Genomic DNA, 60,948 nt, shown 5'->3' with positions numbered 1-60,948 from the left:
AATTAACGTTATATGAAAGCTCATTTTGACGTTAATCTTTGGATATCTTGATGATATAATAAATCATTATAGATTAAGCTCAAACTTTATAGGTATGATCTATATGATATTATGTTTCAATCCAACGGTTGAATTTAAAAAATATTATTTCGAGATGTAGTTATTGAACGAGTGTAACTCGTGGTGTAACTCTTCGAGTGTAATTTGATCATTCCTCATATATATATATATATATATATATATATATATATATATATATATATATATATATATATATGTATAAACTTATTTAGCATATCTCTAATATAATATAAAAATATAAGCCGGCATATAAGATTTTATACGTTTTTTTTAAATAGCCTAAGTCTGTCTTATTTAATAAAATAGGCTTTTAAAAAAGATTAAGTCTAATCTCTTTATAAAATAGATCTGATTGACTGACCGGTCTGACCTATTCCGACCTAACATTTTCCAATCTTTATATTTTTACCATATTGAACAAGAGTGAGACTTAGCATTTGTGTAAAAAGTTGTCAATGAGTAGTAACATTTATGCGTAAAACTAGGTTATCATGACGAGCAAAAGTGACTTACACCACTTGTATAAAATCAAATCTGTGTTGCATTGCACCATTCCACATCCTAAGTAGTACTGTAGAGTTAAGAATGAAGCATTCTTTGACATAAATAATACCCACTCACATCAATAAAAAAGAATATTAAATATTATTTTTATAACAAAGTGACATTGACAAAAATAAAACCCACTCATATAAATAAATGAAAACTAAATATTTCCTTCGTCTCATAATAAGTGTCTTCTTTTTAATTTTTATTTGTTTCATATTATTTGTCCATTTAAAATATCAATGTAATATTTGTTATTTTTTTCTACTAACTTACCTTTATTTATTGTATTTTAATTTATTTAAATATTTCATTATTTATTATTAATAAAATTATTTTAGGAAATAAGACTCATTTTATCATAGAAATTAACGTAATTAATTATTTTTTTAAAAAATATAAAAATCTCAAAATGACATTTATTGTGAGAGAGAGAGCAAATATAATCTTTGTAACAAAAAAGTGACACTGCAAATGAGAGAGACAGGCACAGTCACAAATCACAATGGAATTGGAGATGCTAATAGTAGTACATCACTACAATAAAATTCAAAAAGTCAACAATATGCACACAATCCAATTATCATTATTATTATTATCCCTTTATTTATTTATTTTTTATTATGATTGAGTAAAAAAGAAGGTTACATATAGATTAGTCTAATATTGCTTTTTTTATTTAATCTTCAATAATAGAATTACTATATATTTTATAAAATAAAAAGTTTTTTTTTTTTATTTCTCTGTAATTTCAGATTAGGATCCTTCTGCGTTATTTCCTCCTTCGTGTTCGGTGCTCTGCAAGATTCTGTTGCTGCAATCTCTCTCTTCTCTCTCTTCGGAGCTTCACATCTATTACTTTTCTATGAGGTTCGTTTTTTTTTTCTTCTTTCAATTTAATTGCTTTAATTTTAGTGGAATTTATGAAGTTGTATAATTCTGATACTCTCTTATCGGTAGAGAGTGACTGATGAACTTGAAGTTCAGCGAAATTTTTGACCTAACTTTCAAGTTTGGTCACGGGAAAGTCAATCTTTGTCTTCGTTGGGTTTAAAAAGTAAAATCCTCACCGGCGGCGTGTTTTCCGGTCGCCGGCAATCGTTCTCCGTCGCTTTTGATTCTTTTCTAATTTTTGAGACTTCGCTGTGCTCATGTTGTTGAGCTGTGATAATATGACTTCACTTCTCTTCATATGTTAAACTAGAAGCACAGGAGATCCATTTTTAAAAATTTTTTATGAAAATAATTATGATGGAATGAGAAATTTTGCTCCATTAATTAAAATTGCTTTATGAATTTTCTAAAAAAAATTCATGAAATTTATCATCACAGTTTTCAGCTTACTAAGTAGTACCAAATATTTTTGCTTTTAGCACATGATATATCTTTTTTGTGTGTGCGTGGTGATTTGCTATATCAGAAGGTTTTAACTATTAGTGAATAGTAAAATTTGGTTTTGAAGATTTATATTTTACTAATGCTTGTGATGGAAGGAAGATGATACAAGTCAAAAAGTGGCTACTTTGGGTTATTTTTTCGGTGCCAATAGAAATGACAACATTAAAGAGAGCGCCGAGGTATCATCTATGGTTAAAAAATGGTAGAAAATAGACTTAGGTGGTTTGGGCATTTAGAGAGAAGACTTGTAGATTCTATGGTAAGGAGAGTATATCCGATGGAGAAAAGTCAGACAACTAGAGGTAGAGGAAGACCAAGAAAAACTACAAGAGAAGTTATTGAGAAAGATCTCTAGATTAACGATTTGGATAGAAGCATGATCCTGGATAGAACATTATGGCAGCAATTGATCCATATAGCCTACCCCACTTAGTGGAATAAGACTTGGTTGTTGTTGTTGTAATCGAATCACATTATTTAGTAAATATACATATGGGTTTTAGCACCTGGAAGAATAATTGTGAGCATAAGTTTCTAAATTTGGGCTATGTCATTCTTGAAATTATACTTTTTCTTGATTTGAGTTGGAAATTGTTCCTGCCTCTACCATGATGCTTTTAGTAAACATTTGGAGTATGACCATGAAAACATCTTATTATCTACTGCAGGTGATGCATCTGTAATCTACTGTTGAAAATGTTTGACCGTGGTGATTTCAAATCACAGTACATGGGTGGCCAGCGAGAAAGCTCTTTTAGGTATCCATTATATTTTAGGATGTATTTTTACTTTATTTTATTTTATTTTTTCCTGTTCAACTAAGAGTTACCTTGAGTCTTGCTATGTGCATACAAAGTTTGGCAATTTTTTTCTTATTTATTATCTTTTCTATCTCTGATCTAGAATGGGTCTTCATATTCCTGTTCATGAACTGGCAGTTACTTTGCTATTGTTTGAGAGGAAAGTGATCTCTTTCTCTGTGTTTTTTGTTCCTTTTTTCTAGGTGGGATGTCTTGGATTCTAGACTATCTTCATCTTCTGATGTCAGAGTTACAAAATCTACATTTGCCATTGATAAATTAAGCCATGGTAATCATGGAAGCAGCACAACCTCTAGATCTTTTAAAAAAGGAATGAGAAAGGGATCTGAAGGATTGAAGTCAATTGGTCGAACGCTTGGACTGGGGGTATCTAGGGCGGTGTTTCCAGAAGATCTTAAAGTGTCCGAAAAGAAGATATTTGATCCCCAAGACAAATTTTTACTCTCTTGGAATAAATTATTTGTTATCTCATGCATTTTGTCTGTGTCTGTGGATCCACTGTTTTTTTATCTCCCTGTCATCAATGATCAATTACACTGTCTGGGTATTGACAGAAAGTTGGCGACAACAGTCACCACCTTGAGGACAATCATTGATGCTTTCTATCTTATACACATGGCTCTCCAGTTTCGTACCGCTTACATTGCTCCATCATCTCGTGTCTTTGGGCGGGGTGAGCTTGTGATAGATTCAGCACAAATAGCCAAGCGATACCTGCGACGATATTTCATCATTGATTTCCTATCTGTGTTGCCGATACCACAGGTTGAAAAGACTTTTGTATCTTGAATCAGTCTCTTTTTGTTTATACTTTATGATTATTTTCTTTGGATTTTATGATTTTTCTGTACCAACAATGTTTACTACTCTGTTATCTTCAATTTCAAATTCCCATAAGATAATATCTTTGTTGCAGTCATTTCTTGCCTCTTTTTGTGTTTGGATCAAGGGTTGATTTAGGAGATTCAATTTGATACTCATTAGAAGGTCTTTATTAATTTTGTTGGGGGCGTGGTGGAGGGTGGATTAAAGTAAGAGACTTAACTGAATTACTATAGAGAAGAAAAACGAGTAAAATAAAAATGAAGGATAAAATATCATGCTTTGCAGCACCATAGAGTTGAAGCATAAACTGTCATCAATATAATAAAGCTTTTCAATCTCCTTGCATATCTGTCTTATTTTGTTTGAAACAATTGGAGTTGGAATTTGTTTATGCTTTTAGGATTGCTACTTCTCTCTGTTTTTTTTTTTTTTCATTGAGTTCTATTTTTAAATCAATTATGTTTGTTAGGTGGACTGTGTGCTACAAGAATTAAGTATAGATGATACTTTCTGGGTGAATTGGATATACTGAACTTTTATATTTGGGAGAGACAAGGAATGTTCAGTTGTTAATGCAATATTGACATCTGAGTATGTACAAATGATTTATTTATACTCTGTATTCTGTCAAATTTTCTACAGCTAATTCCACATTCCTATTTACTATCATGTTCAAAAACACTATGATTGCTTAATGGACACCCGTCACTAAAATTTTAACAGTTCTTGTATAAGTCTGACGCATGTCCTTCTTGCTACTAGGGGTATAAAAAAACTAAACTCACTTTTATTTTCTTTTTAAATTCTTGTATTCAGATAGTTGTTTGGAGATTTCTTCAGAGGTCAAAAAGTTCAGATGTTCTAGCAACAAAGCAGGCATTGTTGTTCATTATATTGCTTCAGTACATTCCTAGATTTCTTCGAATGGTACCATTAACTTCAGAACTTAAGAGAACAGCTGGTGTCTTTGCTGAAACTGCATGGGCAGGTGCAGCATATTATTTGATGTTATACATGCTTGCCAGTCATGTAAGTTTTTTTTTTCTTTTTGTTTTTATCTTCCCTGCCTTGTTCTGTTTGAGTTATATAAACACTAGTTATGCTATTATTCTTGCTATCTAGCTCTATGGCGTGTTAATTCTGCCACTAATTTACTTTGTGTCTTTTTGGCTCAATGATTATTTGCAGATAGTTGGTTCTTTTTGGTACTTGTTAGCCATTGAACGCAATGACTCATGCTGGCAGAAAGCTTGCAGTGACAATGGGTGCAACAAAAACTACCTGTATTGCGAGAACCAGCACACAGAAGGTTATAGTGACTGGCAAAATAAAAGCAAAGCTATTTTTAAGTCAAGGTGCTCTGTAGATGATAATCCTCCACCTTTTGATTATGGAATTTTTACGCAAGCTTTATCGTCTGATATCATTTCATCTAAGAAGTTCATCTCAAAATATTGTTATTGTTTATGGTGGGGGCTCCAAAATTTAAGGTAACTGGTTTCTTTCTTCTGGATAATTTTGTTGTGCAATATGTAATAGCAATTAGAAAGATCGAAACAAGTATATTCTGTCTGAAGTCTGAGATGTATTTACATTTCTGGTTTGGTTTTATCATTTCTAAGCCGTTAGAAATGATAATGCCTTAAGTTTTAAAAAAATTAGATAAAAACATGGTTGGTTCTAGTTGAATTAATGATGCATTGGGTACTGGGTAGCTTCAACTTTAATGAGGCCGCATCTCTCGAATGTTGCATTTTATGTTAAAATGGTTTTTATGACATTGTAATTTTCTTATATATGTTGCAATTGGCATTACAGAACTTTATCCTCTTTTGTTAGTTATGGAACACCCCATATAAAGTTAGACTATCGGGAGACATGACAGACAAAAATCACATTACAAGTGATTTATTTTATTTGTTGTTAGGGTTTCACGATCTCTCAATTTAATTATCTTCTGTCAAGATAAGAGTTTGTTGGACTGCTCTTTGGAGCATGACTCATTTATTACTTTGCTCTGCAAAAAGAACCCTAATGTTAATATCTTTAGTTAGACTAGTCTTATCCTTGAACAAATTCAATGTTATTGATTTTTATGGAGTTTCTACATCTAGAATACTCGTCCTCTTTTGAGTCTAAATCTCAATAATTTCAAAATTAGACTACATATTAATATTTTATTATAGGCCATATCAACGGTAGGGTTATCTCAGAACTCCAAAATTAGACTACATATTAATATTTTATATTCATATTCATAGAATATGAATATCCAGATCCTTAATGTCTGTGCTTTGCATTTTAAGATGTAGTCCAGAAGAAATTACTTGCTCTCATGTATGCCACCCCTCCTCTTGATTTCATAGATTAATTGTATGCCATTACCAATTTTCATTGAATTCACTGCAGTACCCTTGGTCAGGGGCTTCAAACTAGCACCTATCCTGGGGAGGTTATCTTTTCAATAGCACTTGCCATAGCAGGTCTCATCCTCTTCGCACTTCTGATTGGCAACATGCAGGTATACTTCAAATCGTTGAACTTAACTTATTTTTAAGAGTAAGATTGGTTGAAGTTGTTATCCAGTCTGTCAGCAACATGGTGGAATATCTGTGGGCTTGTATTTGTTCCTGCCAAGTATACTGAATATCTAATGGTTGAATTTTTCCACATTAATTTTCCTGCTGATCAATAATAAGCTGAATTGAATATTGCATTTGTATGCATGGTAATGGTATGGAAGTGGATTTAAATGATATTAAATAATTTTGTTATGGAGTGACTAGTCTCTCAGGATTCATCTAGTTACCAATTTGTAAGGCTAGATAGAGGTCGCATATGATCTGTTGTAAGTTGCATAGAATAAGTATTGAGTTGTTATTCTCCTTTTTTCTCTGGTCCAAACACTTTCTGTCAAAGATAAATACTATTATAGCTAATTTTGTGTCTTTTAAAAAATGATGGACGTGTTCATGTTGAAGTCCTAAGAAGCATGGAAGGATTACTTTGCTGCTTTTGTCTTATACTAATTTGATTTCTCTCAACTTTTTCATTTCATGTTGTTCTGAATGTTGTTTCTCTTTAAATTATGAAATAACAGATTGCTTATATATTGTAATTGTTACTGAGGTTTCTCTGTTTCCCATGGTTGCAGACATATCTTCAATCCCTTACCCTTAGGCTTGAGGAAATGAGAGTCAAAAGGCGGGATTCAGAACAATGGATGCATCATCGCTTGCTCCCAAAAGAGCTTAGAGAGCGTGTCAGACGGTATGATCAATATAAGTGGTTGGCAACACGTGGAGTAGATGAAGATGTTTTAGTTCAGAGTCTACCAAAGGATCTTCGAAGAGATATTAAGCGTCATCTCTGTTTGGCTTTAGTGAGAAGGGTATGCTGTCACAAACCCTTAAAAATTTGTCTAACACCAAAAAGCACTCTATATCAAATGTGTGATTAAAAAGGACTTAACTGATTCACTGGTTGATTTTCTAATTTTTCATAAAACTTTCAAACTTGATCTCTCTCAAATTTAATCAATTTGTGGTTTGAGCATCTGAATTTGCTAATTCATTAATTTCTTCTTCATGGACTTGTAGGTTCCACTATTTGAGAGTATGGATGAAAGATTGCTTGATGCCATATGTGAGAGACTGAAACCATGTTTAGTTACTGAGAATACTTATATTGTTCGGGAAGGAGATCCCGTTGATGAGATGCTTTTCATCATACGTGGACGCCTTGAGAGTGTTACTACAGATGGTGGGAGGAGTGGATTTTTCAACCGCAGTCTTCTAAGAGAGGCTGACTTCTGTGGGGAGGAGCTTTTAACCTGGGCCCTGGACCCCAAATCTGGTTCTAATCTTCCAACTTCTACTCGAACTGTTAAAGCATTAACAGAGGTTGAGACTTTTGCCTTGACTGCCGATGAGCTGAAATTTGTTGCTAGTCAGTTTAGGCGTCTTCACAGTAGACAGGTTCAGCACACTTTTCGTTTTTACTCTCAGCAATGGAGAACTTGGGCTGCATGCTTTATTCAAGCAGCATGGCGTCGATATTGTAAAAAGAAGATTATGAAGCTTCGTCAAAAGGAAGAAGAAGAAGCAGATGAGTCTGAAGGAACTCACGGCAACTCTGGCGGCAGTTCCTCCAGCCTTGGTGCTGCCTTATTAGCCTCAAAGTTTGCCGCACGCACTCTCCGTGGTGTACACCGCAATCGACTTGCCAAAACTGCCAGAGAGTTGGTCAAATTACAGAAACCCCCTGAGCCGGACTTTACAGCAGATGATGCGGACTAAAATTTCCATATGTAACTGCTATTGAAATTCTTGTTTTTATTTACTATTATGACTGAACTTGTGAAAAAGGTCAAAAGCAATGTAACCTCTGTAAATAATTGTATTATAGTATACATTAAGCCTAACTATCTGTGATATTAGGTTTGCACCATAGTTTCAAACATGTTTTGCACTTTAGTGAGTGAACAATCTGTGTCCAAGATGACCATGATGGCAAGTCAAATTCAAATTTTTGTACTAGCTCATATGTTGTAATATGAGCTGCAGTGTTTTTATTCTATTGCTTCCATCCTTTTCCATGTTTGGATAGAATGTTCTGCAACAGTAAAGTATTATTTTCTACTTCATCTCTAACTTGAATAACTTGTATTTATTACTTGTTAAAGTCCTTCCCCTTGATAAATGCCCAAGTTTTAGTGGCACACTGCTCCATCCATTATCTTTCATTCATATCTAAATTTTTTTAACTACAATTGCAATGCACAGTTATCACTCTTTAAGTGATTGCATAATTTCAATTCAATCAACTATATCTCATCGTGACTGCAATTTTAATTCAATCAACTATATCTGTTGATTACTAAGACAAAATTATATCCTTAGAATTTTGATTGTATAGCTATTAGTATGTAATCAATTTTCAACATTATTTGATTGTACAAAATTAAATTTCTTGTCATATATATACTTTTTATGTAATCAGTTTTAAGCATAAAGGGATTAACAATAACTTTTCCGCATGGTATTAGAGTTAGATTTGAACCATCCCTAATCTCTTTCATTGACCCAACCATAGAAGAAGAGAAAACAGAAGACACACCCATAGAGACTGACACAAGATGGGGCTGCGCTTCTCATCAAAAGTTACAAGTTGAATGGCCAAGACTATCTTCAATGGAAGGGTTTGTCCAACTCTAATTCTTTTTTCTATCACTATCTTCTTCTCCACAGACACTAAACCTCTATTGATTTACCAATCGTATGATTGTATATTCCAACACATTTGCCATCTTTGATAATAAATGCCTCCTCCATGATCTACAACATTGACTCCTTTGACATAAACTACTTCAACACATTTAATAAGTATTCTTGTTATGATAATTCCACTATCCAGATTAATGATGGCACGTTGTCAAAGGTTACTCATATAAGCTATTATTACCAAAAATATTACTCGGACTTGTGTACCCTATGTGCCCAAACTTAATTGTAATTTGCCGTCTATTAATAAATGGACTAAAGATTTGAGACGTGTCACTAAATTTCTTCCTAATCTGTATGAATTTCAGATTTTTGAGTCGGGGAAGACGATTGACATTTGTGACAGAGGACTTGGAAACCATTATGTCAATATGTCTATTACCTGACAATTCAATTGGAAAACTAAGAAAATTGCATTTGAAATATTAGGTGAAGTAGATAGATTTTGTTTTGAAACATTAAATGACTTGGTTAATTAAAAAAAGTGAACGCATGAATTGGAGTTAGTGGTGTTGTTTGGACTTGAAACATGGAATGCGCGTCACTTTTGTTACTTATATTATAGTCCCACATTGAATGATATAGTGATATAGGAATAATTGGATTCTATAAGAGTAAAAGATTAAACAACGATCAAACCATGATCCTTCAGGCAGTAATGGGAAATGAAGAGTGGTCGAGTCTTGCATTTAAAATGCGAGTTGGGTGTTCGCCCCAAGCCTGGTTACGACAATTGGGCACTCTCCTTTAATCAATCTGATCCCTAAATAGCCCTTCTATTAAGGGTTAATTAAGTTAATAAGTTTTTTTTTAATTTTATTATTATTGAATATTAATAAGATTTTATCCCATAAATAGTCCATCCATAAGGGTTATTTAAGTTAATAACTTTCTTAATTTTATTATTTAATAGTAATAGAATTTATTCGGAGAGAAAGTAATTGATACATATTTCTGTAGTATTTAATTAATAATTGTCGTTAAATTTATTATATAATAGTGGAAATTATTATATAATAGAGAAAGTGATTGATACGGCTCAAAATCATCCATATTTTCAGCAGAATCATATTTGTAATAACCATGCAAAACATACGTCTAGAATAATGTATTACATAGTCAAAAGATGATACTGAAACATTCAATACGTCTAAACGGCCATAAGTTATGTATTCATTACAACACTAGTAAAGTCAAAATACATAAGCATAGATAGCTACAAAACAAAAGATCCACAACGAAAGCATCATGAAACATCTATCACGTCCATCATCATACCGCTTTACCTTTTCCCTTATCCTGAGAAGAAGCACCTGCAAAATAATAATTGGAATGAGATGAGATACAAATCTCAGTGGGTTTCCCTACCTTATGGTCCACTCAGCTCTACAAGGTTCTAAGCCAAAAGTTATGATGAGAATTCTATTTTCATCCGATTCCGAAGTACCTTTACTTCAAACTTGCAAAGAAATTCTTATCTCAATTTTAAGTTAAGTAGTTAGTATGGACTATAGAGAACCATGGGATCGACATTGAATCAATATTATGATCCAACTCCTCCAATTTCCCGGGCCTGAGTCTCACATAGACATTCACCCGAATGGAAACGACAAAAGGAGAAGGTGAGGTACACATCCTCGGGAGTTCATCCCCGAAGAATAGCTCCTGAACTATGGAGCCAACCCATTCCCGAGACCAAAGCCCGAGAATGCCTGCAATATATGTGACACAGGGGCATCCTTGGAATTTCTTCACAAGAAATAGCCAACATATATGTAACGTGCCTACTCGCAGTTACTGTCCTTTTGTCTGTCCTCTAACCCCTCGCCCATAAACACCACACCATTAATCAAAAGAAAATTAGGAAGTAGCCACCATGGGAAAAAGGAAAAAACTGGCCAACTTCCTCTCATTACTCTTGCTTATGCATCTAAAGGTTCATTTACCAAGTTTGTATTTTATTAAATAAGATACATAGACACACACACATGGATTTTATTAATAATTAAGAGTTTTATATAGATGTGGAAGCTTAGGAATCTCATAACCCTTTCCAATAGCTTTCCAATGCCTCCGACGGCGCCTAATTCCGAGTTACTGAACTCTAGTTATGGTCAAAACAATAAAAGGGAAATTTACTGTCAGGTGCAATCGATTTACACTATGGTGCAATCGATTTCTCGCTGAACCAGAAGCGAAAATCCCAAATTTTAAACAGTACAATCGATTTACATTATAGTGCAATCGATTGCTTACTGAACCAGAAGCAAAATTCACATATTTTGAGCAGAGCAATCGATTTACATTGTAATGCAATCGATTGCTTACTGAACCAGAGCCAAAAATACCATTTTTCCTACATTTTATCAATTCCAAAACATTTCTTCTCAAACCAAATAGACCCACACATGGTAGAGACATACTTAACACAATTTCACGATTACACACATAAGGATTCAACATGCATGTTCATGTAATCAATGATCAAGTAAATTCATGCTTCACACTAACATACAACATAAAATCATCAATTCAAATAAGAGCATCCAATCAATTATCAAAAACCCCAACCCTTATTCATGTGAATCCTAACCCTCTACCCAAGAATCTACCTAGAAACCCACCTTAAAAGGAAGTAGTTGAAGGATAGAGGTTGGTTTGAGGCTAAGAATGATGGTGATGATGCATGCAAGGGACTTTGGAAGTCCTCCTCCTCTCTTTTCCCCTCTTGTTTGCCTCTCCCTTCTTCTCTCCACTTGCTCTTGTTTTTTTTTTTACAGAATTTGTTCTAATGTGGGAAGGAAAAATGGGAAAAGAAAGAATGAGTTAGAGTGTACAATAGGTCTATATAGTCCACAAGTGAAAAGACTAATATGCCCTCCACTTAAACTTCATTCCAATCATCCTCATCTAATTACTAATCATCATAATCATGCCTAATTACTAATATTATTATAATTAGTGGTGATTAGTAATTAGGGATGTTACAATATTCAAATTGATTTTCTTTTTTATCCCTATTGGCCGAGACTAGAGATCTCACTTACTCACTCATAACTCTTTTCTCATTTCAATATTTTTCTTCTTCTACCATAGTGATAGGGTACTTCATCTCCATTTCAACCAACTTCTTATTAAACTCGGCAGCTTTTTCAATAATGTTCCAAAATAAGTTTACTCAAAAGATTTTCTAAGTCCAACTCGATATTTTGTTGTCCATCTTTTCTATACTAGGCTCTTCACTTTTTTGGATGTGGGTAACAACTATTTTCTCTTCAACTTCACTCTCACTCTAAATCTCAACTTTGTTTAATTACTCCCTGATTTTTCTATTCGCTTATTACTTTTTTGGAACCCTCTTTCTCACTTTCTTGGCACTAATCTTCTTAAGGAGTCGCTTGCCCTTCAATTTAAGTATATTGCAATTTGAATTATCTATAGTGGTACCTGCATATCTTTCATTTCACTGGGAAGCCAACTACTTTGATAGTTGTCTAATTTGTATGTCCAAATTTATGTCGGAGGCTTCAAAATATTTGTTGGAAGTATCCTGAGGAAATTTCATGGCTTCCGTGAAATCCTACATTATTTGCATGAATTGAATCATGTCTTCCTTAAAAAAAAAGTTCTCTTGTTTATTGTTGTTGATGAGATTGTCCTCCTCGATTCCATATTTGTCTCTATTTATTTCTCTATTCAAAATTTGGTTTGTTTTTCCATCATGGGTTATATGTCTCGAAATAAGGGTTGTTGTTCTGATAGTTTATCATATAATTTACTTCTTTTACAAGAAAACGTATGGAGTCGCATTGGTCGTTCATGAGACCACCGCCACGTAAACGCACACAATGTCTTGAAATTCCTTGTGATATGGGGTTGCCTCCTAGATTGGTTTGAAAATTTTAATACATGCGTTACACGAATCTTAAACAACAAATATCTTCAGTAGCATCTAATAAAGTAAAATGACAAAATTGAAAGTATTCATGTCTATAACAATTGAAAGCGAATTACAAAATTGACTAATGATTATGAATGAATCTTCTAATAGTAGCATTTGATTCCCTTCTTCTTTGTATGGACTGAAGCAGGCTCCAAGAGCTTGGAATAAGAATATATATTGTTTTCTAAGGGAGAAGGAATTTGTGAAGTGCACAACTGAACATGGAGTATATGTAAGAAGAAGCAAGAGTGAATTGCTTATACTATGTCTCTATGTCGATGACTTGTCGATAACAGATAGCTGCAAAAAAGAGATCGAAGACTTCAAAGGAGATCTTAGCAAGGAGTTCAAAATGTCTGATCTGGGCGACATTTCATACTTCCATGACATCAAATTCTACAAGAGTGGTAGAGGTTTGATGATGCATCAAAGAAGATATGCAGGAGAAATTCTCAAGACATTTGAGATGGAAGAATGCAACTCAACTTTGACACCTGAAGAACCTAGACTACAACTGTCGAAATATGTAGATGAAGATGATGTCGACCCAACCCAATACATAAGACTTATTGGTTAATTAAGATATCTTTGTCACACGAGGCCTGACTTAGCATACAATGTAGGTATGGTAAGTAGATTCATGCAAAAGCCAAAGATATCACACCTAGCAGCGGTGAAGAGGATATTGAGGTAACTAAAAGGAACACTCAACTATGGCATTTTATTTCCTGCAGCTGATAAAGGAAAAGAATGCAAGTTAGTGGGGTACACTGATTCAAGTTGCTGTAGTGATGCTGAGGATCGAAAATCCATAGCTGGTTATGTGTTCATGCTAGGTGGTGCACCAGTTGCCTGGATTTCGAGAAAGGAATCAGTAGTTGCATTATCATCATGCGAAGCAGAGTACATAGTTGCTTCTCTTTGCGCATGTCAAGCAACATGGATGGTGAAATTGGTCGAAGAAATAACACGTAAAGATCATGGAGCAATTACCATGAAGATCGACAGCATGCCAGCTATCAATCTGGAAAAAACCCCGATAGCACATGGTCGAAGCAAGCACATCGAAATGAGGTTCCACTATCTTCGAGAGCATGTAGCTAAAGGGAAGATGAATATGGAACACTGCACAACTGAGAATTAGATTGCATATATCATGACGAAGAGAGTGCGAGTCGAAGTGTTTAGAAGACTAGGAGCTGTGATGAACATAGATAGCTTAGACACAATGAATTAGGTGGTGTGTTAAATTGTAATTCCTTGTGTCGAAAAGATTTGATTTGATTTAGAAGTGTGGAAATAGTTTGTTACACACAAATTTGATTTAGATCTAAATTAGATAGATTTTATTTAGGTCTAAAATAAATTAAATTTTATTTAGTTCCAAAATAGGTATTTTGGACTTTTATAGTTTTGGATTTTGTCTTAGAGAGCAAGTTAACCTAAATTTATAAATAGAGGGAGTAACCCCTATTTTGAGAAATAAGTTGTATTCACAGAATTTGCAATTGCAAATGAATAAGAAGTTTTCCACAGTTTGTGGGCAGAGAGAAACTCTGCAAAAAATCATTCTCTTTCTTTCATATTTTTTTCATTGTCATTGTGTGGTAGTAACAATCTTATTCATCAAGATTGATAGAAATTCATCATAGATATTGGTGGATTTTCAACAAGTATGTGGTTGACGTTTGAATGGGTGTTAGAGGACATGTTCCCCGTGTTTTTATTGATATGTTTAAGGACATGTTTAACATCATGTAAATTTTTTGTGTGTGAAGCATCATGCAGCAGCATCAATGAAAGGTCAAGCTGATATGAAGCATTCAAGCTGATATCCAAAGCAAAAAGTGATGTTGTCAATGAAAGCTCATAAACAGAGTTGATTCATCTCCAATACAGACAATATTCTCTAATGTGGTTTTGTTAATGGGGGGCTATAATGCGGTTTTAATGGGGTTGGGCATACCCTTAGAAAGAAACTTGGTTTATTTCTGTGATATTATCCATTCATGCATCAAACTATTAACAGCTTATTCAACTATATCAACTGGCTGAAAGTTTAAGTTTTAAGGGAATTTGACCGATGATGGAACAAATTTTGCAGATAGATGGCTTTGAGCAGGATAAGAAAGTGGTCAATGCATCAAGGTTTGTTAATGTCATTTTAATTGATATATTCAATACCTTGATAAACTATCAAGACATCATAAAATGGAGAGTTTCATCTTAGATGATAATATCAAAAATGTCAATAAAGAAGTCATAAAACTAATTAGAGAATAAAATTTATAAGTGCATTTGAGAAAGAAAAAAACAGTAAGAGTTTTAGAGGATAAGCAAATCGAAGTCTCTAATTCAATACATGATCCTCAACCATGGAACCAATATTCATCTTACAAACTTTGTTCATAGTGATGTATTACATTTTTCAGAAGTATATACTTCAATACTTGAACCATTAACATGCTGCAAACTCATATATAACTAGAGAAGAAATTCATTCGTGATTGATACCGATAAACGTAGAGAAAAGAATAGGAGTCGACGAACTCAAACATGGAAAAACATGGAAATTTAGTTATCTTCTTGTACCGGTGATTCTAACATTCTTACCGTGCGAGGGAGCATAAACTCGGCAAATATAGGAAAATGAGATGATGGATAACATTCATCAATATTATCATTCACGACTTCACATGAAACGGGGATAAGAGATCTACCTCTGAAAAGGATCCAATCAACGTGAAGATCTTGTGTTTGGCGATCCCAGCAGAGGCAGAGAGCTCGGAAAATTAACTTGAGGTATTCAACGGTTCCTTGTTTGTCACCTAAAAACACGAGATAATAATAGCACACGTCATATCATGCTCATGAAACAGAAAGAACAACATCAAATCATCGAAGCAAGAAGTACCCTTGAATCCGTGATAAGTGCGAATTAAGGAAACATTTTTCCTAACGCGTGCACTAGGCCATGCATCCCTCATATCACCAACTACACCATGTTCTCTGCATGCACCCAAAGTAAACTCGTGATATAAACTTGAGAAGTGAATATTGATTGATAAGAACAAGCGATTGGGAATATGTCCAGTGTCGCGGAGAAACTACCTCGATCTTCCAAGAAGGAAACGTCCGGTAGTTGATTCCTTTTGCGTATTGAATCCACCGCAGTACACAACTGGTAGACTAGGTGGTAAGGATGCAATATGCTGCCATGTGAGTAAAGCGCTTCGTCTACGGGCGCGGGGACTGAACGCATCCATGTTTGTATTTACTATCTGAAATGAGAATCCTGGCGGCTCAACTCCTTTCAGTTGAAATGTGTGGACGGACATCTTGTCAAAGAAAATAACCGAAAAAATGTACTTCAAAAGCAAAACACAGTTTGAAAACAATTCAAAATCATAAAGGATATAGCCCATGTTGCGATGCAAGGAACTTCGGAACCCCATGAAATGCTTCCGGGCACAGAGGGAGATTCAGACAACCAAAAGGTCCCACCTTCTAGAAGCTCTACCTTCATTCAAAAGAAGAAAAAAAATTGTGAACCAATCTTTTCCCCGAACAGTTAAGTAAAAAATTATACGACATAATACCAAAATAATCGCATATACCTTTTCCTTGTCATAGAAGATAGTGCAATGCTCATCAGAAGTATCTTGTGGCCCTTTTCGTGAGACGCCAAACTGATCATAACCTGAGTTTTTTTTTAATCAACTTAGAGGAATCTGTTTCGAAGCAGATTAATATTACACATGAATCTTTAACCCAGCCTATTATGGAAGTTCTATATCATCTGAAATTTATTATTTTTGGCTTTCATATTCCTCTCCATAGAGTCTAACAAAATCATCAACTTGATATTGAAATCTACATTGCATATATCTATCAAGTGATCCACTCTTCATGTATTCATAAACAAGCATGTTAAGAAATATGGACAGTCGTAACTCACTCCTATAAAACTGGCTTAAAGGGTGAAGATTGCCTCCACTTATAAGTAAATGTTCAGTCCATATATTGTCCGATATTGAGTCTCTTGACACACCCTCTAACGTCCAAGGCTGAATATCTGGAGCGTGGAAATAAATGGTGGATGGCCCGATAGCAGAAACCTGATAGCAGGTGGCCTACCAGATCTTAAACGAGACTATGATACCATGTTATGAAACACGGCACCCATTAACTACAAACGAGTCCTCCTAATTATTAAGTAATTATATCTTAGTAAAGTGCTATCAAGTTTGTTTCAAAGCAAAATCCATATGGCCTAACAAGATTAAAGTGATGAAATCATGAAAGTGCTTCAACAAAGTGAGTTTGAGGAATAAGATACAATTTAGGAACTAGAATGTGACTTAACTCATTCATTCAAAAGCACTTCAGTAACACATTTCTCTTCATAACCATAAGTCCATAACCAGTACCAAACAATGACTATGGCCTATGACACATTCATTGTGGGAAATGATATGCAAAACATGCTAGCAAATGTAACTAACCAAACAATGCAAATAACAAATTTGAGAAATATAAAATGAATCATATTAGAAGTTTATTTACCTGGCAAACCCTGCTGGAGAAAATCCAATTGAGTTTTCACTCCTGATTCCAGATGCAAATCAAACCAAACAAAGGGATAAATAAACTGAATCAAAGTCATCATCATAATCAAATCAAAATCAAATCAAAATCAAATCAAATCAAATCAGAAGATCAACAAAGCAACCATTTTTAGTCATTGAACATTGAAGGGTTCATGAAGGATCCAGAACTAATAAATCAGAAAAAAGAAACGATTTTTAGCAAACCCAGATGAAAATAAGAGATGGGTAGAACTGAAAAGAGAACCTTGCTGTGTACAGAGGATGATGGGGGAGTAACTGGTAATAACACTTATGCATATGTCTCTTCTTTTGTCCCATGAATTAGGACTATCTTGTGGTTCATCATCATGAAGATTGAAGGTCATAACAGTCAACGATACACTCATTTTTGTTGCTCCAAAATAGAGTAATGAATATTTCTCTTTCTAGCTCATAGCTAATGGAATGATAACTGGAACAGGTTGTTTATGATGTTTGTTTGGGATTCATGGAGACACGGATTTTGTTTTTTTTTTTTTTTAATTTGTTATTTATTATTATTCTCTTGATTGGTGTGTGAGTGTCAAAGAGGAGAGAGAAGTTTGATGGAGTGTTTTAGCAATAAAACTAATAAGTTTTAGAGAAGTCATAGGAACAAGAACCATTTTTTCTTGTCATGCCTTCTTTAACTTTTTTCGAGGGATTCAAATCTTGATGTTATTACCGGATTTCGCGTTAATTAAATACAAACTTCTCTTAAATTAAGGAGTCTGGTTTATACATGTTAATGGTCATTCGGTTACTTTATAAGTGTCACAATTTAGAAAAAATTTGTTCATTTTTAAATGTTATTTTAAAATTTAAAATATTATTGATCGTAATTTTGTCAAAATTATCTTTAGATGTCTTGGTTTTTCCGGTCCACCTTAAACTCAAATTTCATAATCTTTAAGTTGATTCTGTCATAATAAATGCCGACCTTGAGGGAGCTAAAAGGATCTACCACGAATTACATCAAGATCAAGGGGAGTGTGAGACCATGGAAATCAAAGTAGCTTCCATCACCGAGCAGTTGAGGAGTATGAACATTCGGCCTCCCGCAGAAAGAACATGGCATATCAGCCCAATAATCAAGCGTGGTTGACCTGACTAGCTACAAATGAGGAAGAATAAGCGGTGGCAGACCCACCTAACAATGTTTACAGCTTCATATTTGATATCATTTCTTATATAACAAATCACATCATAGAGGGTTTTGTGGTCTCTCCATGATTAATGAAGAAAGCATAAGTTCTAAGATATCTCTTTTCTTTGTGATCTAAGTCCTAACACAAAGACTTTTAGGTGTTGTCATAAATGCAACAAACGTATGACTAAAACAATCAAAACTCCACAACACAAAAAAAAACACATAAAGAAAGTGGAAAAATCACTAAAACGGCTATAAACGACCCACCGGTTCTTGGTAGCTAGCCATTCCATAGGTTGCGGTGGGTCTGCCACACGTCAACCTCGGACAAGATTTCACCAGGAGGGAAGGGGTATTGACCCTTGGTCAGGCACGGCCCTAGAAACGTCCAATAAACTTCAAGGGATGATCTCGTAAGTTAGTGCAAAGTTTGGAGCAATTCACTTGGGATCAAATGCATGCACCTTAAACAGGTAAAATCAATGCTACAATGTCAATTTCATTTTACTCAGACTTCCTAGTGTTGAGTATTATAAAAATCAGTTAAACCCTAAGTGAGACGATATTTCTATCTTTAAACATATAGTATGATCGTACTTGATCCCTTTACATAATAATAAGAGATTAAAAAATGCTCTACATGCTACAAAGAATTCTCAAAGGACTCTAAGACGGCTGAGAGACTAGCCGTGGATAATTCATTTAATATTTAGGCCAAGGAGGCACTCTCAAAGAGTATGTTTTCAAGGTCTCCTTAAACAACGGAGAGAGGCACCTTTTGTAGTAGATAAAGTATCCTACATAGAGGCCAGAGCTTTATCCTTCCTATCTACGCCCCTCGCCAAGAGCGTTACCTGGTCGACTGACGATTCAGGGAGATTGAGAGCACTCAAGGTATCGTCTATCTCAGTAAGAGACGCAAAAGCCTTGTGTGGTTCATACAGGTACACATCTGTTAGCTTGGAAATTATAGCTGAAAGAAGGTCAACGAAGAATGTTAATAGCTACATGGAAAATGTTATGTGTCAAAGAGTGTTGACTGAAAAAAGCTTTGATAGAGACTAACCCCGTTAGCTAAAGTAGTTAACTAACGGGGTAAGCATGGTTTGGAAGAATCTCAAGAGCAGATCCACAAAATTAGGATCACTCTCTCTTCAAAATATGTCCAAAATCTCAAAAAAGGCTACATAAGGAAAACCTTTGACACGATGTTGAAGTCAACTCGTCTACCAGACGTCAAGGACTTAGGATATTTTGGGATCCAAAGAATTGTAAGATGTTGTCTCAACACTAGAGATTTTCACAAAACACATTCGATAAGGAGGTAGTTATCTGCTTGGAGCAGTTACAAACATGGGATAATGGTTTTCGGCAGTTTGCAACTTTGACGATGTGGAGGCGCTTCAGAAGGCTGAAGTACACGTTCATAATACGTGTCCATTTTCTATGAATAAACTGTTGGAAACGGTTATCTTCATATTAGTATAAATAGCATACTCGTGCATTATAATCAAGGTTGCAAAATTCATATACTTCTCTATAGAACTGGAGTACCCGAGTCAAAGAGAGAAATAGTTTGTGAGGAACATGTATGAGTCCGCGTCCTTTTCTTTCATTATATTCATGTTTCCTTGATTGAAATGGTTTTATTTAATGTCATTTACTGCATTTTATCTTTAATTTCGTTTAGTGCACTTTCCTTCATTACTTTTATCCATGTTTTTCTTTAAAGTTTGCGCCTGTTTTGTCTTCATACAAACATTTATATTCACTTCGCAAACACTTTTTCATGTACATTTATTTTGCATAGATTGCTTCCGAAATTTTTCAAGTTAATCTCACAAGTGAACTAAATTTAACTCGTGATTGTTTGTTAAAAATACATGTGAACGGTATCCCGTTGGAGCGTCAGATTATGAATACTCTCCTCCAACAAATTTTTCTCTTTACGATGTTGATCAGATAGAGAGCATCCCAACGACTTGCCCTGCCAATGGAAATAACTGCGAAATCACGCTAGGTATAATACGCCAGACTTGACAACTCCTCTTCGAGAGCCTCGCCGATCAAGTTGGCAAGGTAGAAGTAGTCCTCCTCCGAATTAGAAACTTGGTGTTCTTTCAGAGTACGTGGTTCTGGTCTAGCCAAGAAGACAGGATCCAGAAGACCTGGTGTATGTGATGCCTGCCTGTTGCACCCCAATTTTTGACCTCTGAGATCCCATCATTTTCTAAGTGTTATGATCATTATTGTTATACCCCAAAATTTACCCGCGTTTTTTTTTTCAAAGAGAAGTCAACAGACTTCTGTCTAAAAATTTGGAGTTTTATACAATCTTGGATTTTTATTTCATAAATATCCTGATTTTATGAATACTCAATTTTTAGAATTTTTTATACAGTATTTTGGTTCGCTGTTAAATTTATTCTTACATAAACGCCAAATACTGTTTATCACTTCATACACTGTTTATTTGAGATTTATTTTCAGATAAATAATGCTGACGCAGTTGGTACAGAATTAAAATTTGCAGGCGCGGAGTCCGGGTTTCAGATTATACTGGTAACAATTAAATTATTATTGGTTTTATTTCCCACTAATTTTTATTTTTATACTATATTATTTTTTCAAAATCTCTTTCTTTCTTTTCAAATATCTTCCTTTCTTTTCAAATCTCTTTCTTTCAAATCAAATTCTAGCTTTATTCTATACCCCTTTCTTTTCAAAACCTACCATACTTTTTTTCAAATCCTACTACTATTCAAATTTTCCCTTTTTACGGTACCCCTCCATTCCCCAACGTCTCTATCTCTCTCTTTTCACTCTATAGATACTCCTCATTTTTTTCGTAATTGCTCACATCAAATTTCATTCATCTCCCAAATTTCTATCATACTATCTCCTAATCATTTTCTCTTCTTCCCCGGCAAAAACATGGCAAAGTGGGTGGATACGTTTCTTCTTGTGGTCATCACTGTTTTTGTGGTGATCATGTCCTTTTTCTGTCTGCATAGTCCTGAAAAATGCGGACCTGGGATGTTTACACTCCCGTACATCTATATACTGTTGTTTATAGCATGGATCTTTAATCGTCATACTTAAAGTTTGTCGTATTTGTCGCTTTCAATTAATGTACCGTTCATAATATTTGTCGTACTGTTTGTTATATTTTTTGTTATGTAATATTTGTACTGTCCGTATTAAATATTGTATTATCTGTTGTACCGTCATTTAATTATTAAGATGATATTATGCGTGTTTATTGCTAGTTAAATTTTTATTTCTATGCATTAAATCCTTTTCAATGTTATTATCGATAATTTCATTCGCGTACAGTATATATTTTTATGTTTTTGTTTTTCTAACAAACCATGTAAATAATTTTTCACCATTAACACAACAAAAACAAAGAGAAAAATTAACTTTAACTGTTAAGTTTTCACTTTAACTGTTACGTTAATACCCGGACAGCCAGTTACCAGTCAAACCCGCTATCAGCGCAATTCTCCGTGTTTGTACCATCAGTCAATTCAATATTTCGCACTTCAAATTTCCAAGATTTTTGTTCTAGAAGTCTTCTGATAATCACGTGACCAACAGAGACTCAACACTGCACAAAAATCAGGTACGCCTAACTGTCTCCTACACAAACAGTCCCTAACTAGGGTTTTTGTTTTTTTTCAGGAGAACGAGTTTTTGAGACCTCAAATGGATTTCATGGATCTCCATATGTCTCAAAGTACCACCAGACAAATTTTCAAACTTCGATTCGCTCGGACGCACAGGCAACAGCTCAAACAGTCAACAGACGACCAGTTTGACCAAAAAGTCAACAGACAGTCAAAAATGCAATTTTTTGTCAACATCCATATTTTGTCAAAAGATTCATCATGTGATCAATGGTTGATCATAATTCATCAAGAAAAGTTCAGAAATCGACAAAACTCCAAGTTTCAAAATTAGAGTTTTTTACCTAAAAGTCAACTGAACTTTGACCGACCATAACTCTCTCATAATTTATCAGAAAAATTCCAACCAAAGCTCATTCTCAAGGAAATTAAATTCTCTACAACTTTGATGTTGGGCCCAAGGTCAAGAAATGCTTCCGCATAAGAGATATAAGCCAAAACATTACAGGTCATTTTGAAAGTCAACAAAAAGCTGTTTATTGTCAAAGCCCATATCATTAAGATAACTTCTCCAAATGCAAAAAAGCTTCCAAAGTGGATTGTAGAGGACACCTTGGGCTTTCCAAAAAGTACAAGAACACTTTCATAGGATCAAAATTGAGGGAGATATGCCTTGATGAAGTTCACCTTTTTTGGAAAAATGCATGAAACAAGTAATGACCAAAACTTATTTTTTTTTCAAAAAAGGCCAATTCTTTTGTGATTCAATCTTGATTATAATATGGCTAAGGGCATTCACAACATATCCATGATTCATGATATTTTTATTTCATTTTTAATTGAATTTTATTCATTTAAAGTTTAATTAAAGTGAGATAATTCAAGGATAATGCAAGGAAGCTTCATGTGATGCAAGCAATGACCATTCAAGATTCTTAAAGATAATATTGCAAGATTGAAGAGAATAATACTTGAGTGATTAAACCATGGTTAAGTTTTTAACCTAGCATAAAATAATATTTCATTCTTTTTCCACAAAATTAATCATGACAATTCCAACTTGCTTGGCCTCCAAGATCAAACTCTTTGCCTATAAATAGAGCTTCATTTTCTTCATTCAAAAGGAGGAGGAGCCAAAGAGGAGCCAAAGGGAAAGAACAACAACAAACACCAAAGTCATAGTTTAAGCATTTTATATTTTTCAAAAGTTTCAAGAAACTTGTAAAAAATCAAGGCTCATTCAAATAGCCACCTTCAATTAATTTCAATCACTCTATTCCACTCTTGGGACATCATAGAGTAAGTACAATGTAGTTTTTAATATGTAGTAGTGTTAGGAGTTCATGAATTAAAAACTCCATATTTATGCATATTTTCAATTTCTCAAAAAAAATGTTTTAATTTTAGTTTTAAGTTGATAGTAATTATGTAAATATTGCTTTTTAATTATTTTCAACCAATCAAAAAACTCCAAAAATATTTTCCTTTTAGATTTAGGTTTATATTTTTATAATCTAATATTTGACATAAAAATATTTTATTTTTATTCATAGTTAATTTATTTTGCTTAATTAATTAGTAATTATGTATATATTTGCTTTTTTTTAATTATTTCTAATTATCAAAAAATTCGAAAAAAAATATTTTATTTTGTTAAATTAGATTTATATATTATATACTAATTTTATACATAACTAGATTTATTTTTCTTGTTAAGTTTAATTATTTGTATAATTATTTGTTTAATTAGCTTTTAATTAACTTAAAAACATAAAAAAAAACAAAAAAAAATGAATTAGGTTTAATTTGTTTTAGATTTAAGATTTTGTCATTTTATTTTCTCCTAACCTAATTATACTTTCAAAATATCTCTTTTATTATTGTGTAAATTTTTCACAATTTCAGGTTTATTTTTGTATATTATTTGATATTATTTCTTATCTATTTCTTTGTCCCGAATTGGAATAAAAGATCAAATATGGCAGAGATTGTATGCAGTTGATTTAAGACATTTAGAAATTTATCGTGTAGTCGCTATGATTTTATCAAGCTTCTGATAAATTTTCATTAACTTTAAATCCGAGATCATCATTCACTCACCATCGATCTTCACTAACATCGTGGATATACTTGACTAGCTTCAAGATGATTCGCGTGTTAACATACTAACAATTGACTTTAATTTCCGCATTTTATGATATTGTTCTTTATATTTCTTGTTTTATGCTTTATTTTATCATTAGTATTATTTATGTTTCTGTTATTTTCTTTTTGTCCATTTGGACGTATTATTTATGTTTCTATTATTTTCTTTTTGTCCATTTGGACGTATTATTTATGTTTCTGTTATTTTCTCTTTGTCCATTTGGACGTATTATTTATGTTTATGTCATTTTCTCTTTGTCCATTTGGACATATTATTTATGTTTCCGCTATTTTTTCTTTGTCCATTTGGACATATTATTTATGTTTCCGCTATTTTTTCTTTGTCCATTTGGACATATTATTTATGTTTCCGTTATTTTTCTTTGTCCATTTGGACATATTATTTGTGTTTCCGCTATTTTCTCTTTGTCCATTTGGACATATTATTTATGCTTCCGCTATTTTTTCTTTGTCCATTTGGACGCATTGTTTATGTTTCCGTCATCTTCCTTTTGTCCACTTGAACCATATTTTTACCTTTGAGCTAAAACATTAATAATCAAGATAAAACTTTAAAAAAAAGCACTTTGCACACTTGCACCTCTATGGTTTTCCCTCTTATTACTTTTTTTTAAATCATACCATCATTTAAGAAAAGTATTAAATGCATAGGAAAGATCTTATAAATTGAGAGTAGGTAACTCCTAATTGCTTGCTCAAACACCTTTCATTTACAAACAACGTGTTTTCAAAACTTCTCATCTATTTCCAAAAACTTTCATCTGGTATTTGAAGGGCATTATTCCCGGTGAAACTCTTCAGAGACCTATGTGACCTATTGTCCATCTCCACTTCTTCTATTTTCAAATCAATAAAGCATTTAAACAAAAGTGAGCTAAGCAATTAAGAGCTCATGGATAACCATGGATACAAAGGGTGCTTAAAACCTTCCCTTTGTATAACCAACCCCCCGAACCCAAAATCTGTCAAAAGGCCTTTCCTGTTCTTTTATGCCTTTCCTATTTGGATAAAATAAAAGTCGGTGGCGACTCTTGCAAAAAAAAATATCAAAAACAAAAAAAAGAGCAAGGAGTCAGTTCGCGAAAAACCGAGTTACACTGTCGAGAGTCACCAAGGATACCAACACCTCTAGCAGACCCCGAGGAGATTTCCCCTTGAGAACCCGACTGAAAGGGCTGAGGAAAAATCCTCAATATCCCAGTCAGGGGAGGAATATCAACTGGAATTGAAGTGTTTGAATGACCAGCAACAACTGGGGTGATTCGGATTCCCTGTCTTAGTTGGCGGATTGATTCCTCGTTCTTCATCGGATATAGAAATAATAATTACCAAAGTTAAAAGCAATATAGACATCTAAACTAATGGCAAAGGGCAAGAATGTTGGAAACTCTTCTAAAATTTCCTTCATATCCTCCTTAGTATGAGCATCCATCAACAAAAGAATTTCAATAAGTCGTTTTAAACTTTTCCTTGAAGCTTCATCCCGTGGATTGATTCCCCCGACATGACCTGACTCTTTGACAAAGGTAAACAGTTGTTTCCGAGATAAAGTTCCTCCTGGGATAGATCGCTCTCCTTGTAGACGTACGATTTATTCTCCGTCACGAAATGATCTTTGGTCTAGTACATGCAAAACAAGCGGTATTCATATTTTCCATCCTGATCCATATGGTACACACTATTGTATAAGCCTCTTGAAGTCTGAAGCAATGAATAACTTGCACCAAATTAATCAATCCATGGCCCCGCGTCTGGATTGTTGAGCTATGTTATACTCTGAAAATGTGGAAGAAAATGAATAAACAAGGCTTTCCCCCCGATATTTGTACTAGTACTGAAAGACTTAAATATACGCCTAACTCGCAGGGTGCAACTGCGAAGGAGCAATTATCTAGTGACTAAAAACCTCGATCTCAAATTCGTTGAAGGGAAAGCGTCATACCCACATATAAGGGAATGGTGCATTCGTCATATTCACTATAAATACTTTTGTCTACATCAGGGGCCAATACACCCCAATCTGAAGAAAAACCTACATCCAGAAAAGTTATTATCAAGGTTTTCCTCTCGAGCAAAGATATAAATAGTTGATGGAGTGACCGAATCAACCAAAAAAGCACAAAAATCTTTTTTTGATTTTAGAATCATGATAGACACTACTTTCTTATCAGAATACATGATAATTTTTAACTATTGAGATGTCTCAATACCCTATTAATGTAGACATATTTATGATGAATGTGGCTTCTTATTTTCGAAGTTGCACCACTTCCAACTTACATCTCGCTTATAGGATGTTAGTAAAACATAACTTTTATGTATTAGCGAATATTATTCTTCGTTGATCCTTTTGGCATTCATTACCTCGTTAATGAAGTTTTTGTTCTTGGAATTAGTGCTTTTAAATATTTGGTTGCCCATTATACAAAGGATGAAGGATGAGTTCTCTCTCGAGATTAATTTTGTGCAAAAAAAATCCCAAAAAAAATATATAATAGAAATCGAAGTATATTGAGCGGTGTTAGTTATACCACTCGGCGTGGATGCTCTAAGCTTCCAAATTTTGTAAAAACACTCCTCCAATTCAAATTCTCATATTTTTCATACATATCTAATAAATTATTTCTCAAGCAAATGCTCAATAGTATAGCAGCTTTGATCAAATCATATGCTGAATCAACAGCGTCACTTTAATATGTTTAGAAACAATCACACTCCAATAAACTGCGGTTAGGCTAGAATGCCATTGAACTATTATTATAATCCACAAAGATAACTCAAATGTCTGCCTAGCCAGTCGCCTCACAACTTCAGCAACACCTAACATCAATCTTGAAACAACAACAAACAAGATCTGCACCTACAATAACGACCTTCATCTCTTTCTCATCTTCATTGAAGAAGACAAGATGCGTAGATATGAATGAACAGAGGGATCTTAAAGAAGTGTGATGGGTAGATCTTAAAGAAGAAAGAGATGATAGGAGAGGAAGATGATGAGTATGAGAAGAGATGGTTTTTGTTAAATGAATTTCTTTGTTTCTAAATGTGAACAAATATTTGAAGATGATGACCAAATGATGAAAGATGCTGGTGTGGCAAACACATGAGACATATTAAAAGTGTCACATCACCTTTGTGCAAGATGATTTTCCTTTGGCCATCAGTAGTTCAAACAGTTGGAACGCAGCACTCATTAAGAAGCACATTGGTCCCCTCCAAAAGAAAAAGAAAACAGGCTATATTTCTTTTTGGTCGTAAGAAGATATGCTGCTGCTTCTTTTCTTTTTTTGACTCAAGAAGCCTCAACGTAAAAATACAAATGAACCGACCCCCTTTGAAAAAGACTATCTACGTATGATGACAGAAAAATATAAACAACACAATTAGATGCTTCACTGAATTACTAGCAAAACATGAAAATTCGGTCTCTTTTTTTTTTTTATAAAAGTTTGAATACACTGGAATATACCTCAGGTTACCACCTTTTCCATCCACACCATCAAACAACTTATTCATATGAGCAAACCACCCCAGGAAAAACATAACTAAATTTTTATCTTATCTTATACGTTACTATGCTGCAGTTAAGAAGCATTTTTCAAAACCCATTCCACCAGAGTAGAAACGCCAAATCCAGTCGCTGTGCGCTTCTTGTCATTCCACACAGGACCAGCCATGTCAATATGCAACCATTGAACCTTTTCATCAACAAACTGCAACACCAAAATTGTTTTAGATTACAACAGTTAAAGTTCCAGTTTCACACAATCACTTGAAGAAATGTGGAGCTAAAAAATACAGAATATTGTTCAGATGTCCAATAAACTTGAGAAGAAAAATTCAAACAGTTAAGATAATCTATATCATTATTATGCACATACCTGTTTCAGGAAAAGGGCAGCGGCAATAGAACCACCTGGTCTTCCACCAGTGTTCAACATATCAGCCACTCCTGATTTCATTGTTTCCCAGTAGCTTTCTTCTAATGGCAGCCTCCAAAATTTCTCTCCACTCACTTCAGAAGCTTCCAAAACTTCTTTTACCAGCTCATCACTAGGTGAAAACACACCTTCAAAATAATAGTTTGCAGTAATAATTAGCCATTGCTTGACGGTTTAATCCTCCCCCAAGTTTAGCTCTACTATTTCCTCCAAAATGCTAAAATTTAAGGAGATTATAGTGCCAACAAAAATATTGAGACTTTTTCCTGATTTTTATAAACAAATTTTGGTATACCGTAGTAAAAGAATGTTTAATCCATAAGCAACATATTAGTTTTACATCTTTACCTGCGATTGAGGGCCCAAGAGCAACTACGCATGCCCCTGTTAAGGTTGCCAAATCAACAATCTGAAGAAGAGTTTATCTGCCAGTTAGCACTATTCTAAAACCAAACCACACACCTAAAAAAACAAGTTTAAGTTTGTCTAGATGGATACTAGAAAACAGACAGAAGATGAGAAGTTTGTTTAATTAAAAAAGACCAAAATCAGCACTATTTCAGCAAATCTTGGTACATAACAACAGAACTAGATTCTTTTAAGAAATGAGAATGGTAGATATTAAAGAGAAATGTTGGCAATACCCTCTTTATGATTAATTCAATTTTTTTGAAAAGTTAATTTCATTGCATTGTAAATTGACAACTTTCTAAGAAATGTTTCAACATTTTGGAGAATGAACCAATCATAAAGAGTGTACTGACTCAAGAATATGTAAATATGAGTGTCATACTAGCATTTCTCTTTCATTGCATGATTGAAAAAATTTACCAAATCTATTAAGTGAAACATTAAATGTGAAGCAAATGTTTTGGGAAGGCGACCAATATATGTCATGATTTATAGGGATGCATTCATACTACAAAGAAAGAAAGATGCAAATGCCTTGCTTCATACCTTATCAACACCTTGGTTACAAGCATAAACCAGAGCATCTGCTAGGGTAAGTCTTCCCTCAGCATCAGTGTTGTTAACCTACACACAAAGCTCAACCAATGTAAATTTCCTAGTAAATCATGTAAAATGTTAATGTTTAACAAAATCAAGGTCAAATACAACACAGGTTCTATTACATTGTTGATAGTTCACAGCAGTTGGAACTTCAATAATCTTCGCTTGCAATGTATTTGTATGCATATATTTATTAGTACCAGGTATAGCAACAATAGATTAGTAGTTTCAGTACTGATACACTGAAAATGATAATCAAGACTTACATCCTAAAATATCATAAATGATGCATTTTATTGTCATTCAATTGTTTAAATAAAATATCCGAAAAAGAAGAAGCAATGACAAATCCATTGGAGCTTATGATACGACAATGACAACAACAACAACCAAGCTTTATCCCACTAAGTGGGGTCAGCTACATAGATCAAATTACGCCATAATGTTCTATCAAAGACTGTGTTTCTATCCCATGTACATATTTAACAAGTTCGAAAGATTGCAATGTAATGTTTGAAACAAAAACAAAAACCCATCAAATACTATGCACCAATACCACATACAAGTATAAGTTAAGCTTACTGTACAATTAAAAAACAAATACCTAGTAAACCCTCACCTCAATAGTCTTTCCATTTGAAGCCGTGAGAATGTCTCCGGGCCTCATACCTGTTCCACTAATCATATTCTCACAAGCTGCAACTATAAAATGAACCTGCACATGCAAGACTTTTATTACACCGCAAAACATAACACAATATATCCACTATGCAAAGTCTTGACATAAAATTGAAACAAATCAAAGGACCAAAGATACTATAGACAAAAAGAGAAATCATGAACAGGGACTTCAGTGACTAACCTCCACTCCAAGAGGTTTGATTTGACCAAGTGCTTTTGCTGCGCCAAAAACTGCAGCTGAACCACCCATATCAAATTTCATGAGTTCAACTGAACAGCCAGGTCCGGTCTTGATGTTGTAGCCCCCACTAATAACAAGCAGATAACATTAAAAAAAAGTAAGAGAAAAAAAAAACTTTTAAGTTGTTATCAAACAATAAAAGCGAATGAGAAGGGGAGGAAATTCATGGACTCCTCAATTTTTTTAAGAGTTAAAACAGCATATGTATTTACACAAATAAGTAGTATGCCATTGTGGCAAATTAATTAGCAATGCATGTAACCATGGATAATACAAAAGGGGGAAAATCCCATTTCAGACAGATCACTATCGTATTGAGGTGTTGTAGATTTTAAAAAAACATGGTTTAGTGAATTACCTGTCAAAAGTCAAACCTTTTCCGACCAAAGCCAGCTTGACATTGACTGGACCACTTGGAGGTTTGTAACAAAGATGGATAAAATGGGGAGGGTTTGCTGAAGCTGCAGCAACACCAAGATAGGACCCCATTTTTAACTCCTTACATTGTTCAGCATCTAATATTTTAGCAGTGAAAACATCACTGTAGGTGGAGGCAACCTTAGATGCTTCTTCTGCCAACACCGCTGGAAAAAAAGAAAAAAAATCAAGTAAAGATCAAGTTTTAGAGATGCACATATGCATATGTACATATATTTATACATGTAAAACACAATTTTAGGTGGCAAATGAACCTGGAGTGAGAACATTAGCAGGTGAGTTTACAAGCTCCCTTCCAAAAATTATTCCGGAAGAAACATCCTCAGCATACTTGAGCTTTTTCTCCAATTCAGGTCCAGTTCCAAGACCAATAATTTCAACGGATCTAAGTACTGATTTCTTAGATTCTGACCTGTATCTCTGATCTTCAAATAATCCCAGTACAGCACCTAGCACAATTCAAGCCCACACATCAAATGTAACTATAAAAATCACAAGCCAACATGCACAAACACACACATGCTATAGAATCACAAATCATAAAAAATCATTACCAGATGCAATTGCAAAGGCAGTACTAAGCTTTGATTCTGAAGAAAGTCCTTCAGAAGAAGCAAGAACAATGGCAACATTGCTAGCCTGAGCAGACTTAGCAGCCGCAACAACAGCCTCGCCGAAACCCTTGAACAGTGCAGTAGTGGAAGGTGACTGTCCAAGACCAATCAAACCAACCCTCTTTGATCCAAGTCCTTTAACTCTAAGAACAGTCGATTGGCCAACTTTACCAGAGAAATCCTCTTCAGAGGAAGCCTCAGCTAACAGACCATTCAACTTAGAGTCAATCTTACTCAAGATCAGATTCTCAAATCTTGATTTTGAATCTCTTGTTAGGTCTTTCTCCGTAACACCAACTGCCAGTATATCTCCTTTCCATTCAGTCACATCAACATCCGTGGCAGAAAAAGAGATCTTCTTTCAGGAATTTTCACAAACACATAAAAGACATTCTCAGTATCACAAAAATAAAACATATGATCACAGACAAATAAAAACTTTAAAACATAAATGAACACCCAACAGCGAGAAAATCAACAGATTAACGAAAAATGTTATGGGTAACGAGGGGTGGAAAATTGACCTTAGGGGTTTCGATGATGGCGGGGTGAGTGAGGCCAAGGTTGGTGGCACGTGCGGGAGTGTGCGACATGAGCTTCGTCGTTGAATGATAACGCTTAGGAAATGAAACAGAGTGAATGCGCGAAGTGAGTTTTGAGAGAAACAGAGAAGAAGATGATTTTGAGAAAGAAACGACAATGGAAGTTGCTATGGTAGCCATTTGGGTGTGGGAGAGTCTACCTTATTTATAATGAACCATCACATCTTATTCATCCAAAAATGCTTTTTGTAATTTTGGATTCACTCTGATTTTTTTATTAGAGATGAACAATTGATGAATGAATCTCATCCATATTTTGAATTAAATACATTATTTAATGTACCTAAAAAAAAGAATATTTGCTTATAATAATGGTCGGAGAGTGTATATATCTTTTATAAAAAAGATGGGAGAAAATCCCAATCATTTAAATTTAGGTTTAAATAGTCAATTTGTCTTTGTAAGTTGGCATGTTTTTATTTTCCGTCTATGTATTTTATTTTATTTTTTGGGGAAAAATCCTTAAATGTTAAAGTTTATTTGGTTTTAGTCCATGACGTCGGCCCTTTGTTAAAAAAAAAAAGGGTAATGTTGTTAACGTTGTTGACTCAATCCAAAAGAAAGTTATATTTCAAAATAATATTCTTATTCCTCATTCAAGCATTATCTTCTTATTTCCTCCATTTATGCATTATCTTATTTTTTCCTCAATTTCTGCACATTAAAGCATGTATACCTCCTATGTTGGGAACTCAACCTCATTTTAAATCCCAAATAATGGTTGCAATAGATCAACGAGGATGTTTGTGTCCAATTCCAATAAAACCCTAAAAGAAGATATTGGAAATGTGCAAATTTGGGGGGTAAGTTCTTGTTCATTATTTATTATTGATTGTTTGTTGTTAATATGATTATGTTAATGTTCATTGTTGATTATTCATGTGATGATGTTAATGTCCATTGTTCAAATTCAAAGGCAATGAGAAGTTGTAAACTCTTCATATGGGATGATGAACTTGAGAGTCATCCTCCATATGTTCTCAACATATCAAGTGAACACTTAATCTCAAGTGCATGCAATTGCTCAGAGGTTGTGAAAGGCTTAACTAGCATTACGAAAGACTTTGAGTGTAGGAAAAATGAGGAGATAAAGATGAAGTTGGACATTGAAAATAATAAAGCCAAGTTGTTTAAGATTTTGTTGATTGTCTATTGGATATTGTGTTTTGCATGCATACAGATTTTTACTTGATATTTGTAAAATGATTTTGAATGTGATAATTGGAGCTTGTGTCTTTTTGTGTTTCGTCCCTATAAGTTTTGGAGTTAATGACTTTCGTCTCTGTAATGGTTAACTAATTAATGATTGAAGTTGAAGATTTTGCAAGAATTACACAATTGTTAAGTACATACGACACAAATTAAACTTGTCATATTTTGCTAAAACTAGGCGCGCTCTTAGTATCTTTCATATTTTGTGATTGATTTTTTGTTGTTGGGCCGGCAGGAGAAAATTAAACGATTGTCATTCCTGACTAGAATCATATGAGTCAAATTGGTTGGAGATGAGAAAAGATGGAGGTTGGAGATGATAAAATGAAGGCATGAGATGAAAAAATGGAGGTTTGAGATTAGAAAAAATAGAGGTTAAAGATGGATTGAGGAAGAAGAGGATGGATTTGAAAAATTAAATTTTTTTGGATTTCGTCCTCCCAGGCCACGCCAGCAAAACGCTTGTCATGTAAGCGTTTTTGTAATAGCGTGTTGACGTCGGAGTTAAAACCAAATGAATATCAATATTTGAGGACTTTTTCCAACAACAAAAAATACAAGGAAGGAAACCAAAAACACGCCAATTTACATGTACGAATTAACTATTTAAGCCTTAAATATATAATATAAGGTTACTGTTTTGGAAGAAAAAAAAGTGCCCCTTTTTATATTTAGTTGCGTCTTATTTCTAATGGTAAAAAATGTCCTTTTTTAAAATTAAATTAAATGTCTTTGTTGGGTCAAATTGAAACTTTGGTCAAATATCTCTTAGTCATCTTTTACCATATTATTTTCTTCAACTTATACCCTTTCTAACACAAAATCCATGCCATTTACTCAGTTGATTCAGATTAAACCACCAACTTACCCCAAATGGTTGTTAAATCAATCGCCCATTTTCTCATCATTGAATTTCTATTCACCCCATTCACTTATCATAAACCTATATCCTTAATCACATCTCCTTTTATATCTCTCCTTTTGCTCATTTCCCATCATCTTCCTCAACATCTATCTTCTTTCAACAACCTCTCTCATTTTACTAATAATCCCTTATTTCAAACTCAAGTAATGTAAACTTTCATCTTCCCTTTAGTCAAAATACGACATCTATTTTGCTTTAGAAATAAGATATGTGGTAGAATAATACTACAACTTTATGTTTAAGGAATACCATAAATTTTTGTCATTCATTATAGAAATTCCATTTCATCATTGCCTAGACTGTTAGGCTGCCCTAGACAATAATGTCACGTTGAACAGCCGCCATGCGTCATAAAGCGCCAGACAACACACTAACCCAATCGATGTTTCGTATTCCAAATCCAAACGAAACGTTTCTTGAGATTTAAAGTGTCTCCCTGATTGGTCACCAATTGTACTTATGTTCCACCAATTATCTGGTAAAAAGCAGTCATTTCAATAACACTATGGTTTGTCTGTTCTTTGTTTTGATTCAGTATTTCACATTTTGCAATTAGATGTTATTTTTAGTTTTCAGTAGATTTAAATGCTTTTGATCGCTTGTTTTGGTAGTATTGGTGATTTTAGGTGCAAGGAAGAATCACCGAGAAAATGGCACTAGAACAGAAGGAAAGAAGCGTGAAAATGTTGGGGCAGAAGCTGACACAGGTGCCCGTGTTAGGGGACACGGCCGTGTCAGCCCACAACATCAAAGGAGGCATTTTTGGAGAAGTCAGAAGCTGACACGGGTGCCAGTGTCAGGGGACACGGCCATGTCAGCTGGAGCGGTCTGATTTTCCTGATTTTCTTTGTTTCATTATTCCAAGTATCATTAAGGGTGTTCTGGACTTTTCGCATGGAGGGAAAGTAACCTAACACTACTTAGAACTAGATTGGAAGAAGTTTTGGTATCTTGGATCATTTTGAAGAATTTTACGGAGGAGAGAGGAGAAGAACAAATTCGAAGAACGGAGATCTTCAAGGGCAAAGTGCAATTGAAGATCAAAGAAGACCGGGTTTATTGTAATGTATATCATCTCTTTTATGAATTCTTTAAATATTATGAGTAGCTAAACCCCCCAATGCTAGGGGGTGTCCCTGAATTGCCATTGTTATGAATCTTATTTCCATCAATTTATGTTATTGAAGTTTTATAAGTTTATCTTTATTGTGCAAAAGTCTTAATGCTTTTTTTATCGGACAAATAGTTTTCAGATTTACGGCTGAGATTTAGGTCGGACAAACCAACTCAACGCATTTTGCACAATAATACTTCGGTGAAATTGCTTAGGAATGAGGATTTAACTGTAGTAACCGTTTAAATCTTGATAAATATTATTATATCGCTTGATGTTATCTTTAATGGCTAAGGAATTAGGATTAGAAATAAACACCAAAGATTTTCCGTTAAGGAATTAAGGAAAACGATTATTGAGATTTGGTAGTAAACTCTTATAACAATATTTCATAAAGAGTGGACTCAAGTTTATTTCAAGGCAATTTAAACACCTAACCCTAGCATACTTTTTAATCTGTTCAAAACCTTTATTTTACGATTGCTTTAATTTGTTACAATTTAGTATAATTTCTCAACAAACAACAAAACTCCCATGATATTTTTTTCAATTGAATAATTGTAGAACTTGTATTTCCTACGCAATCTTCGAGTTCGATAGTGGGTATCAACCTCTATTTAAACTACATCGATGAAAATAATACACTTGCTAATTTTCTGATCACTCCCCATATCCTTGGCTGAAACGACTCTTTACTCCCAACGAGTTCGGCCTTTCCTCGGTCATGATGCGAGCACCCAATGTCGAAGACGTCCCTCAAACCTCTCTAGGGATTGAAGGCTCTCCCCGACGGACATTTCTTCGGTCACACGCTTGGAAAAGTCATTTGCTCCTAGCAGGAACAACAACTTAGGGGACTCCTGTTTTGGTCTAGGCCGAGCAGGCCCAACACTTATACTAGGGTCGAACAGGCTCAATCCTTGAGTTAGGGCCGAGCAGGTCCATTCACGCTTCAGGCCCAATATTGCGCACACCAGCCGTTACAAGCGCCAATCCCCATGCCAACTAAAGAGCACGTGGTCAAACCCACTAGCGTAGGATTCAGGCAACTCCCTCCAAACCCTACATTATGTTCACCCACAATATTTGTCACTTGCTGACTCAGCCCTACCACATAGGATCCTGACAGATTCCTAGCACGTGGGCCTCCACTAAATTCGGCCCAAGTAGGGAATCTTGGCCCATCGCTGGGGGCTATAAATACCCTCTTTCATTAGAGGGTCATGGTATTCATAATTTTCACTCTCTTAACCTCTGTACTTGCTCTCCCTACTCAAACACTTACTTTAGCATCGTAGTACCTTGCAAGTACATTCATCCCAGTTCACAGAAGTCCAACACGTTGCAGACCTTGACGATCTTTCTGATTAGGTGAGATCAAAAATAAAATAGAGAAATTGATTTTGTGAGTTGGGTAAAATAGGGGGACCAAAACTGTAATTTAGTAAAAAATTTATACTGAGATTAATTAATTTCAATATAGCATAATATATTTCAGTATCAAAATTTAAAAATAAAATTTGATATGTGTAAAATCTAATTCAACCAATAATATTGAAATTATTAAGTTAACAAAATTAAAGTTGAAACTTCACATAAATTTTAAACGTGCTTGTAACTTTGTGAGACTTCTAACTCAAATTTTAAGTTAGGTAGAAATTCAAAAAATTGAAAAAGTAAGACACCATAAACACTTAATGACATTGAGATTTTTCCTTTTTTTTTCAAACTAATTAAAAGCTGCCAGGAACTTCACGTTAACGCTATGAAAATGACATGGAAATTGTAAATAGTAACAAAGCACGACTTGGAAATTGTCAAAAAAAAGAAAGACGACATGGAAATTTGAAAGAATATATCTATATAAATCTATAAACTAATCAGAATATTGAGTAAAAACATTAGAAGGTTAATTATAATTAGAGTTTAGAAGATGCATATCATCTCTTTCTCCTCCTTTCGCAATTTCCTCATCATGCTTGCGTTAATTTTCAGTGTTATTTTCTTATTGCACTCAACTGGGGTTAATGCAGGTTTGTATTATTTTTGTTTTTTATTTTATTTTTAAGTGATGAAATTCTGACTATTAAATTACTATAAAATATAATTGATTTATTGATTTATTTTACAGATGCCGAGATAGAGATTATGAAAAAATTGGGTCTCATAGAAAGACAGAGAGATTTGCCACCTCCTCCACCAGAATTTGCTGATTCACCACAACCAGCACTATAGAAATTCTATAATATGGGACTGTTTGATGAACAAAATAAAGGAGTTGAATAAATTGTACTTAAGAAAAAAATTATAAGGTGTTCTATATATGTCTCTTTAAGCTCCTCCACTCAATCTTCAAACAGATATTATATCATCCATTTAGTATGAAATTTAATTATATATATAGTTTTATTGGTTTATCAAATAAACTTAATTGATTTTAAATAATTAAAAATTAGTTTTTTTTTTTAATTTCACAATTAAGATATTTGATGTTCCAGTAACTGTTTTCAATTAAGATGTGTAAAAGTGACAAAATGATTTATATTAGAATATATTAATATTATTTAATATTATAAATTAAATTTTGATCATTGAAACATTATGGACTTTTTATTTAAAAAAAAGTGAAAATGCATTAAGCTCAAAACTCATGTTGACACATTAAAAACAATCATAAGAAATTTCTATCAGTTTAATTTGAAATTTTGAATTCGAATTCACCTATCCATTTGAGTCTTTCCATGCTTGATGGATGTTTCTTTTGTTGTAGTGTCAATCAATAGTTGAAGTGCACAAATTACTCTTCAAAGAGACTTTCTTACCCCTACTAACTGAAATAGGGAGCTTCCCTAATATCATTTTATGCCCAAGCCTGATTCTCCTTTTGATGAGTTATCCATATTTTATTTCATATATTTGATGATGGAGGACTCTAATTCAAGACACTCATATCTGCAGAAAACAAACAATAATCCGTATATTTTTTTAGAAAGATATTCAGTTGAGACCACATTCTTGTACTTGTGTAAGAATAGAAACTTTGAGATAACAAAGGTATCTTTTTGACCAGCAAATGCAGCTTGAAAATAGAGCAAGGCGAAGTCGTATTTCCTTCACAGTGTTCTTACAAATGCACGTTGAGAAGGTTGAAGATGAAGAGATTAAGAACCTAAAAGTAGGGTTTGAAATGAAACTACTCCAAATGAACAAAATTCTGGGTTTTTGTGGATATAGCAAGTAAGGGTATTAATGTCATTGTATTGGGTGAATATATCATGTGGAAAATCAATTCATTAAACAGTTAAAAAAAACACTGCCACATTAGCTTTTTTGATGATGTGACCTGATAAAGGTCCAAAATGAAACTTTTAAAATTTTTTTGAGGTCATTCTTACAACTTTTTTTTCCAGAGAATTTTTCAAACCAAACCCATATAACAAGGGTAAAATATGTATTAATCCTTTAATATTTTATGTTTTTGACATTAAATGATCATGTATAACAACTAGAATTAACTCATAAATAGTATGTGGTATAACTACATGAAAACAACAAATTTTTGCCGAACAAATCATGCCTAAAAAAATACAAGTCATTAGTTGAAAATACATGTACATTTTTTATTATAAAAATATTTCCTCACATTTTGTATTTGTTTTACAAGCTTTATACAAGTGTCTTATTTTTTTATCTCAATTCTTCTGTTTTCTTTTATTATTATAATGGTTGGTATTCTAGAAAAAAAATATAGATAACAATTAGAAAGTATACAGTACTGTTCACTTAAAAAAAATATGAATTCAAGATTTTAATGTTATATCAGACAAAATTTATTTATGTCGAGTTTCTTAATATAAGACGGCACAAACATAATACAACTCCTACTTCTACTTTAAGTTTATAAAAGTAATTGATTTAAAATTTATTGTGCATCCAAATACAACATGAACTTAATGTTTAAACACCTTTCCAAAAAAATCATAAGATTTATCTGGTTCAAATGATGAATGGTATATTTCATAAATAAAAATAGTTATTAACTGCTAAAAAAATTTCTCGATGATAAATTTATTTTTCAGTTATTTTTAAAATTAAAATTTAGTTAAATATTCATTTTTCAATTATTTTTAAAATTTAAATTTAGTTTGATTCAAATTATATAGATATTAAAGATGGCTTCTACTCTAACCATCGATTGAATGGTTCATCTATAGAGTACTACATGTATATATTTTTCTCGTAATCAAATCAAATTCAACCATATATATATATATATATATATATATATATATATATATATATATATATATATATATATATATATATATATATATATATATAGGATCTTAAAACTATATTATTAAATCAATTTATTTTTTTTAAACCGGTTTACATGTGGATTAATTCAATTGTAAACCGATTTCTCACAAAAATCATTTTTTTAAATAAAAAAAATCAATTTTAAACCATATAACAATTCAAATATATATATATATATATGGGACATGTCAAATGAAAATTTTAGTTATTATGACAATTGAGAACTTTTAATAATAATTATATAATTTAAAATTAATGGCTCAGATTTCACTCAAATTTTAAAAGACAATAATTAATAGATAGATTCTAGTTTAAATACATATCACATATATGCAGATCTGAACATTGATTTTAAATCGTATGATTATATATATATATATATATATATATATATATATATATATATATATATATATATATATATATATATATATATATATATATATATATATATATAGTTTGGTTTGGATCTTCAAAATATATCATTAAAATCAAGTTATTTTTTTAAAACCGATTTACGTGTGGATTAGTTAGTTAGTTCTAAACCGGTTTCTCACAAAAATCAATTTAAAAAAAAAACAGTTTTAAACCAGTTTTTCTCAAAATCGGTTTTATAAAAATATTAATTTTAAAACAAATTAAAAAAAAACAGTTTAAAAACCAGGCCTCAACCATATATTATAAATATTGTTAAATAAAATAACCATAATTATGTTGATATGCTTCCAATCGTCTTTCACTTTCGTCACTTTTATCGACTCATTTACATACCTAGCACAGTATAAAAGGTGCAACATCAAAAAGAAAGGGCCAAAAATCAAGAAAAAGTTCAACATCAAGAAGAAATGGTCAAGAATCAAGAAGAGTTAAAAAGAGTCCAATGTAAAGTTTATATAATTGTGACCCATACTTGATCAAATTTGCAAGTTTTTCTTTTAATTTAATAAATGGAACACAAATTTTTATATCTAACTTTGAATTGGATTTTTAAATTTGAATTTATTTAGATAGTAATTTGGTTTATGTTACCGGTTATTTTGCACACCTCTGTTCACATATTCATAGATTTCAAAAATTAATTTTGATTTCTTGTGTAACTATCATAAACCATAAGTTATATTATTTATTTTGAATTTTTATGGGTTAATTTTAAGTTATAACAAAACTTGAATCAATTATTTTCTATAAAATTCAAATTAAATTCACTTTTCTTCAATTTTGTTTTTTGAAATTTCTAAGATATCAAAATTTTCTTAGGCTTAAAATTTTAGGAGATGAGCAGAACACTTTGTGTGGTTTAGATTTTAGGGGTTTAGATTTCGAACCTGAGTCCTTTAGATTTTACCGCTAGATCAAACACGCACACATTTTTCCTACTTTTAAACTGGTTTTTCCATACTTTTAAACCGTGACGGGACTGTCACGTTGCATTTTATTTTTTATTTTTCATTTTTTAAATACTAAATTGATTTTTATTTTTAATTTCATTTTTAAACAATTATGAATTAATAATATCAAAAAAGTCAGATTTGTTTCTTATAAGGAATCAAACGCAGGGTCTTTAAAATATATTTCAGTATCAAAATTTAAAAATAAAATTTGACATGTGTAAAATCTAATTCAACCAATAATATTGAAATTATTAAGTTAACAAAATCAAACTTGAAACTTCACGTTAATTTTAAACGTGCTTGTAACTTTGTGAGACTAGGAAAAATGAATAACAATTTTTTTCTCATGGATAACTCAAATTTTAAGTTATTTAGAAATTCAAAAAATTGAAAAAATAAGACACCATAAACACTTAATGTCATTGAGATTTTTCCTTCTTTTTTTCAAACTAATTAAAAGCTGCCAGGAACTTCACGTTAACGCTATGAAAATGACATGGAAATTGTAAATAGTAACAAATAACGACTTGGAAATTGTCAAAAAAAAGAAAAGAAAAGACGACATGGAAATTTGAAAGAATATATCTATATAAATCTATAAACTAATTGGAATATTGAGTAAAAATATTAGAAGGTTAATTAGAGTTTAGAAGACGCATATCATCTCTTTCTCCTCCTTTTGCAATTTCCTCATCATGCTTGCATTTATTTTCAGTGTTATTTTCTTATTGCACTCAACTGGGGTTAATGCAGGTTTGTATTATTTTTGTTTTTTTATTTTATTTTTAAGTGATAAAATATAATTGATTAATTGATTTATTTTACAGATGCCGAGATAGAGATTATGAAAAAATTGGGCCTGATAGAAAAACAAAGAGAGTTGCCACCTCCTCCACCAGAATTAGCTGATTCACCACATCCAGAGATTGTGCTATAGAAATTCTATAATATGGGACTGTTTGATGAACAAAATAAAGGAGTTGAATAAATTGTACTTCAGAAAAAAATTATAAGGTGTTCTATATAGGTCTCTTTAAGCTCCTCCACTCAATATTCAAACAAATATTATATCATCCATAAAATAAATAGTAATTTTTGTAAATATTGTATATCACCTTGCGGATACTAAACAATAATCCATACTAATATTGTTGAGAATTTGTTAATTTTAGTTACAGCCTTACGTAGAGAAGTTATTGGGTTTGTTTTGATTTTAAAATTTTACTATGACAATATGAGTGTTGTTGTGACAATTAGAAAGTTGTTAATTCTTTTGTGATTGATTCAAATGTGTTGAATATTGAATTGAAAACTTGTATAAACATTTTGATTAAATAATAAGAAATGTATTAATGTACGATTCTATTTTTCTTTTTAAACTCTCTCACATCTCATTGAATAAGTTCTTTCTCTCTTCCTTTTCTCCTTTCTTTGATGCAATTCAGTTGTGAATAGTATCAAGAACAATATATTGTTCAATTTCCAACATTTATGGCATTAAAGATCAGGCTCGAAGCATAATGAAATGTGCAATGCCTTCACAAGCAAATGGACATTTTTTTCAAACAAATCTTCTTATCCTAGATAGAAAGAACTATGAGAATCGGTGCAAGGAATGAAGATTGTGTTTTGATATTAAGATGTATGGAATCTTGTGAAAAATGATGTTAAAACCATTATTGAAAGTTAACTTGATACTTAGAAGGTTCCGTATAAGAAGTCTAAGAAGAAAGATTTACGGGTATTGCTCATTATCCGTGAATATGATGATGTAGAAAACTTTGAGAAAGTTGGAGAGTCATAATATTCAAAGGAGACATGAGATAACATGAAAAAAGTATTTATGAAAAAACCAAAAAATAGAAGAATTTAAGGTTACAAACTCACAAGCGACAAGAGTTATGAAAGTAGTGAATTAAATGAAAGACACATGGAAAAAGTGTGTTCAATCAATCAATGGTCGAAAATATCCTGAGGCATCTTTCTCCAAAATTTGATCATACAGTTGTGCATACGGAAGAAGTAAAGAATTTTTCAAGCATGGCCAAATAAGAATTGGAAAAATCCCGTGAAGCTCATGAATAGAGATTGAATGGAAGAGAAGCTAACAAGGCCAAGGTGAATGTAGCACTACAGACAAAATCATGCAACAAAGACAATAAAGGAAAATGGAAGTGGACATGAAAGAGAGGTATATATGGATATCACAAATGAAATGTAAGAAACTCTCATCAAGATAACAATCCTTCAAGCCAAAAGTATGATAACAATCGAGGTAGCTAAAGTGGAAACCATAGAGGTGACAACAAGAGTAGAGGAGGATGAGATAAGAATTTTTTTGACAAATGCAGCATCCAATTTTATAATTGTTAGGAATATGGACACTTTGCATATGCATGCTATGCTACAATAAAAAATCATATGAATATGAATCAAAATTATCAAGATAGAATGTTGATGAACCAATTTTACTGATGGTTACAACTAAAATACAAGTGGAGTGTGGTGATCTGCAATACATGGACATTGGTTGTTCAACTTACATGACTAGGAGAAAATATTGATTTCTAAGGCTCAATCATGCATTCAAAAATCAGGTGATATTTGCAAGTGACAACACACTATCAGCTGAGAAAATTAGTGATCTCTTAATCAAGAGAAAATTTTAGGTATATATGAAATGCAGAATTGTTGTAAATTCCAAGTATGTAATGTAATCTTTTAAGCATTGATCAACTGATGATAAGAATTAAGTGATTTTCGTAGAGGATAAAATGATGAGAGTTTATGATATAAATGGAAAGCTAGTCTTGAACGCTCTTAATAGGTAATATTGGATTTGGAATTACGGGTTTGGACATCTTAACTTCAAAAATATCAAATTTATTCACAGATAAGGAAGAGTACCAGGGTTGCGTTCAATTCAAGTGTTGAAAAAGTGTATTAAGAATGTGTTATATCCAAGAAACATAAGAGCAATTTCAATAACGAAGCTAGAAGTAAGACCATGCACAATTTTGAGGTTGTGTATTTTTTATGTGGATAGACCAATTCAAGTGAACTCAATTGAAAGTAACAAATGGTCTTAAGATTAAAAACTAAGGGATTAATGGTGGAGGTTAATATGTGTCAAATAATCTAGTGCCTTATATGATCAATAAGGACTAGTTTATAATGTAGTGTCAATGTACACACCTAAACAAAATGGAGTTATTGAATAAAAAAACAATAAAACTATGAATATGGTAAGAACTATGCTCAAGAGAAAATGCTTGCTAAAAGAATTACGAGGGGAAGTTGTGTCCATTGTGATGGGAAATAACACAGCTGAAGAGAATAAATAAAATAAACAGAACACAAACAACACAAAAATATAACGTGAAAACTCCAAAACCGGAAAAAAACCCTGTTATCTAAAAAGACAACCAGAGAATTATTACTATGTCAAAATTTTACAACACATAGACTTCTCTATACTCACCCCAATCCCCTAGTACACCCACAATCTTACAAAGCAAATATTTAAACTAAATCTCACAACAGTCTAATACAAGAGCATAAGAGAACAAAGAAAGTCAAATATAAGCTTAAAGTGTTTTTTTGACTAGTGTATCTAAAAACAAAGAACTTAAGTCCAGTATATAGCCCTAGTCTCCCCCTTGCTTCACTACACTAAGCAATGTGGGACTTCTCAAATAGCTACTTTTTAACTTCCTTCTTTATTTAAGAATTTAGGCAACATTAGACATAAAATCAACCCAACACATTGCCACTTATATCTTGAATATATGTCCCAAATAAAAAGATTGAAAGGCATCACATATGAGAACTGTTGTTCAATAAATATCCCTAGTTTAATACATTTAAAAGTATTTAGATCAATAAAATATAGGAATGTAATTGATCAAATGTGGAAAAAGTTGATGAAAATGGAGATGAATTGATACTTGTGTTGATTGAATATGGTCAATTAAGTCTACACGGGGTGTGCATTTCTTCTCAAGTATGAAATTCATGTCTAACAAATAGTTTGAAAGTCATCACACCCAAGTAGAATTGGTCAGGAAAAAAGCCTAGTGTAACCCCATTTAAAAGTATTTAGATCAATAATCTCTAAGCATGTTTCTCATAAACTAAGGAAAAATATTGACGGCGCCGAAGATCAATTGATACTTGTGTTAGTTGAATATGATAAATATAGTTTATATGGGTTGTATTAGACTCAAAATAATTTTATAAGAGTTTAAATATGGGAGTATATTTTTAAAATAGTTTTTAAAACTATGATTTTTTCACTATATTTAGTGTAAAGTCAAAGAGATTGCAAATCAGCGATTTAGAAACTATCACAATTAAATAATGCAATTTTGTTTAAATTCGGATGAGATATCTTAATTTAAGCTAACAAAATCACTAACAATTTAAGATGACTATGTTAACTAATTGGCGTGTCTAAAACTTTATCTACACTAACCGTATACTTTGCATTAGGGCTGGCTATGAACCAAACTAACTCGAAAATAGTTCGAAACTCAATTCGAAAATTAAATCGTTGAACTAGGTTCATGAACCAAATGAGTTGAGTATGAGCTAAAAACTAAGTTCGTTAACTAAATGAGCTGAACTTGAACTATACATAGTTCGACTCGTTAGGTTCATGAGTCATTCCGATTATATATGAGATAAATTATATTGTATTTTAGAGTAGGTTTAAATATTTGCTCTAAACCTTAGTATCATATTTTATTTTAATCTAACGGTTTTAATTGATAGTTTATATTCTCTGGTGAGCAAAATATTTCTACAAATAATTATACAAATAAAATTAACATCGTATGAATTCCAATCTTATAACTTTAATTTTATTTCTACATTTTTATTTAAAAATTATTAATTAAAAATTCAAATATATATATTAAAAAATAGACTTTAAAAAATTACTTTTAAGTCCGTGAAACAAGCGAGTTGGACCTAACAAGATAAACCTAACGAGTTGAATCGAGATGTTCGTAAACTTCTAACAAGTCGAGTTTGACCTAAAAATAAAGTTCGAGATAAACTCGAACTCGAACTCAAACTCGGCCAATTCTTAACGAGTCGAGTTTGAGCTGAAAAAAATTCGTCATGAATTTGAACTCGAACTCGAACTCGGCCAATTCTTAACGAGTCAAACTGAGCTGAGGCGAGTTTGACTCGACTCGACTCATTTCCAGCCCTACTTTGCACAATGCACTATAAGAAAGAACAATAACACATATATCTTGCAGTTCTATGCAGGATAATTTAAGAGATAAAGTTGGAGAGAGAACACCATATTTATCCTGGTTTGCCTTATGTCGTCCTCGCATTGAGGGTATCTCTAGTCTCTAGTTAGAATTCATCATGATTTTTAATTTTCCATTATAGGAAGATATGGATATGCTGAGTCTTTAGCACAAAAATTTCCAATACATAAATATAGATAGAACAACTATCTAACAAAAACTTCCAGAAATTACTATACTCTTAGATTCCATAATTCTTGAATCAGGTTCCCTAAAACTTTTTGGAGATCTTAAAATCTCAAAGTGCATCTTGAAAGGATCCTTCAAGTATTTAATTTTATACAAAAATTTGGCTTGAAATTACTTGCAATGAGTGAAGGGAAATTGAGATACATTATGCAACTAAAAACAAAAATTCCCTTAAGTCGATAATAACGAATAAGCACGATCATAAATAGAAACGTTTATCTCTTGTGGTGATTAAAGCCTTTGATGCAAAATCAGATGAATGATCACAAGCGATGAATGAAGAACAACGACTCTACTCAATCCACTCAAACATAGTGCTTTCAATCTAAGGGCTTGATGTTACGAATGAAGACTTTGAGTAAGAAAGAAAGAGAGAAATTACGACCAAGGTTTCACAAACCAAATTTCATCAAGTGTAAAAGCTTATGCACTAGGGTTCTATTTATAAAACCACTTATGTGTGCTGCAAGCTAAAAATCTCACTTAAGTGCATTGTATCTTATGGTGTATCGTATTTCACTAAAGTGCATCGTATATTACGGTGTTCTACAATTCACTTAAGTGCACTGTACCTTACGGTGTTCTGTAATTAACTTAAGTACAACGTACCTTAAGGTGTTCCTCATTTTTCTATCTCTCATCAATTTGTCTTTATGCGTGTGACCGTGTAGGTTCTCGTTGTAGCGGGGAAAATCTGATATCGAAGCCATGGGATTGACTCGAATCAATATTCCGTTTGAAATCGCCACCGCGCTTTATTTTTTCAAAGGAAAAGGGAAAAGAACGTAAAACCCAAAGTTTTGTTTTTAAAACAAGGAAGAGAACTCAGGTTCGGGTGTTGATTATACAAGGGGAAGGTTTAAAGCACCCCTCATATCTGTGGTACTCCACAGGAACCTTTTTGAAAATTTGTGTCGTGTGTGTGCTAAAAAACGGGTTGTTTTATTTTTAAAATAAGCTCGGCAAAGCGTTAAGCTTTGGGCCTACATACCTCCTTGGTGCAATGGAGAAGTCAGAGCTAATGTAGTTCCGCTTAAAGGGAAAACATTTTAAAACGAATAAACACTTTATCGTCGTCGGAGAGAAATACTCAGCCATTGATCTTGAGCATGAGAACAAACGAGTTCTTTGCATCGCAAATGAAAGAAGGGCTCCAACTCGGATAAAATCGACGAGTATGCCACTAGCTCTCTCACGCGGAAAAGATCTCATTATATCAATCAATTTCAAAATCGTGGGGTATAACCACTCGTTTCGATGATTAACGGTGTCTAAACTTTGAAGAAAAAGCCACTAATGGAAAAATATATTTTTTAAGAAAAAGGTTTTGAAAAGATTTGCAAACATAAGAAGGTTTTTGAAAAAGGGAGAAGATTTTGAAAATTTAAGAATGGGAGGAGATGAAGAGGCTATCCTATTGCGTAAAATAAAAGCTAAGGAAAGAAACGGTCTAACCGAAGAAGAAGCCAACACTTGACATTGTAAGTCAAGGTAGATTTCCCATCCTTTGGAATATCAATACTAAACCAACATTATCACTTGGGGATCCAGATGAACTTATTGTCTTAGCGCCACTTTGCATTAAGCACATTAAAATTCTGACAAAAATCGGGCAGAGTAACGGCTGTTTTCGGGTAAAATCCTTATCTCAATGCCTTGGAATTAACCATCAAGGGCTTTCAAGGAAATACCTGCACACATAAACAGACAACAATCCAATGCCAGACAGACAAAATAACAGCAGAGTAATTAACAGAATAAGGGTCCAGAGGCGCTAAGTCCATAAGTCTGAATCTCCAAAATGCTAGGGATAGTAACCAATAGTCCAAAAGAGAGCCTTAAGAGTTTTTTAGATTTTTGTTATTTATTAGTGTTTTAGCATAAAAGTAAAGTATGGTCCAAGTGGACAAAGAGAAAATGGCGGAAACATAAACATATGTCCAAATGGACAAAGAGAAAATAGCGGAATGTAAATATGATGAAATGATAAAATAAAGCGATAAAGCGAGAAATATAAAGAGCGGTATAGTAAATTGCGGAAATTAAAGTCAATTGTTAGATGTTAAAGATAACCATCTTGAAACTTGTCAAGTATGTAATGAAGATCGATGGTGAATGAAGGATGTTCTCGGATTTAAATTCAATGGAACTTTATCAGAAGCTTGATGAAATCATAGCGACTACACGATAAATTTCCATAAGTCTTAAATCAACCGCATACAATTCTCTTCCACATTTGATCTTTTTGATTCGGGACACGAAATATTGCGCTATGTTAAGCAGATCGCCAAGTGATTTATATAGAAATCACCCTACAACGAGGCCGGTCAAAACTTTATGTGCTAATGCATGCGAGAGGAATGATATGTAGATCATTCTCTGAAAGCAATACCGCACGAAAAGAAAAATGGTGAGTGATCTAGTCTTTACTAAGAATCCATAAGAATTCTCAAAGTATTAAGACTTTCATCGATCAAAATAAAGAGAAACAAAAGATGGAACCACATTAAAAGCTCCTTTCATCCATAATTTCAATCACATAATTTTGCGGATTTGGATTCTCATCCTATCGACGCCCTAAGCCCATTGAAATTAGAGAGAAATTAGGCCTCTAACTTGTGATTCAAAGAAAATATCAAAAGAAAGGAGTAGAAGAAGAGTTAGAACCAAAAACAAGTTAAAAATAGCAAAAACAAGCATTCTGCCTCACTGGAAATCGATTTACCTTTGTAGGAAATCGATTTCCTGCCTGCAGAATTCAGATCTGGTGCAAAAAACAGAGTGGAAATCGATTTCCCTCTGTAGGAAATCGATTTCCTGCGCACAGTTTTCAAAAAAACAGCATTATGAACTTTGAAACTTGATTTAGGCAAACATACAAACACCTTATGATCACATATCCATAGGAGCACGAATTTTCCATCAAATCACCATCAAATAGGACCAATATAGCATCAAAGATGCATTGAACACAAACAACAAAGAATCACATTATGATAGATGGAAAAGGATGATGAAAATTACCAATTCTTGAACAAAACTTAGATCCACTTCAACAATCACCAACACAAATCTTGATCTCTCAACAATTGAAGAAAAAAAAGAGTGAAATGGATGGTGGTTTAGCTCAAAGTTTGTGAGGTTCAAGGTGTGACTCACAAACTTTATGAAAGAATAAAGAGCTTTGGTGAATTTGGTAGGGATGAGGAGAGAAATTGCAAGGGGTTTTTTGGCTCTCAAAGCTTGAGAAATGAGAGAGTAGAGGTCTCTATTTATAGAATTGGAGCAAGAGTAGTGGCAAATTGGTCTTTTTGTGTTTGGTAATTAATTTGTGGTTAATTGGTAATTAAATGGTATTTAAATGGTAAAATGGTGTTTAAGTGGGTTTAATGAAGGAGTTAATTTTGATGAGGTGGAAAATTGGTAAAATGATCAAATAAAAGGTGCCAAAATGATGTCAAGCTTCCCTCCTTATATTTTTTTTGAATTTTGCGCACAGGAAATCGATTTCCCACGGGGGTAAATCGATTTCCACCTTCAATTTTTCAAAAATTGTTTTCTTGCACTGTTTTGATTTTTGCCCGATCTTTCACCTGTAAAATATAAACAAAAGAGACAAAACACATATTTTTTTGATTTTTGGTTAGCACTAAACAAGTAAAAATCTAACAGTGCTTGATGATTCCCCTCAGAGATAATCACAGTATCAAAGACAAAGCCTCACAATGGTGCTTTTGATTGATGATTGAATGCAATTGATGTATGATCTTAGGGTCAAAAATTGGGGTATGACACTCGTGACATTGACAATTATATTAAATCACGTATTTAATATAATAAATAGTGAGTGGTATCTAGCAACACATCACTGCTACCTAAGTCACAAAAATTTCATGTGATTTGACAAAACCTTTCTGTGATAATGTTCATGTGTACAATTACCCTTTTCCCCTCATGTCTATATTGAACACAAGACATAGACCGTATGACCCTTGTCCACTTCAATATTGGGCCCTTAGACATTTATCCTAATATGCAAGAAGAACAAAATCTATCTAGGTCACTCATGACCTTCAACGTGATTTATGGAGTACCCATCAACTGTCTTTGTGGTCACCTAGTTAGACAAAACATTTGATTAGAAATAAAGTATTCGACCTCACATCAAGGGGTTATAGTGGTTTCAGGTCAAAGGATGATATTCATCACTATCACCATGAGAATAACTTATTACACTTTGCATAACATACTATGTAGTATTCTCATAGCGGGTAAATCTAGTATAAATATTACTCCTAATATTCATATCTATGGGAAAACTTGATAACTATTTTTTAGGTTCCATTAGATGTAATGTTATCCCACTTCACAATAAAGTCTACTATGAATACTTTAAGAATAATGTCCTTATGTTTAATGTGTTATCATGATTAAGTCACACTTAATGTTTCATTAAACGAACTAGCTATTTTAGGGACTTCATTATTTTATAAAAATAAACATAATAAATAAATTCCTTTTAATTATTACTACAATTACCAAATTCTAATAAAACTATTGGCCTTTAGGGCTTACACTAATAATGAGAACTTCAAGACCTTCGTAAAAAGAAACTCCCATTGCTTCAAGAGGAGAAGAAATCACTCTTCTTTTGTTTTAGATATTCATCGCCATGAATTTTCTATCTTAAGAAATTTCTTACAAGTTAATCTTAACTAGTTCTTCAACACTATGCACTCACGCATGAGTAGATAATCTTTCATGCAAACGTGCTAAAATAAATTGCTTGAATCGATTCAAACATATGCATAATTTTTTGGATAAGCAAAGGAACTTTAATTAAAAAGGAATGAGGAGTGATAACCCCAATAAAAAAATCAAACCCGCAAAGGATCACCGACGCCAAATTACACAAGACAAGTGGCCGAATTAACATACCAAATATACCAATCGATAACCCTACTGAAAATATTAGAAGCCATAGGCCACTCCCAAACTAAGAATTGGATCATCCAAAAAACATTAAATTTGCCTAAAATCCCCCCTTTTAATGTAGTTCCTCATAAATAGTTGTTTAATGCATTAACCATTAGCTTTATAAATAGTGTAAATACATGACATGATGAGGGATTCCATTACACTCTAATCATCGTAAAAAAAGGTTAAATATATCAGAGGTCCTCATAAATAATCATAATTTAATTTTAATCCCTCTAAAATTTTCCTTCAAACAATGATCCTCCTATAATTTTCCATCAAGAGTATTGGTCCCTCCCGTTAAAATGACTTAATGGTTGCCTATGTGGAGGTCCAAAAGGGATTTTTTGTGACACGTTGGATTTTTATTAAAATTATTTTTTATTTATATTTCAATAGCATAACCATAATTTCACATTCCATATTCAAGCTATTCTCTCTTATTCCACTCACCTTCACTGTAACTCGTTCCATTCTTCTTCTTCTTCTTCTGCAAATCATTCACAAATCTTGATCAAATGTCATCTTCATCAAGGGGAAGCAAATTAGTTTCTTATCATTCCATAATTGTGAGCAACCATATAGGAATAAGGTCTGGGTGTAATGCTCATATAATATCATACCATTGCAATAACAAACAAAATAAAAGAAGGCTTTCCGGAGATGCCCATTTTGGAAAAGTAAGGAAACTTGCAATTTATTCATATGAGATGAATATATAGTACAAGGAAAGGATTTTTTTTTAATGAAATTGTAGATGAAGATTGGAGCAAACATGAGAGAAAATATGAGAGCGAGATAAAGGAGATGCAATCTATTGAAATGTTGGAGGAGTTGTATGAATCTTTAATGTAAAAGAATAAGAAACCGCAAATGAAGATGAAGTCAGAGGCATTTTTTTGGAAAATTGAAGTCGATTTGTCTTGTATTTTTGTTTTTTCTCAACATGTACTTGTTATTGAAGTGTAAATGTTGAGGAATATATTAAAATGTAATGTTGTTGAAATATTGTTCCAATGTTGTTCTAATAATGTAATTTTGTTTAATTACTGCTGAAATGTTCTTCAAATGTTTTTCAGTAATGAAATGTTGTTCAATTGTTTATGAAACGTTATTCAAATGGTGTTCCAGTAGTGTAATGTTGTATGGATAGTCAATTCCATCAATCTTAATACTTAGGTTTGCATCTTTATCCGCTTAATTACTTATGCTTGACTTGTCAGAAGATATTAGTTATCGTCATCAAAAGTTGTTGTCCTTGTTAAAAGCATATCACCTACAAAACAAGTTTCCACATACTAGTCTCCATAATATCCACTTTATGTGATTTCTCCATAATATCAACTAAGTTGGCCATTTTCAATAAGCCAGACATTATCAAACTCAATTATTCTCGTATGATGACTAGGAAAATAAAATCTATACCCTTTTGAGTTTCCATGATATCCAATAAAAAACCACAAATGTTTCTTACATAAGCTTCTTTTCACTCGGATTATACACTTTTACTTCTGTTTGGCATCCACAAACATGAAGATGCCTTAAACTAGGTTTCCTTCTCGTCCATATTTCATAAGGAGTATTAGGAACTGCCTTACCAGCAATTCTATTAAGAAAATACACATCACTCCTTAATGAAAACATTCAAAATGATAATGGTACATTACTAACCATATCCATGAGAGTACAATTCTACCTCTCTTCCATATTATTTTGTTTTGGTGTGCCAGACATAGTATATTGTGCATATATGCCATTGTCCATTCTCATTATATTTTCCATAATATTTACCATCTCTATCAGACCTTAATATCTTTACTTTTTTATCCAATGTCATTGAACCTCGTCAATGAATATCTTTAGGATGTCCGTCAATTAAGACTTTTCATGCAATAAATACAAGTAACAGTAATGCAAGAAGTCATCAATGAAGGTGATAAAATACTTTTATGTGCCCCAAGAGGGGATATTGAAGGGATCACAAAGATCATCGTTTATCGATTCAAGGATTTCACTGCTTCTTCTAGACAAATACTTTGATATTTGTTTGGTATAATTTCCTTTAATGTAATTCAAACATATATTCCAGTAACCAAAATTCAATTGAGGTAATGTTTTACCTTTCATTAACCCATTACTCTTTGTATATGTGATTTAACTTTGATGCCATATATAAAGAAGAACTCTCATTATGTGTACTTTGTTTACTACCAACAACATGTTCAATATTAAACAGAGATTCTTTAAAATCAACATCAAATAAAAACGATACAAATCATCAGCTAAAATACTAGAACTATAATAGTACAAATATTTAAATAAATAAAATACATCATTATCGGATGAGAATATGGACAATAAATGGTCTAAGGGGGGGGGGGGGGTGAATAGACATCCCAAGTTAAAAAATCCTTTGAAAATATTTTGAAAAAGTTTCAATCATATTTTCTGAAACAAAGATGATTTTGCGTGGCAGAAGCAAATTTATCGTAAAAAAGATTATGCTTATCGATCAAAATGATTATATGATAACTCAAATAGTTCAAAGGTCAAATAAGATTGATATATATATATATATATATATATATATATATATATATATATATATATATATATATATATATATATATATATATATATATATTTATGAGCAAAAATGTACAAACTAACAATGTATTGATCAATTGCAAAATAACACTAGTGTAATTTAATAACAGTTATCCATAATTAATTCTACAACCATAAATTTCAGGTTTAATCGGCAATAAGACAAAATTGAATTATCAATTCTAAAAAAACCTACACCTTTACAATTAATCCCTACCAATAGAAATCCTAAAGGCATGCAATTATAGAAAGCAATAAAGAACAACCTAAACATACGATTAACTACGAAATTTAAAAGTGTGTGTGTGTGTGTGTGTGTGAGAGAGAGAGAGAGAGAGAGAGATAGATTACACCGAGATTTATAGTGGTTTGGCACATTCATCTTTGTTTTATGTTTAATCCACTCTCTAATGGTTTCCCATTGAAAATCCATTGGTCTTCCAATATGATTTGTAACAAAATTACAAGAGTCTGTACAATCACAAAATCCAAAATTTAATGTTGAAATGTAAATTTCTTCTTTCGGTATCTCTGACTTGTACACAGTCGACGAACTGAACTCTACGCGAAATATTTACTTAAGATCTCTTCTTGAATCTTCCAGCCACAACAACCTACTCCTAAGTCTCCTTTTGCGGCAATTTCCACTATATTCTATCGGTATCTTGAGCATTGTTCTGTCCGAAGAGTGAGAAGAACTTATACCATGTCTATAGGCTTCCACAGAGAACTACCAAGGTCAACCTGGAGAGACTAACCCCCTTATTCTTCACTAGAATTGTTATACAAAGGGAATTGTTATACAAAATGTCGCGGTAAGCAAGAGTCGCCACCGACTTTTATTTTATCCAATTGGAAAGGCTAAAAGAACATGAAAATACCTTTGAAAGATTTTGAGTTCGGGGGTAAGTTATACAAAGGGAAGGTGTAAGGCACCCTTTGCATCCATGGTTTTCCATGGGCTCTTAATTGCTTAGCTCACTTTGTTTTCAAAATGTTTGAATTATTTGAAAAGTAGTGTGTGAACAGAAATTTGAATAAGAACTTTAGCTTGTAAATAAGCGTAGTCTTTTTGAAAAGTATTTGAAAATTAGTGGGAAAAAGAGTTTGAATTTTGAATTTGAATTGAGCAAGCAATTAAAAGCAACTTACCCTAAGTTTGAAAAATCGTTCTTTTAGCCTTTCAGGCGAAAGGGTCTATCCACACCATGAGAGGGCAGGAAGTCTTTCAATTGGATGTTGAAGGGTCATCGAGAAAAGTATCGTTCGCCATAAGACTGTCCCTTGCCATAAAGAGGGCAGGTAGTCTAAGGGAATGATATAATAGTCATTAATTTTTTAGGCATCATGCGAGGATACCTTAGCAACTGGGACAGTCATTATATTTTATAAGGCAACCTCAAGGGAGTTTCAATAACTTTAAAGGCAACATTGCTTTAGGTATCCTCGGAATCGAGGGACTTGACTATTTAGTACACTTAGAGGCAACAGGCAACAATTAAGGCAACAAGAGGGATTACCCTAAAGGTGTGTGTGTGGCACAATCATGTGGTTAGCTTCGATGATATTTATCTTATAATTAGTGATCTAAGTTATTTAGCAGGCTTCACTCCCTAGGATTACTAATCATGGCAGAAAATAAAACAGTTAAAATGGTCCTACGCTATTACAATAAACACCTGTGGGCAGAAAAATAAAGGCGAAAATATAAATCTAAATTATTACAATAAACACCTGCAGGGAAAATAGAGGCAAAATATAAAAGGAATACAATGATATTGCAAGAATTAAACAGGCAAGACAAATGACATAAGGCAAACCCAAATGGGGCAAATACAAAATTATGGCTAAAAGGCGAGGCAAGGCAAAAAGGCAAATAGCTTACATAAATAAATAAATAAAAGCAAATAATTTAAATAAATAAATAAAGGCAAATACTTTAAATAAGGAGGAAAATTAAATAGAGAGCATTCGACAATCAATGGAGTATGGGATGAGAAGAGAATGCGCGTTTGAAGAAATTTAATGTTTGATTACAAAAGGCAAACCTATACCCACTGTTAATGGGCAACACCTACCAAGATGATTTTTTAGGATTAAGGGCAAAGGTAAGTGATGAAACCTAAAATCAGATTAAAATTGAATTATTGACCTGAAAATCCTGATTTGATTAAAATTAGCCTAAACCTAAAATTTATATTATTAATTAAACCTAAATTAAAAATTAAATTGATTTTATATGAAAAAAACTAAAAAACAAAATTAAGATTTAAACCTAAATATAAATATTACTCTAAATTATTAAAATAAATAAAAATAATAATAATTTTATAAAAGAAAAAGAAAAAAAGATTTTTAGAGTGATTTGTGAAAATAACATGAATTTTATGATTTGAGAAAAAAAAAAGATTAAGGTTTTAGTGAAAATTTTAATAATAAAACAATAAACCAATAATTAAAAAAATGAATTAAAGAAAAACCAGGATTTGATCTGATATGGTGTGGCTGGAGGTCCATAGGATGCCAATGGAATTTTCGAAGAGGCAAAACCTTTATGCCCTACCAATGGTAAACTCATATTCCTGCACCGCTCCTCTTTAGCCAAAGGAAATACCTGCAAAAAAGGATAGTAATAATGTTAATAATGAAGATAATTATAATAATGAAGATAATAATAATAATAATAACACAAGAAAAGAATTGGGGTTTAGAAAATTAAATTATGGACAAAATTACAGATAACCTGATTTGGCCAAATACCAAAAGGTTTTTGGCCAAATACGAATAACCTTGATTTGGCCAAAAGCCAAAAGGATTTTGGCCAAATATGAATAACCTCCTTGAGGTCAAGGGATAAAGCTCCTTCCAGTTGGCCAATCCATAGGAAACCTGTTCATAAACCATGCAATGTTACGGTTAAGAAAACAAATGGAGAAATAAAAAAGTGATCAAAATAAAATCAAAAATATATGAAAACCTGATCATAAATCAAATAAAATAAGATAACGAAGCTACAATTTTTTTGAGATTTTTTTGAAAATATGAAAATAGAAATTAAATCAAATAAAATAGAAAAACGAGGAATTTGCGATTTTGAGCAAATCGAGGAGTATTGTTCCTCGATTTTTTTATGAACTTCTGGAAAAAATTCGGAGCAAATCGAAACAGTAGTTTCAGAATTTGGCTGATAGGCTGGAAAATTTATCACCCTGCTGCAACCGGAATTGAAACCCTGAAGAAGGAGAAGTAGGAGAACATATTTTTTGAGATTCTACTTGTGTCATGACTTGAACCAATCACAACTAGGGTTCCTGATCCAAAAAATCAACTAGTTGACTTAAAGCATAATGTTCATACTCAAACACAAACATATTGAATTATGCATGCTAAAATACATATTCAAAACTCAATCTAAAAATGTGTTATTAAAGAGGAGAATAAATGATATAAACTAAAATCAAAATAAAGCTTAAGGGACAAGCAACAAAACCATATATCAGAGACATGCATAGTCTCCCCCTTAATGTATCAGAGACATGCAACTTCAATTGTTTCCAATCTTAAAAATGAAATTCAATTCATCTAACCTTACTGTTATACCCCAAAATTTGCCCGCATCTTTTTTCAAGAAAACTTCTGTCTAAAAATTAAGAGCTTCATATAATCTTGGATTTTTATTCCATAAATATCCTGATTTATGAATACTTGGTTTTTAGAATTTTTCTTATACGGTACTTTGGCTCGCTGTTGAATTCATTTTTACGCAAACGCCAAGTATTGTTTATTACTTCACACACGCTATTTATTTGAGATTTATTTACAGATAAATAGTACTGACGCAATTGGTATAGAATTAAATCTTTTGCAGGCGCAGAGTCCGGGGATTCAGACTGTACTGGTAACAGTTAAGTTATTATTGTTTCCCACTAATTTTTGTACTATATTCTATTATTTTCAAAAATCTCTTTCTTTCTTTTCAAATATCTTTCTTTCAAATCAAATCCTAACTTTATTCTACACATTTCTCTTTTCAAACCCTACCATACACTTTCTTTCAAATCCTACTACTACTCAAATTTTCCTTTTTTGTACGGAATCACTTCATTCCCCAACGTCTCTTTCCTTCTTTTCATTCTATAAATACCTCTCATTCTTTCCATAAAATCTCACATCAAATTCTAACTCATCTCTCAAATTTCTACTTCATATTCATTCTCTCTTCTTCCCTGGCAAAAATGGTGAAGCGGATGGAAACGTGTTTTCTTATGGTCATCACCGTCGTGGTGGTAATCATGTCCTTCTTCTGTCTGCATAGTCCTGAAAAATGTGGACCTGGGTTGTTTACACTCTCAATCATCTATATGTTATTATTTGTAGCATGGGTTATTAATCGTCATTCTTAAAGTTGTCGTATCTTTTATTTTTTAATAACGTACCGTTTACTTATCGTACTGTTCATTATATTATGTAATGTTTGTACTGTCAGTATTAAAAGTCGTACTATTTGTCGTACTGTAGTTTAATTATCCAGATAATATTTTATGTGTTTTCTGCCAGTTAAATATTTATTTTTCTGTGCATTAAATGTTTTTTAAGGTTATTATCGGTAATTTCGTTCGCGTACAGTATATTTTATTTATTTATTATGTTTGTGTTTTTCTAACAACTCATGTAAATAAATTTTCACCATTAACACAACAGAAAAATAAAAAGAAAAAAATTAACTTTAACTGTTGAATTTTCACTTTAACTGCTACGTTAATGCCTGAACAGTCAGTTGACAGTCAGACCCGCTGACAGTGCAATTCTCCGTGTTTTGTACCATCAATCAAGTTCAACTTTTAAGTTTCAAAATTCCAAGATTTTTGTTCTAGAAGTCTTCTGAATATCACATGATTAGCAGAGGCTCAGCACTGCACAAAAATCAGGTACGCTTAACTGTCTCCTACACGAACAGTCCCTAACTAGGGTTTCTTGTTTTTTTCAGGAGAACAAGTTTTTGAGACCTCAAATGGATTTCATGGACCTCCATATATCTCAAAGTACCACCATACAAATTTTCAAACTTCAATTCGCTCAGACACACAGTCAGCAGCTCAAACAGTCAACAGACGACCCGTTTGACCAAAAAAGTCAACAGACAGTCAAAAATGAATTTTTTTTGTCAACATCCATATTTTGTCAAAAGATTCATCATTTGATCATTGGTTGATCATAATTCATCAAGGAAAGATAAAAAAAATCAACAAAACCCTAAGTTTCAAAATTAGGGTTTTCTCCTAAAAAGTCAACTGAACTTTGACTGGTCATAACTCTCTCATCCTTCATCCAAAAAATTCAAACCAAAGCTCATTTTGAAGGAAATTCAATTATCTTTCAAATGCAATTGGTCCCATGGTCATTAGATTCACCATTTGAAAAATATGAACCAAGACATTACAGGTCATTTTCAAAGTCAACAAAAAGTCACTTTTTTCAAAAGGACACACAAGGAGCATGGAAAATCATTTTGATATGAGACCAAAGACATTGGTTAGAGGACTCTTTGAGGTTTCTAAAAAGTACAAGAACTCCTTCATATGATAAAAATTGAGGGATTTATGCCTTGTTGAAGTTGGCTAAATTTTGGGAAAATGCATGAAACCAACATTGATCAAAAATGTTTTTTTTCCAAAAGGGGCCAAGTTTTCATGACCCAAACATGATTCTAACAATGTTAAGGGCCTCCCACGACCAACCTAAGGCCCATAACATTTTTATTTCTTTTTTGGTTTAATTTTATTACATTTAAAATTAAATTGAAAAAGAAATGATGCAAGATCATTATCCAAGGCTTTGTCTCTTGTTTGAGTCATCAAAGATAGCTTATCTTCTGCAACAAAGAGAAGTACAGCAGGCCTAGAGCAAGAGGTGTGGAAAAATCAAGCCATGGTTGCTTGAATTCAAAGCTTAATATATGAAAAAATTCCAAAATTCAACAAAAGCACTTAATGCTTTTTAGCTTAGTTTTGAAGCACTTCATTGCTTATATAATGGCTAGGACACTTCAGTAAACAAGGGGACACGAATTCATAGCCTACCATATACATATACCACTCTTGTAACAACTTGTAATATTCAAAGAAACTTGAAATTCGAATTTTAAGTTTAAGTCATTTTCAATACAAACTAAGTATTCAAACATCATCTCTGAACTTTATTGAACTTATCCAAATAAATTTTAAGCATCAAAGCCTCACAAATCGAGCCACACAAGCCACGGTTTGTTCAAACATAAATCATCACATATCTGATCATAGACGCATGTTTAACAAGATGTAGATATATATTTGAGTTTAGTTTGATGTACTGATCGTTTCTGGAAGTTTAATTGATGTTTGGATACCTGTACGAGGAACCACCATTTTAGGGTTCTTGCTTTCAAAATTAGGGCTTTACGATCCATGCAAAATTACAAGTTCTAAATGGTACCATTAAACTCGTATGAACAAAACGAGTTGATTCATGGTCTTGCGCCAAATTTATTTCACGTTTTGCTTGTATTCGTTATTTTAACAGGTGTAATAGGTTGAAGTCTTTTACAGCACCTGCAAACGAGCGGTGTAAAAGATCCATCCTGATGAAGAAGACAAGACGTGGCGTCCTCTGAATGGCTAGCGCGCGTGTTTTTTAATTTAAAATTTATGATCCAGTGTTTTGCAGGTGTATTACGCGCTATGCTCCCTCACGTTGGTCACCATCAGATCATTTTACCACTCCATCCAACGCATCTAACATGCTAGTCCTTACCATGGACTCTCCAGCCAACCACACCAGATCATAACTTAATATATTTTCATTTTATTTAATTTTCTTTGTAAAATTATTTTAAAATAGCTTTAAAAATCCA

At 32.8% G+C, this 60,948-nt stretch overlaps 3 protein-coding genes, 1 long non-coding RNA gene and 1 other non-coding gene across 5 annotated transcripts; 3 read left to right on the top strand and 2 right to left on the bottom strand.

Annotated features, from left to right (window-relative positions):
- Positions 1-1,339: 1,339 nt before the first annotated feature.
- LOC131627464 (probable cyclic nucleotide-gated ion channel 5) lies at positions 1,340-8,268 on the top strand. The gene is made up of 8 exons (XM_058898321.1): positions 1,340-1,497; positions 2,694-2,783; positions 3,029-3,611; positions 4,488-4,700; positions 4,860-5,161; positions 6,081-6,192; positions 6,826-7,062; positions 7,271-8,268. Exons 2-8 carry the CDS (start codon positions 2,722-2,724, stop codon positions 7,967-7,969), a joined length of 2,208 nt encoding a protein of 735 aa, XP_058754304.1. The 5' UTR covers positions 1,340-1,497; positions 2,694-2,721; the 3' UTR covers positions 7,970-8,268.
- Positions 8,269-9,613: 1,345 nt separating this feature from the next.
- On the top strand, positions 9,614-9,717 carry LOC131645467 (small nucleolar RNA Z279/snoR105/snoR108). Its single transcript, XR_009297087.1, has one exon. It is a non-coding gene; the product is annotated as a small nucleolar RNA Z279/snoR105/snoR108 (small nucleolar RNA).
- A 5,512-nt stretch (positions 9,718-15,229) lies between these two features.
- Positions 15,230-18,147, bottom strand: LOC131627484 (uncharacterized). The gene is made up of 7 exons (XM_058898341.1): positions 17,751-18,147; positions 17,463-17,504; positions 16,514-16,596; positions 16,315-16,416; positions 16,008-16,222; positions 15,811-15,905; positions 15,230-15,724 (listed from the first exon to the last, which is right to left on the bottom strand). Exons 1-7 carry the CDS (start codon positions 17,890-17,892, stop codon positions 15,471-15,473), a joined length of 933 nt encoding a protein of 310 aa, XP_058754324.1. The 5' UTR covers positions 17,893-18,147; the 3' UTR covers positions 15,230-15,470.
- A 9,696-nt stretch (positions 18,148-27,843) lies between these two features.
- On the bottom strand, positions 27,844-32,138 carry LOC131627473 (leucine aminopeptidase 1-like). Its single transcript, XM_058898331.1, has 10 exons — positions 31,923-32,138; positions 31,339-31,753; positions 31,039-31,233; positions 30,705-30,930; positions 30,287-30,413; positions 30,044-30,139; positions 29,371-29,448; positions 28,762-28,822; positions 28,354-28,541; positions 27,844-28,185 (listed from the first exon to the last, which is right to left on the bottom strand). Exons 1-10 carry the CDS (start codon positions 32,118-32,120, stop codon positions 28,057-28,059), a joined length of 1,713 nt encoding a protein of 570 aa, XP_058754314.1. The 5' UTR covers positions 32,121-32,138; the 3' UTR covers positions 27,844-28,056.
- Positions 32,139-37,152: 5,014 nt separating this feature from the next.
- On the top strand, positions 37,153-37,591 carry LOC131627496 (uncharacterized). The gene is made up of 2 exons (XR_009291486.1): positions 37,153-37,284; positions 37,383-37,591. It is a non-coding gene; the product is annotated as an uncharacterized LOC131627496 (long non-coding RNA).
- The last annotated feature ends 23,357 nt before the right edge of the window (positions 37,592-60,948 follow it).

The sequence above is a fragment of the Vicia villosa genome, linkage group LG1, assembly GCF_029867415.1.
Source record: "Vicia villosa cultivar HV-30 ecotype Madison, WI linkage group LG1, Vvil1.0, whole genome shotgun sequence".
In the NCBI taxonomy this organism is placed as follows: domain Eukaryota; kingdom Viridiplantae; phylum Streptophyta; class Magnoliopsida; order Fabales; family Fabaceae; genus Vicia; species Vicia villosa.
Note: the sequence above shows the minus strand (reverse complement) of the source record. Positions and strands in the feature narration are given on the sequence as shown.

Excerpts from the sequence above, each read along its gene's own strand:
- LOC131627473 (XM_058898331.1), bottom strand. The coding sequence starts at position 32,120 with ATGGCTACCATAGCAACTTCCATTGTCGTTTCTTTCTCAAAATCATCT. Across the intron at positions 31,234-31,338 it reads TGCCTTTGCAATTGCATCTG|GTGCTGTACTGGGATTATTT; the intron begins GTAATGATTTTT and ends GAATTGTGCTAG. Across the intron at positions 28,823-29,370 it reads GTAACCAAGGTGTTGATAAG|ATTGTTGATTTGGCAACCTT; the intron begins GTATGAAGCAAG and ends ACTCTTCTTCAG.
- LOC131627464 (XM_058898321.1), top strand. The coding sequence starts at position 2,722 with ATGTTTGACCGTGGTGATTTCAAATCACAGTACATGGGTGGCCAGCGA. Across the intron at positions 3,612-4,487 it reads CTGTGTTGCCGATACCACAG|ATAGTTGTTTGGAGATTTCT; the intron begins GTTGAAAAGACT and ends TCTTGTATTCAG. Across the intron at positions 6,193-6,825 it reads TTCTGATTGGCAACATGCAG|ACATATCTTCAATCCCTTAC; the intron begins GTATACTTCAAA and ends CCATGGTTGCAG.
- LOC131627484 (XM_058898341.1), bottom strand. The coding sequence starts at position 17,892 with ATGAGTGTATCGTTGACTGTTATGACCTTCAATCTTCATGATGATGAA. Across the intron at positions 16,597-17,462 it reads TCTCCAGCAGGGTTTGCCAG|GTTATGATCAGTTTGGCGTC; the intron begins GTAAATAAACTT and ends AAAAAAACTCAG. Across the intron at positions 16,417-16,513 it reads TCTTCTATGACAAGGAAAAG|GTAGAGCTTCTAGAAGGTGG; the intron begins GTATATGCGATT and ends TTTTGAATGAAG.